This window comes from Chiloscyllium plagiosum, chromosome 10 (assembly GCF_004010195.1).
Source record: "Chiloscyllium plagiosum isolate BGI_BamShark_2017 chromosome 10, ASM401019v2, whole genome shotgun sequence".
In the NCBI taxonomy this organism is placed as follows: domain Eukaryota; kingdom Metazoa; phylum Chordata; class Chondrichthyes; order Orectolobiformes; family Hemiscylliidae; genus Chiloscyllium; species Chiloscyllium plagiosum.
In genome coordinates this window covers 30,653,754-30,724,314 of record NC_057719.1, presented here as the reverse complement: position 1 = coordinate 30,724,314, position 70,561 = coordinate 30,653,754, and the positions used below count along the sequence as shown (strand labels likewise).

The window sequence follows — 70,561 nt, the reverse complement described above, 5'->3', positions numbered from 1 at the left end:
AGATAATATACTGTACTGCCTCAGCTGATGAATCAGTACTCCTCCATGTTGAACACTATTTTGTGGAAGCATTGAGGATGGCAAGGATACAGAATGGAATACTTTGATATCCATCCCTAACAGTGGCTCAGCAGCTTCAATATTGGGTAAAAACAATGACTGCAGATGCTGGAAACCAGATTCTGGATTAGTGGTGCTGGAAGAGCACAGCAGTTCAGGCAGCATCCGAGGAGCAGTAAAATCGACGTTTCGGGCAAATCAGCTTCAATATTGTCCAAGCTGAGTGAATCCTTATGGACATACCTGCTAGATGTTTTGTATGGTAAGAGTGAGAGAACTATCAAGAGGGAAAAGCATACTTGACTCCATCCTTAGCCATTTGCCTGCTGCAGTTATATTCAACCACTCCAGTATTGTAAAGAATGATCACCAGCATTCCCTCTAAGCTACTTGGAGTCCTTTGCACACTGATTGGCGAGCTGATGCAGTGACTTCCACATGTGGCATCACTGCCACGTATAGACCCTGGAGAAAAAAATATTAGGGCGAACACAGGTGAAGTCTCATGTTCAAATTGAGAAAAACCTTCATTATGTGTGAGCCAATATCATCATGCTAAATAGGATAAGTTTCAAACAGATCTAGCAACTCAAATTAAGGCATCCGTAATGTCCTGTGAACCATCAGCCATGACAGCTATGTACTTCATAGTCTGGATTATTCCTCACACCTCCAATTACCATCAAATGAGGGGTTCATTTCTGATTCAACCAAGAGAGCAGGAGGGCATGCCAAGAACAGCTCCAGGCATAACTAAAAATGTATCATCGACCTGGTAAAACTATAATACAGATGTGCTTGCTGCCAAACAGCATAATTAGCAAATGATAGGCAGGGCTACATAATTCCATAACCAACAGATCAGATTCAAGTTCTGCTATCCTGACACATCTAGACATGATGGGGTGGACAATTTAAACAAATTACTAGAGGTGGTGACTCAACAAATCTTCACATCCTCAGTGATGAGGTACCCAGAATATTAGTGCAAAACTTAAAGCTGAAGCATTTTGCAACAATCTTTAGCCAGAAATACCAATTCGGTGATTCTTTTTGCTTTCTCCAGAGGATCTCAACATCACTGATGCAAATGTTCAACTGATTCTATTCATTCCATGTGATAGCCAAACGTAGTACTGAAGACTTATGCTCCAGAACTTGCCATGCCCCTAGCCTAGCTGCTCTGCTACAGCTTCGACATGGCATCTACAAAACAATGTCAAAAATATCCAGTTATGTCCTATATACAAAAAGTAGGACGAATCCAACCTACCCAATTACTACCCTATCAGGCTCGCTTGATCATCAGTAAAGTGATGTATGGTACCGTCATCACGAGAGATGATCGCATTGAAACATATAGGATTCTTACAAGCTTGACAGGGTAAATGCTGAGAGGATGTTTCCCCTCATACATAGACCCTGGGGGTCTGCACAGCAGAAATAATATTAGGGCGAACGTAGGTGAAATGAAGTCTCATTCTCAAATCTAGGGCCAGAGCATAGTCTCAGATTAAAGGGGTGCAAATTTAAGAGTGAGATGAGGAGGAATTTCTTCACTGAGATTGTCAGTCCTTGGAATTCCATGTCACAGAGAGCTGTGGTGGCAGAGTCCATGCATATTTTTGAGGGTAAGATAGATAGATTCTTGATCAGTAGGGGAATTGATGGTTACAGGGAAAAGGCAATAAAGTGGATATGAGAAATGTCAGATTAGTCTTGATCTTATTGAATGGCGGAGAAGGCTCAAGGGGCTGAAGGCCCTACTCCTGTTCTTATAGTCTAATGGATCATCAAGCAGCATTTCTTTAGCAAACTCCTGCTCACTGCTCATCAGCTTGAGTTTTGCAGGGTCACTTAGTTCCTCACTATAATCTAGGCCCAAGCATAGACAAAAGAACAGCATTCCAGAGATGTGGTGAGAGTGACTTGACATCAAGACTGTATTTGACCAAGCTTGGCATCAAGAAGACTAATGAAAACTAGAGTCAATAGGAATTGGGGGAAAACTGGTTGACATCATACCTAGCACTAAAGAGGATGGTTGTTGTAAGTCAGTCACATCAGTTCCAGGACATCTCTGCAGGATTTCCTCAGGGTGGTGTCTTAGGTCCAATGACCTGTAGCTGCTTCATCAATTACTTTCCCTCTGTTGGGTCATAAATTAGAAAATTCACTAATTACTGTACAGCAAGTGTTTGAAGTTCAAGCAGTTTTGGCTAAGAGTTTATATGATGGAGGCTGAACTACAGACACTATCGGGAAAGAGGAACCTGGGTTACCTGGATTCTTTGTACCAGGAGGCAGTCACATTAGTTAAGATAGGGTAATCTGATCTGATCAATGATCAGGAGAGGTGAGAGGTAAGGGATCCCAGAAGGCAGAAATGTAGGAGTGTCAATCTTTGCAATCGCCTTATAGGTGTAAGGTTGTCTCAGCCTCTTTAGATGAGAGTGGAGGCTGCAGTTTGGATTTGTAAACTGGCCATGACGCTGTGACACAGGAAGAAATGAGCATTGATATATCGTGAAAAATATCTGATCAGGGCAGCAATTATCCTGCAGGATGGCTTTATTGTGCCATGTTTCAGCATCAGGTTTGTATGGTGAAGAACTGAGTTAATGCTTATTTACAAGGTTTCCAAAAAGGCTAACCTTACAACAAATGGAACTGTAGGAATCCAAAGAAGTGTACGCACTAATGAAGGTACATTTGCAGTAGAGAATATTAGAGAATGTACTGACCAATTTATCAATTAGGACATCAAGGAAAGGTAACTTATTTGATAGCTCCATTTCAAACATGAGTTTGAGTGCAGGATTGAGCCCATTAACACATTAGGAAATTATTACATGCAGCTGCTGATTTAAATATAGCAAACATATCATCAACATGTCAGAAATATGCAAGGGTAGAAGGATAGGTGCCATTCCATTGAAGACACATTTCCAATGGAATCATATTAGGATATTTGTGAGAGCTTGGTCTCGTGGGGATTCCATGGCAACACCATCTATTTTCAGCATACACAATGTTGTTGAGACTGAATTCAACTGCACAAGCTGCTGAGTTCATAAGTTCAATTAATACAGATTCACAATAGTTGCTGTCTATGTTGCCCATATATAGTGTTGAAGTGCAGGTGTTTATGGTTTCTTTGAGTGGGTACATTGAGTGAATAGGTTACCAATGTTAAATGAACATATGGAGAGAGTATTGCTATTGTTATGTAAGTCCTGTAAGGTCTTTGCAAATGTGAAGGGCTCCTTCACTGTGTAAGTAGGGAACCTGCTCAAAACTGGTTGTGAGAGTTCACCCAACCATTTGGCCAGTTCATGTTATACAGAACCAGTCATAGATATGACAATGTAAAGAAAAAACATTTTTGTATGTCTTGGACAGTCCATGTATAAGGAGCTGCAATGAATTGTGAGAATGAACCCGACCATTCTTAAGTCTGTAAGACATCGAAGCAGAAGTAGGTCATTTGGCCCATTGAGTCTGCTCTGCCATTCAATGAGATAAAAACAGTTCTGATAGCCCTCAACTCCACTTTCCTGCTTTATCCCCATAACGCTTAATTCCCTTAATGATTAGAAATCCATCTCAGCTTTGAATACACTTAATGACCCAGCCATAATAGCCCTCTGCAGTAAAGCATTCCATAGATTTTCTGAAAGAAAAGGTCCTCCTCTTCTCTGTTTAAATTGTCACTCCCTTACTCTAAGATTGTTCCCTCTGGTCCTAGATTCGGGGAAACAGCCTCTCTGCATTGACAACAATAACACCAACCCAACTTCTCCTCATAAGCAAATCCCTCCATACCCAGGATCAACCTCGTGAAACTTTTCTGGATGCTTCAATGCCAAGATACATTTCTAAGATCAAGGGCCAAAACTGCTCACACTACTCAAGCTGTGATTGGACTAGTGCCTTGTACAGTTTTAGCAAGATCTCCATATCCATTGCATATCACTTGGCTATTTATTGCTTTTGGAAAAGTCCAGCAAACAATCTTTTAGTTACTTTCTAGTCAGGCTGTGTGGTCATACTGCGCATTTATATCTGATGGAGAGACACGTGGACTTCTCATTAAAAATGGCACTTTGTTTGTAAAATAATGTTTATCAGGGATGATTATTCAAATCCCTTTACAAGGTTTACTGATATGTATGTCTATCTTGGCTCTGAGGTCTGGCAATGCTGCTCGACATTCACACTGTATGGGGAAATTGAACAAGTCATTCAGAATCTCACAATATGCACGTGCTAGATCAACTAGGCACTCCTCCAAGGATTTACTATCTTGAGCACTGTGGGACTGGCTTATAGGTCGATAACTGTGAGCAGAAGAGTTTAAACTCAGGAAATTTATCTTCTTGTTTGGTGTCAGATGAAAGCACATCAAAATAATGTACAAAGACAAACTAAAAAATAACCAAAAGAACTGCGGATTCTGTAAATCAGAAACAAAACAAAAATTGCTGGAAAAACTCGGCAGGTATGGCACCATCTATGACGAAAAATTAGAGTTAACAAAAGAACACTATTGGCCAATTAGCTTGCTGTCTGTTGTGAGGATGTTTTAAAATTGACACTATAAGCTTATAACTATGAAGTTAGAAAACCCTACAAACATTTTGTCAATGGGAAATCATGGTTAACCAACTTATTGGTCTTCTTGTGACCCTTCCTCAGAACTCCTGTGTACAAGGACAAACTCTTCACTTTTCAGACAGAAATGGTCAGGGAGATTTACCACATATTTATTGGAATCATTACTTGTGTTGCCAAACCACTTTAAATTTATGGTGCAAGCATGTTTTAATCGGGCATTGTTTATAGTGCAGTCATCTATAGAAGCAATATAGTGGCATAAATAGATCAAAATTGAAAGAAATTTGTGCACTTTAGACCAAGTGCAGTGTTGGGCACAGCACAAGTTAATAATTCTATTAGCAATCTGTTCAATATCTTCTTGCATAAACACCCATTCAGTTGTGAGACTTTGTCTCATTTTAATATTATCTGTGGATTTGGGCGTGAAAACTGGCACAATCTTGGGTTTAATACATTCTTGAAAGAATTCAATGGAACTTTAAGTTATTTATATCTTTGTTGTACCTCTGTCTCAGGACGCAAATAGTCATTTAGTAGTACAGACCTTGAGTAGGATTGTTAGTTGGCCTCAGTGTGGCACACTTGCGTGTACTGGTAGTTGCATGTACTAATACACGGGACTGTTCTTCGCAGATAGAAAGAACATGTACAGACACTGTTCCTGTTTCAACTCAACAAAATAGGCATAAGACATTCACTGGTTCATTTCTCAGGGCAATTACCTCCTCAATCAGAGTCAACCCGACTGGTTTAAAATTGAATAAAACCAGGCTGTTAACTGTCAATCAGCATTAACAGTTACATTCTCAATGGTAACACCTCTGGAAATCAGAATCCATTTGCCAACCAGTCAGCATTCTCCTCTCATGCAGTACAGATGGTGTTCCCCTTGAATTTATGTTCTTGCAAAACACTCTGATGAGGACCAAAAAATGGCTTCAACAAAATGTGTCTTTTCTCAACAACCATTCGCAAGTGGTACTAAACAAATTGATGGAGCTGCTGGCTGACAAGATTCTAGGTCCAGATGGATTTCATTGTAAATTTTAAACAACATTTCAAATGAGATTGGAGATGAGTTAGGGTTAATTTTACAAGATTTTGTGAATTCAGGAAAGATCCCATCGGACTGTAAACGAGGCAGGAAAAAGAACACTATTGGGCAATTAGCTTGCTGTCTGTTGTGAGGATGTTTTAAAATTGAACACTATAAGATTATAACTATGAAGTTAGAAAACCCTACAAACATTTTGTCAATGGGAAATCATGGTTAACCAACTTATTGGTCTTCTTGTGAAAGAGTAACATGAGCTGTGGATACAGGGGAGCCCATAGACATACTATATTTGGATTTTCAGAAGGCTTTAGTTTATGGAACACATCAAAGGTTATTGTGGAAAGTAAAAGCTCATAGTGTAGAGGATAATGTATTTGAATGGATGGAAGATAGGCTGACTGGCAAGAACAGAAAATATGCATAAATGGGTCTTTATCTGATTGGCAAGATGTGATGAGCAGAGGTCTGCGAGTATCTGTGTTAGAGCATCAACTTTTTATGATTTACATTAATGACTTATTTGATTGGGGCAAGAGTTTGGTTGGAGATGGATATAGATAGGTTGAGTGAGTGGGCCAAAATTCTGACAGATGAGTGTAAGTTGTGAAAATGTGAAGTTATTTGCTTTGGCAGGAAGAATAAAAATGCAGAAAATTACTTAACTAGAGAATGACTGCAGAATTCTGAGGTGCAGAGGAATTTAAATGTTCTGGTGCATGAGTTACATAAAATTAGTATGTACTTACAAAACAAAATCAAGAAGGTTAATGAGATTCTATCTTCTATTACCTGATAAATTCAGCATAGAACTAACAATTTTATGGTTCAGTTATAGAGGACATCTCAAAACTGTGTGTAATTTTGTTTTCCTTATTTAAGGAACTTTGGAGGTGACTCATAGGAAGTTTACTAGTTTGATTCCTGGAATGAGAGGGTTGCCTAATAAGGAAAAAATAGACAGGCTGGACTTATTCCACTGATGTTTCGAAGAGTGTGAGGTGACTTGATCAATGTGAATAAGATCCCAAATGATCTTGACAAATTGAAGGTGAAAAGAATGGAGATGGTTCCACAGCTAGGGAGGATTGCTTTTAAAAATAGAGTTTGTCATTGTAGAACAGAGATGAGGAGAAATTTCTTCTCTTGAATGGTGTTATTCAATGGCAGAACAGACTTGGAAGACTGACTGGTCAATCTTTGCTCATCTTTCATATGATCAATGTTCAGCAATGGTTGTGACTCCTCAGATAGTGAAGTAATCCATGTTGTGATGATGTTGCTCTTTTAATAAGATTATGTTGTTTTTGTTCTTTTTTGAGAGGTTGTAAATGTAGAGACTCTGGGATGTCTGGCTTTTAATGAATTTTAGGGCAAATTTGATTATAGCTAACTGATACTGCCTCAGGCAAAAGGCTTTTAAGTTTAAAAAACATGTAAAATGAAAGGGGAGTGGCCAGTTCTCCTGATTCAATTTTTCTCTGCTTTGGTTTGGTTTTTGGGTTTTTTAGCAGTTTGGATGTTCAGAGAACACAGTCAGTTCTTTGAGGCTGCTGGTCAAAGAAACAGTGACATAGAAGAAGGTGTTCCATGCTGAATCTCTCTGCCATCTCTCCTGTAAAACCCTGTGTTTGATTTTACCTTTTATTGCCAAAGGGTATTTATGGGGATTGTTGCAGGAACTTGAAACAGCATCATTAAGTTGGGATAATCTGTTAGGGCTTCCAGATGGGTTAAGTTATTCTATATTCAGTTCTCTTTTTGTTTGTGTTTCATTTGGCAATCTTGCAAATAAATTCTGTTTTGCTTAAGACTATGTGGTTGGGCCAGCTGCATCACTCCTGGAATATCCACTTTACCCCTGCTTAAAACAATTAACAAAGTTACGGTCAGGGCTACTTCCTTGAAATGCTTTGAGGGGGTTTGGCCTTGTCCATAACAATGTTCAAATGCAGACAATATCAAGGCTTGGGCTGACAAGTGACAAGGAACACTCACATCATTGAAGTACCAGGCAATGACCATCTCCAACAAGAGAGAATCCAATCATTATCCCTTGCAATTCAATGGCTTTACCATCACTGATGCACCCCCACCTATTAACATCCTGAAGATTACCATTAACCAGAAACTGTCCTGGACTAGACATATAATATGGGAAAAAGTGAGGACTGAAGATGGTGGAGATCAGAGTCGAAAAGCACAGCCGGTCAGGCAGCATCTGAAGAGCAAGAGAATCAATGTTTTGAGCATAAGCTCTTCATCAGGAATATAATATAGTAGCTACAAGAACAGGTCAAAGTCTAGGACTCTTGCAGTCACCTCCTGACTCCCCAGTGTGCAAATTAAGTATCCTATAATGTTTGCTTGCCCAAAATAACCAATGCCACCTCTTCATGCAGCTTAACACATCGTCCTTATAAGAACTGTTGGAGCTGAAAATGTGTTGCTGGAAAAGCGCAGCAGGTCAGGCAGCATCCAAGGAGCAGGAGAATTGATGTTTCGGGCATGAGCCCTCCTTCAGGAATGCTCATGCCTGAAGAAGGGCTCATGCCCGAAACGTCGATACTCCTGCTCCTTGGATGCTGCCTGACCTGCTGCGCTTTTCCAGCAACACATTTTCAGTTCTGATCTCCAGCATCTGCAGTCCTCACTTTCTCCTAATGACTGTTGGAGGCCAACTACCACCAATAGTTAAGTATGTTCAAGTCATTTATCTAAATGTGGATCTGGGTGCAGCAGGAAATTTCCTCCTTAAAATTATAGGTTGTTCCAAACACCACCTATCCATCACTCAGTTGTAACCTCAACCTACCAGCAGGAAATTAGGAAGCTCAAATGAATAGAAGGATCTTGGAATGCTCATTCAGAGATCCCTGAAGGTGACAGGACAGGTTAATAGAGTAGTTAAAAAGGCATATGGGCAACATCTTTATCAGTCTTTACATAAGAGCAGGGAGGTTATGTTGGAGCTGTACAAAACTTTGGTTAAGCTACAGTTGGAGCACTATGCACAGTTCTGGTCACCTCATTGTAGAAAGTATGTGATTGCACTGGAGAACGTGCAGAGAAGGTTCATCAGGCTGTTGCCTGGAATAGAGCATTTTAGCTATGAAGAAAGGCTGCTTAGGCTCAGATTGTTTTCTTTGGAGCAAAAAAGGTTGACGGGAGATACTTATTGAGGTGTATAATACTATGAGGGGCATGGACAGGCTGGATCAGAAGCAGTGTTTCCCCTTAGTTGAAGCATCAACAATGAGTGGGCATAATTTTAACATGAAGGTCAGGAGATTGAGAGTAGATTGGAGAAAATAGTTTTCACCCACAGGGTAGTGGGAATCTGGATGGAAACAGCCTGGGAGGCAAACCTCACAGCCTTTAAAAAGTACATGGATGAGCACTGGAAATGTCGGTGTTGGACTGAGGTATACAAAGTTAAAAATCACACAACACCAGACTATAGTCCAACAGGTTTGCACGCATATACATATAAGTTTGTGGGTTGAATTTGTATTTGCAGAATTACATTTTATTTTGCTCAAAAACTGCATGAATCCATGTAAGATTCTGTAAATCAATTTTTTATATTAGAATAAGTCTGACCATTGTGGTGCAGATAGTCTCATACAGGACAGCTCACACCTTAAATGCATTATCTGGGCCAACATGACACCAATTGTTAAAGTTCACTTGAGAATGTAACTTTTCAATGTTCTGCAATTTACATATGAAAGAACTGAAACCAACATGGCCATTCTAAAAGATGAGAGACTTAACAACAATCCAGGTTTTATTCAATATATAATTTCAGTTATATCACACTGTAAACTTTTGCTATAAATTGTGTCTTACAATTTTATATTCCACAACCACCTGATGAAGGAGCAGCGCTCCGAAAGCTATTGTTTCCAAATAAACCTGTTGGCCGATAATCTGGTGTTGTGTGATTTTAAACTTTGAACACTGGAAATGACATAGCATTCAAGGCTATGGGCAAAGTGCTGGAAAATAGGATTAGATCATAGATAGATTGGTGCAGACTTGATGGGCTGAAGAGCCTTTTCTGTGCACTATGACTGTACAACTTTATAACTCCTTCTAATCAGCACTCTGCAGGCTCAAAACCCTCATTCCAACCACTGCCCAGCAGATCATCACCCTCTTCTGGTTATTCCCCTTATCTGGTCTTCCCTCTTTCATCGTCCCTTTTAGGGATTTAACACAAGCATTATTGCCAATTGTGTAGCAGCCTAATGCTTATGATCGCTTCAACAAGCTGCCCGAGGCCACCTTATAAGTGCCAACAACTTCCAATTCAATAATAATGATGTGGGAAGCCCAACTGAAGGTATGTCTCAGATCCATCCATTCAAGTGAGTTCGTTTACTTGAAACCAGTCAAATTTTCATCCAAAATTGTCATTTGTATACAGATTCACCATAGAAAGATATAATTAATTCCTGGTGGGTAAAATTCAATTTTATGACCTGTGCTTCCTCATACAGGCTGGGAGATTTAAATCTGTTCTGTTTCACTGCCTACGCCAGTAATGTGATCAGCACCAGTCCAAATAGAGTGTGAAAAATCAATTTAAACAGTAGATTACGCTTCAGTTCCAGGAAAGGAACTTATCAAGGAATAACATGAATATCTTTGAATACACAGCTGGATCCTGGCAAGCAGAAATCAAGCCAATTTTAACATCTAAGGTAAACAGGATGATTGAAAACAAAGTATTGAGACAGAGGTCAAGTTATGAAAATAGAGAATTGTGGGACTACAATAGTATTGAAATTTAACACATGCTTAATCCATCATGTTTGTGCTGGATCTTTGTCAGTAAAAAATATCAGGCAGCCATGGCAAACCTTCACCTGACACCCAGTCCCTCTTACTTTCTATAATTATCCTTCAAAAGTGATACAGTGCATTGACATGAATAAAAATTCTATATTTATAATTACAGAATTGTATTATATGAAAAAGGAAATCATGATGATACTGACTGTACATTCGCATTGTTCTACACTTTTCAGAGGATATGTTCTCAAAGAAAGCTCACTATAATGTGTAATGTGGTTTACAAGACATAATATTATGTGTTCCTGTAACAATTACTAGATCACATTATGCACACTTTACATGATCAATACTCATGAGGCAATTGCCTAATGGTGTTAATGCTAAACTATTAATCCAGAATCCCAGATAATGTTCTGAATTTGGATCTGACCATGGCAGATATTACACAGTTTGATAACTGTAACTTCAGAGTTGCTGAAAATAGTCTATAGTCTGGCCAGTCTTGTGGCAGTTGACAACCTTTACAATTCTTTAAAAGAAATTTCATGTTGCGACAAATTCTAACACAATTATAAATCCCAATAAATAGTATATCATTGTGTAAAACCAAAATTCCGATCTCTTCTGTTTGTACATAGTTAAACAGTGCTGCTATTACTCATCATAAAAAAAAGCATAATTTGAGGAAGACTGGTTGCTCAAATGTAACTGTACATTGTCATTGAAAAGATGTTCAAGCTACTAACAAACAAGAAAAACATTCATATGGGTATCCTTTATGCTTGTGATGTTCAGTAATAAAATTAAATATTGTGTTTAACTCGTCTTTAGTTCTGCACTTGACCTACAAATAATGAATAATAGATAATCTGTGGTATATCCAATTTATTTATTCCAAAGGAAGTCAAACAAGGTCAATGCTAACAAGAGAAAGAAAAAGACGTGAATTTATGTAGCATCTTTGCCTAGCAAACTCCCACAACAACATGATAATGGTCAATTTGTAGGGGGAAGTTCATTGAGATATTCATATTGGCAGGAAATAACTTCACTCTTCTTTTTTTGAAATAGTGCCTTTATATCTACCTCAAAGAACAGATGGGACTTCAGCAAATGGTCCCTCTGACAGTGCAACATTCTGTTACTCTCATTGTGTAGCCTCAAATCTTGTTGCAAGTAGTGAAGCAGTTGTTTGTTTTTGCTTGGAATAAGGACAAGGGATCATTTTTATGATTTAAAATAGATTGAATGACATTGGGAGAAATGTCTTATTCACGTTCAACAACTAATCTTCATCTTTATTAAAATTTAAACTAGATTCCAAGATATTGGAGTTGATGATTGCGTGATCCACTTAAATGTTCAAACACTGGGGTCATAGAAATTTGGGATGGAATAACATGAGGGGAGGAGGCAGTAGGGTTCCAGGGAGATTGGGATTCTGGGCTCAGGTGGTGGGAATGGAGTAGAGTAGCATGAGAGGATGAAATTCTCGAATGGGAATGTGGTTTCAGGCAGAGATGGGGCAGGGAATGGCATTCCAGGTGGATAGAGGTCCTGGGGGTGTCAGGGTGGATGGGGCACCCAGGGGTGATGAGGGATGAAATTCCAGGGAGGGAGATGAAAATGGGCTTTCAGGGAGTAGGTGTTGAGGTCCTGTGGAATGAACGTGCAGCTAGATGTACCATGGGTGGAGAGTGAGCAGAGCTCAGGGAATGTGGGTTGGCAGCTTGAATTAAAAATAGAATGATGCTTTAAAAGCTTATAAACACTTAAGACAATTTACTTGTCATGGACAAGAAAGCAGTCCTCATTGGAAATGACTTACTACGAAAGAACCCCACTGACCTCATTGATGGACTTACACTGCAACTCGCAGAAAAAGTTATTGCTGCAGACTATGGAACAAGGTAGGAACATAGTTTTAAATGCAGTTGACAATGTACACCAAAAGACTTTGCATTATTTCAATGCTATTTTAAAATAACTTGTGTTTTTGGTTATTTTGTTTTTAGGACATGCAATGTGGCCCTGAAATTCATTAGCTTGACTGGGAGACACCTGCTGTAACTTTAATAAGAGTTCATTGGAACAGTCACAAGATCAGCTAGGTCTCAGATACATTGGATACTAGCCTGATGCAGGGACTTCCATGTCAAGAGTTCCCATACCCCAACTCTCAGCCAGGCCTCAAGGCAGGGTCAGTGCAATATCTGAACAGAGTGGTGTTACCTGTGTCTGCTGATAATAGGCCAAACTGGTGCTTCAAGCTTGGATCAGAACTTGAGTTCCCAAAGATTACAAATGAATTGCCTACCCCTGCTCCTGATTCTTAAGTGCATTTGTTTGATTCCCTGATACTCCTTTTGGAATGAGGAGGTGAAAGAAAAAACAGGCATCCTTTCTGATTTGAAGCTTTATTTGGTATTTCAAGATTCTTCAATGTGAAGACAAATCAGTCTCCCAAACCATCAGAGGTTCAAACTTTACTACCCTACTCCAGTCTAATGCAGACACTGGTACTTAAACTGGGATGTGGTCCCCCACTTCATGGATCTTCATGGCATTTGTGTTTTGTAACAGTTAAACCACTCCTTTTTCAGTGTTGAAGTTGCAAAGTCCCAACAATAACTCAAGACAATATACCAGATAGCAATATAAATCCATGCATCAATCTCAATTTGGCTACTAAATGAAACATTCTACAGAGAAGTACCTGATTCTGCGGAAAATATTGTTTTAATTCTTTCTGACCTGCAACTGTTACATTCTAGACAACTCAGAGGTGTGTAGCCTGTTTTAACAACTTAGTCAACAAAGCTGAGCAGTGAGTTGATGTATTAACTGAGGAGAAAAGATAAAAACAGCACAAGGATTAAAAATATCTGTTTAATTTTATCAGATTCTGTCTTTGCTTTATTCATTAATTATTTTCAAGAACCAATACAAATTAATTGTATTAATTGCAGAAGTACACAGACAACAAAGAGAATGATCATAGATCCATACACCAACATGCTTTCTTTGAATTATTACTTTAGTGTAATATTACTCCCAACACCCTATATTTTTTAAAACCTAATATAGGAAACCTTGTAAAAGCAGGACAAGCGAGCCCTGAGAAGTCAACATTTATCAAGACCAGTCATAGAAGTTTCTTACTAAATTACAAAGACACGGACATGCAGACCGCAGTCTTTTGTTCAGTGCTCATGTCAGTCTTCAACAATTACACAAGAATATTGCAATGCCATGACTCTGATGTGTTTCTCTGCTGCAGAAATTCGTATACCTATCAGAAATGTAACATCTTCAACAGGACGTACAACACACGCCAAAGCAGATGCACAAGGGTCCTAAAACAAACTGATGTTTGTTGAAAAATTGTAAAACAATTGTAATAAATAAGTGGACATAAATTTTCCAAAGCTGAATCCTCTCGGTAATAAACGTATTGGAGACTTAGTGGAGCTTCTGATAATGTACAGAGCCATCCACTTCTTTCCTTGGATATACTGCATTGGTAATGAGCACTAAGTCCACATAAAATGTTCCCAGGTTGGTACTAATGTAGTCTTCAAACACATTCCCATAGTTCAGATTAATTCAAGCCTATGTTTGATATTTGGTAGTTCAACCCTATATCACAGTGGCATAACAAATCAATCTAAAGGTTTGTGTAGACCATGCATGTGTGAAAATGGCTTTCCCACATTTTTAAAATGATAAGGCACATGTCAATAGTATAAAAAAAATCTTCAAACAAACTTTTTTATATTGTTCGCCATAGTATTTTCATATCTTTTTTTCAAGTAATTTCCTATTCTCTGGATATTTGGCTTCATTGGTTGTTCTGTCATCTTCTGCTTCTGAATGCTGGACGTAACTTGTTATAGCTGGAACATTTGTATTGTTTTCTTTCTCTTTTTCCTGTTCCTTTTTCTCTTCATCCAATGTGTGATTTCCAAATGTTTCATATATTTTTCTAATATTCTCTGGTATCTCTTTCTTTAGTTCTCTACTTTTGAATCTCTTGGGCCCTCTTGCTGAAGATCCAACTTTATTGATGATGTTGTCCTCTGAAGCTCCTTGCATGTGTTTGTCATATTGCTTTGTTTCTTTCTGCTGTAGATTATTAGAATTGCCATTTATACTTTCCTGAGAGGAGGCCTTGAACTGACCTGTCTCCAGACCTGCAAATGCTAATCGTTTCTCAGGGGAGAGCATGTCAAGGGAGTGGGCTCGTTGGTCCAAACCAAGCCGTCTTCGCTCCATGTTTCGGATAGTTGCTGCCCTTTGAAGTTTGTCATGAATTTCAACACTTAATCGCCTTCGTGTTTCCCTAAATTCTGCCGTCACGTTTGCTTTCCATTCAGCAGCGTGAGCCTTAATTTCACCAACCTTCCGGCACAAAGAAATTATTATATATTGTCACATAAAACAAAGAATTATTCAGTAACAAGGCAACAGTAACATGTACAAGAGCAACAGAGTGTTAAATAAAGCTTAGTTTACACATGAAATAGGAAAGAAGGCAGAAATTGCATGCATTCACGGCAGTGGCAGTTTCCATTGCTGTCATCACCTTGTGGGTTCTTTTTGGAATTATAGGCGGGTTTGTTAAATCTTTGCATTTTGAAAGTTTTAAAGACATTGGAACTTCTGTACAAGCAGAAAGCAAGTCATTTGGAGTTTATTTTAGATAATGAATTGCCAAGCTATGTTAATCCAGTTGTACCAGGAGCATTTTGTTTCCCTTTGATAAGGACTATTCGATTTCCTCGTTACACAATGCAAAAGGGGATAAGTTGAATAAACATTACATTTAATGGTTGAGTTTAGAGATTTAACCCATTTCTTGATATACCTATTCACTAATACATCCAATGGAGGTTTTCCTTTTGTGTTTTATCTTGTCTTTAAATTGTACCAAAGGAGCAAAATATTTAAATAGAAAAAGACTGCAATTAAAGACCTTTAGATTTTATAACCTGAAAAACCATCTCTAATTCTGGAAGCAAAAAGTTTCAAGATTTTAAATATACCTTTGGGATTTATCACCAAATAACAGTATTGCAAGACAATTAAGGTATCCTATGGGAAATTCTTTGCAATTGGTTTCAAATCCCCAGGAAATAAATTGAGACATCCTGATTTCATTTCAGTCTAGAGAGCCCATTAGACTGAAAACCTTAATTATGCCTGTGTAAGCAGATCCTACAAATGAAAATGAATGATCTCACCTAAAGTTCTACACACCACATCTGCTCAAAACTAGCATTATGCCAATGTGGGGTGACTATATCATTTTTGATAATTAACTTATGAGTTTTTTTCAGATTATGACCTTATTAATAAGGGTTGCATCTTTGCTTATTGGCATACTCCTCGAGATAAACTTTATGGTTTAGTAGTAAAGCTATACAACATAGTTTTGATTTTGTGAGGTTTTGCTGGAATTAGGGAGGAACACTCATGATGGTAATGTAATAAACTTACATACATGATATTGTGGAGGCTGAATTTATTACGATGATTTATATGAACCAAGGAAGCAGTGCTGATTGTGAGAAGAACTCTGGTTTTAAGTAAGACTATAAATATATAAATAAGACCATAAGGCATAGGAGCCAAAGCAGGCCATTTGAATCTGCTCACCATTCCATGAGATCATGGTTGATCTAATAATCTTCAACTCCATTTTCCTTTTCTCTATAACCTTTGATTCTTAGCCTTTAATACTCTTAATAATTCAGCCTTGACAGCCTTGTGCAGTAAAGATTTTCACAGATTCACTACTTTCTGAAGGAATAAAAAATCCTCCTCATCCCTGTCTTAAATGAGTGACTCCTTACTCCGAGATTATGTGGCATGGTACTAGACTTTCTCACAAGGGGAAACAACATCTCTGCACATTCATTCTGTCAATGTCCCCAAGACTCCTGGATGGTTCAATAATGTTTCATTCTTTTAAACTACATGCCAAACCTTCTCAACCTCTCCTCATAAGACAGTCCCTCCATGCCTGGATCAACTAGTGAACCTACTCTGGACTGCCTGCAATTCTAGTTTACCTTTCCTAAGATAGGATGACCAAATTTGTTTGTAATATTCTAGACGCGGTCTGACTAGTGTGTTGTATGGTTTTAGTAAAACTTCTCTATCTTATATTCCATTCACTTTGAAATAAAGGTCAACATTTCTTTTACCTTCCCTTTACCCACTGAATTCGGATGCTAGTTTTTTGTGATTCATGGATGAGCAAACTAAAATCCCTCTGTGCTGCAGTTATCTCTAGTATTTCTTCATTTTAATACTCAGTTCCTCCATTCTTTCTGCTGAATTGCATAATCTCAAATTTTCCCATTTTAAATTCCATCTGCCCATTTTGTGAAGGGCAGGTCGTGCCTCACAAACCTTATTGAATTCTTTGAAAAGGTGACGAAGGAGGTTGATGAGGGGAAAGCGGTAGATGTGGTATATATGGATTTTAGTAAGGCGTTTGATAAGGTTCTCTCTCTGCACATGTTATGTGTCTATTTCTCTGAGTGTGTGTGTCTGTGTGCCTGTGACTGTCTGTGTGTTTGTGTGTGTGTGTGTGTGTTTGTTGATGATGCTGTGAGCTGCTGCCCTCCCTCTGTCCCTCGTAAACTGAATCTCTGATGATTTTTACCCTCCACTCCAAGCTGTACAGTGCTGGGGGGAGACGAGCAGAGACTGACAGCAAAATAAAGCTCAGCAGGTCTGGCAGCATCTGTGGACAGAAATGAAAGTTAACGTTTTAGGTCGAGTGACCCTTCCTCAGAACTCGTGTCAGGTGGATATTACATCACTGTAAGCACCATAGTGACTGCCAGACTCGTCCCACGCAGACACACACAGATATACACACACACACTGATACAGAGATTTAGAGAAACTCATTAATACGCAGAAACTAATACAGACATGGAATGTCTGTCGGTATTTCTCTTGCTCCAGGGTGACCTTGTCAGCATTTCACTTGCTTTGTCTGGTGGGTGTCAGTATTTAAGTCTGTCCTCAGGGAGTGTGTGAATAGTGCACTTCCTCACAATAGTGAGTGAATCGGTATTTCTGTGTGGTGTGTGACTGTAGGACAATTTCAAAATATGCAGATACTAAACCTGGAAGAATTATAATGTTTGTGATGGACAGTGTGGAACTCCAACAGGACAGTGACACATTGGTGTAGTTTTCAGGTTTATGGCAGATGAGGATTAATGCAGAGCAGTGTGAGGTGATGCACTTCGGTAGGAAGGACATTGAAATACAGTATAAAACAGGCTGTAAGGTTAGCAGTGGTGGACTCTCCCTCTTTATGGGCATTTAAGCGGGCATTGGATAGGTATATGGAGGATAGTGGGTTAGTATAGGTTAGGTGGGCTTGGATCGGCGCAACATCGAGGGCCAAAGGGCCTGTACTGCGCTGTATTCTTCTATGTTCTATTTGTTGTCCACTTACTTAGCCTGAGTACATCCCACTGCAGACTCTTTGTTTTCACCTCACTCGCTTGCCTTTCAACACATGGGCCCCTAATTGGCCACAAGTGGGATGCCCACCCATCACCAAAAAGTGGCCTTGCCTTGGAGAGCTGTTGTGCAACAGAGGGTCAGCAGCACTAGGGTCTTACCAGCACCATTGGAGAGGCAGTCACTGCTGGAACTTGCGTGGGGTCAAGTGGAAGATGTTCAACAATGGATGTAATGTGATGTAACATGAGGCTGAGTAACATTGTGGCCACAGATATCATCGTTGGAAGGACAAGAGAAGATGAATGCAGTGAGATTTGCACTTTGGGTGGGGGCCTCTGATGGCCACAGGTAGTCATCAAGGAGACACCCACATTTGCCGAGTTGTACCAGGCAACTGTAAGCTCTCCTGCAGTAGGTGAAGTCCCAGCAACAGCAGGAGAAGAGACTTTAAAGGGTCTCACCATCTGATGTCTCTCTGACAACTGGCTAAATTGCAGTAGAGGCTGGCAGGTAGGTGCTGAAAATGGGCTGCTGCATATCACCCAACATTCATCCCTCTGGAAGGTGGGGGACGGTATTGTGGTTGTGGTGGTGGTGCATGAGGGAGGAGGGCATGGTATTGTGGTGGTGGAGGTTGGGGGTGAGGGGTACACAAAATTTTGACCCATGACTTTGGTGAAAGACTGTCCCAGTGCACCTTACCCACAGAACTGAAAGTTAAATGGAGTGATCATGCCAGAAGCTAAACAGTGAAGAAAAGTTTCAGTGGGGTGATGAACTGTAAATTTTCTTTGCAATGAGGATTTTACTACAGCTACACTTCTGGCATAAACTTCTGATCTATGCATTTTCATTCTTTTGCTATAAAACTTCCAGTTTCTTGTGATCGTTGCAAGTGTTTCTATTGCGCTGTATGAATTTGATGAGATCAGGTTCATGAAGGGACAAAATCATCACTCAGAGGGTATAGGATCAGTCCAATCAATATTCAAGTACCTGTATTTATACACTAAAACACTTCTCTCTAATTCAGTCAGAAGATAGTTTGCTGTCTCCACTTAACTGCAAAAGCAATGATTGTGCTGGGGTAACGTTAATGGCTGGAATAGCTTCACATTCAGTTGCGAAAGACTCAATGGAATCACATTTTTATGCAATAGGATCCTTCTAAATCACTGTAAGGGACATCTGCCAGACAAACCAGCGCATATCTATATGAAGAAGTGACTGATGCCATGTTTACCAATGGAAACTAGAGTAGGCACAGATTATTTTACTGACAGGCTTTCTGACAGCCCAGATTGCTATAAATGGAATGCATATGGCGATGAATCTTCTAAACATCAACTTTAATGCATACCTGATCTGGAAGGAATACCAGTCCTTAAATATTCAGATGGTTTCTGCAAACTAATTTTCCAATATTCAGGAATGTAACATTTGAGAGTACCCAAATTACTTGTAACCCTTGAAAGAATGGATTGTTGGAAGACCAGATCTACTAATTGCATCTGTCTCAATTCTCAGATAAAAACCCGGCACAGCAAAGTACAAGTACGATTCCATGCCACTATCCATTGTACTGTCGAACACACCTTAGGAATGCTAAAGTAATGATTCCGTTATTTGGGCTACTCAGGCAGGATGTTGCTTTCCACTTCAGCCAGGGTCTCCAAAATCATCACCATCTTGCATTATAATTTGCCATCCAACGAGGAGGGGGCATGTAGCAGCTCGATTAGAAGGCCAATGGGCCTGCAGGACCACAGAAAGAGGATGAGGCAGGGGAGGAGATCAACATGGAAGGAGTTGATGTACAGGTAGGGAGATTGGTGATGCAATCTGTGATCAAGAACTTCTTCCAGTAATGGATACAACTCACTGAACCAATTGCTTTTGATATGAAAATCCACACATTGTCCCAACCAAGAACATGCCATATCAGTCCTTATTCCAAAGTTGAACTGCTGTTTTTAAGACCCCCCACCTCCCTCATTGCGCAAACCCACACAAAGACTATTTATGTTGACTGTACTCACTTGGAAAAGAACTTCAAACTCTTCTGTGCAAGATATAACTGGAGATGAGTCCTACATTTTTTTCAGCAATAAAGTGCTAAAAAAAATGAGCAAATATAATTCCTAAATCTGGCATGCTAGCTCAATGAGTGTTGAACAGCTCAACCTTTGGATTTGTTCCATGGGTGGATAAGAAAAGAGCAGGTGCACAAAACTAAGTTCGCTGATCTTGGCATTTCCCCGATGCAAGTGACTCTCTTATGCATCTATTCCCAGGATCTGTACATTAACTCTGCAGCCTCCACCCAGGATCTGTAATTTAATTGGTAAGAGGTCTTTAGCTCTAAAAAAGGGTTGGCAGGTTTCTAAGAGAAAATACAGCATCTTACCTCTTCCTTTGTTTTCTTGGATATCACACGTAGCCAATCTCCAATCATACTGAGGACAGCTGCAAAGTATGCCAGACCCACTAGAATCCAGAACCAGACTAATGGTTTATACCATTCCCGATAATGAATAGCTATGTTTCCACCTGAATAAACAGATGATGTAGAACTAAGTGGATGCATTTTATAAATTCAAAACTTCTAATTGCCTCTTGGCATTGAACAGTATATTTGGAAATGGAGAGCCTGTTGCTTGATTTTCAAAGATGATCTAATTTCATAGCAACTGCTAACCTCTATTACCCACTGTGATCATTCAGTGACAGTGAAACACTGACATGTTCAGCACTATCAGAAACATTTGTGATGTCCAACAATTTGTAAAGCATTTTCATAATTGTTAAAGTTAGCAAAAATACTCACCAATTTATCAAACACTCATTACATCAGCAGTTCTTATTAGAATTGGTTCAGATACTTGGTTTGATTGAAACTGGTCTAAGTCAATCAAACTCAGAGCTGGAAACAAACAGCTAAAATTACTATTTCCAATTAGAAATCAATAGGAAATAAAGAAGCTTTGTCACAATCAGCATATTTATCCAAATTTATTCCCATTTATGTGACCTCAAATATAGAACCAGTCATTGCTTTATCAGTCTGCTGCCTCGCTGCATTAATTGCGATAAAATAATTCTCTGCCACACTTCATTTGTGCTAATTTTGTTGCACATCCTTGTCTTTCAATTATACATCACTTTATACACAGTAATACATTATACCATGAGTTTAATCTAACACTGGGCACTGCCATTAACAAGATATCTAAAATACATAAAAGAAACTAATAGAAAAACTTAGGACATTTTGATAAATAAAGAAACTGAGTCCACAATTGTAAGTTGCTGCTCATCTCTGGTTTAATTTAGTTGTTATGTAAGATTGGAATTTACCATAAGTATTCATGATTTTGAAGTTAATTTCATTTCAGTTGATCTGATAGCCATAACAGAAAAATGAAAACTGCAGTTTGATTTATTGGATTAATTTAAATTTACACCCTAATTAAAAAGTTAAGAAAAAGATCCCTTCAATACCTGGTGGAATATACAAAACATAATTAGTTTTCAAGTCCTTATCGGTATATTTTTTCCAGGATACAAGTTACCATTTCTATCAAGGATTTATATGCCATATTGGAAACCTATTTTGATGAAAACAAAAATTAATGAATCTATTTATGCTCCTAGAAATGCAGTTTTTCATTCAATTCTCCCCATTTTGTCATTAGCTTAAGCCTGTTTAGTCTAATTAGGCTTCCTAGTTCTTCTACCTGACAGAGAAAGCTGGTGGTTGAACAATGTACACTCAAAAAGGATAATGCAAAAGTAATACAAATGCAAAGCAAGGAGTGCAACATTAATATATGAACAGTAAACAAAATAAATGAATTTGAAATAAACATTTCACTGTATTTTCTCCATTAATTTCTAAATTACTGAATTGCAACAGTCAACATAACAAATATTTGTAACATTGGGGATAGCCATTCAGCCTTCAAGCCTGATTCATGTCTGATCATTTCTCTTGGTACCTTGTTCATGCTTTCTTCTGATACCCTTCGATCCCTCGGAGCTATGTTTAATTCCTTCTTGAATACATTCAATGTTCTGGCCTTGACCTCTTTCTGTGGCAGAGAATTTAACAGAGTCACCACTCTCTGGGTGAAGAAGTTTCTCTTCATCTCAGTCCAAAGTGGTCTACCCCGTATCCTTCATTACATTCCCTCCATCACAGAATATCCTTCTTCGGATAAGGAGACCAAATCTGAACACAGTGCTCCAGGTATGGTCTCATTGACTCTCTATACAATTGTCGCAAGACATCCCTGCTCTTGCACTTGAATCCTGTCAATATGAAGGCTAAGATGAGAGTTATCTTCTTCACCACCTGCTGTACCTGCCTGCTTACCTTCCACAGAGTTCTAGGGTACACTTGATCAGGTTCTGGGACTTATCCAGTTTTACAACATCCAACACCTCCTCCTCTGTCATATGGACATTTTTCAAGATGTCACCATCTATTTCCCCACATTCTATATCTTCCATGTCCTTCTCCACAGTAAACAGTGATGCAATCATTGACAAATGATACTCGTTTAGTATCTCCCCAATCTCCGGCAGTTCCACACATAGACTGCCTTGCTAATCTTTGAGGGGCCCTATTATCTCTCTAGTTACCCTTTTGTCCTTAATGTATTTATAAAACCCCTTTGGATTCTCCTTAATCCTAATTGCCAAAGCTATCTCATATCCCCTTTTCGCCCTCCTGATTTCCTTCTTAAGAATACTCCTACTACCTTTATACCCTTCTAAGGATTCATTCGATCTCTCCTGTTTATACTTGACATATGCTTCCTTCTTTTTCTTGACCAAAACCTCAATTTTTCTACTCGTCCAGCATTCCCTACACTTATCCTTTCACCCTAACAGGAAGATACTGTCTCTGGGCGGCACGGTGGCACAGTGGTTAGCACTGTTGCCTCACAGCGCCAGAGATCCGGGTTCAATTCCCACCTCAGGCGACTGTCTGTGTGGAGTTTGCATGTTCTCCCCGTGTCTGCGTGGGTTTCCTCCGGGTGCTCCAGTTTCCTCCCACAGTCCAAAGATGTGCAGGTCAGGTGAATTGGCCATGCTAAATTGCCCATAGTGTTAGGTAAGGGGTAAATGTAGGGGTATGGGTGGGTTGCGCTTCGGCGGGTCGATGTGGACTTGTTGGGCCGAAGGGCCTGTTTCCACACTGTAATGTAATCTAATCTAATTATCTCATTTTTGAAGGCTTCCCATTTTCCAGGCGGCCCCTTACTTTAGATTAGATTCCCTACATTGTGGAAACAGACCCTTTGGCCCAACAAGTCCACACCGACCCTCCAAAGAGTAACCCACCCAGACCCATTTCCCTCTGACTGATGCACCTTACACGATGGGCAATTTAGCATGGCCAATTTACCTAACCTGCACATCTTTGGACTGTGGGAGGAAACTAGAGCACCCAGAGGAAACCCATGCAAACACGGGGAGAGTATGCAAACTCCACACAGACAGTCACCCGAAGCTGGAATTGAACCTGGGACCCTGGTCCTGTGAGGCAGCGGTGCTAACCACTGAGTCACCGTGCCGCCCCACAGTACCTGCGAGCATCCACCCCCAGTCAGCTTTTGAAAGTTCTTGCCTAATACTGTCATAATTGGCCTTCTTCCAATTTAGAACTTTAACTTTTAGATCTGGTCTATCCTTTTCCATTACTATTTTAAAACTAATAGAATTGTGGTCTCTAGCCCCAAGGTGCTCACCCACTGACACCTCAGTCATCTGCTCTTCCTTATTGCCCAAGAGTAGGTCAAGTTTTGCACTTTCTCTAGTAGGTAAATCCACACTCTGATTCAGAAAATGTTCTTGTGCACACCTAACAAATTCCTCTCCATCTAAACCCTTAACACTATGGCAGTCTCAGTTTGGAAAATTAAAATTCCATACCATAACCACTCTATTATTCTTAAAGATAATAAAGATCTCCCCGCAAATTTGTTTCTCAATTTCCCACTATCTACTGGGGGGTCTGTAGTACAATCCCAACAATGTGGTCATCTCTTTCTTATTTCTCAGTTCCTTACTTACCTGGATGTATTTCCAGGAATATTCTCCCTAAGTATGGCCGTAATATTTTTTCTTACCAAAAACCCACCACTCCCCTCTCTTTTGCCCCCTTTTCAATCCTTCCTGTAGCATTTTCATCCTGGAACATTAAGCTGCCAGTCCTGTCCATCCCTGAGCTACATCTCGGTAATTGCTATGATATCCCAGTCCCATCTTCCTAACCATGCTCTTGAGGTCATCTGCCTTCCCTGTTAGACCTCTTGCATTAAAATAAATACAGTTTAACTTATCAGTCCTGCCTCATTCTCTGCTTTGTTCCTGCCTGCCCTGACTGTTTGACTTGCTCCTTTTCCAAACTCTACCAGTCTCAGACTGATCTCTTTCCTCACTATCTCCCTGGGTCCCAACCACCACCACCCCACCCCCCACCTTAATAGCTTAAATCCTCCTGAGCAGTTTGAGCAAATCTCCCTGCCAGTGTATTAGTCCATTTCTAATTCCAGTACAATTCTTCCTTCTTGTACAGGTCACTTCTACCCCAGAAAATTTTTCAATGATCCAAAAATGTGAACTTTTCTCCCCTGCACCAGCTCTTCAGCCAAACATTCATCTGCTCTATCCTCCTATTCCTATCTTCACCAGATTGTAGCATTGGGAATAATCCAGATATTATTACCTTCGAGGATCTTCTTTTAAAATTCCTGCCTAACTTTCTATTTCCCTTCAGAATCACATCCCTTTCCCTTCCTATGTCATTAGTTCCATTGTGTACAATGACCTCCTGTCGGTCCCTCTCCTGTTTGAGAACATTCTGCACCATCTCTGAGATACCTTTGATCCTGGAACCAGGGAGTCAACACACCATTTTAATTTCTCGCTGCCAGCCGCAGAAACATCTATCTGTGCCTCTGACTAGAGAGTCTCCTGTCACAATCGATCACTTGGAACCTGATCTACTCTTCCTTACATTAGAGCCAGTCTTGGTACCAGACACTTAGCTGTTCATGTTACATTCCCTTGAGAGTCCATCACCCCCTACATTTTTCAAAACAGCATACTTGTCTGAGATGGGGATAGCAACAGGCGACTCCTGCACAACCTGTCTGCCTCTCCTACCTTTCCTGAAGGTAATCCATCTACCTGATTGTAATTGTGGTTTTTCTCCCTTCATATAACTGCCATCCATCACCCCCCCAGCTTCTATAAATTCCTTATTGCTTCTAACTGCCACTCCAATCGATCCATGCGATCTGATAGGATTTGCAACCAGAAACACTTTCATCAGTAACATGGAAACCCTCCCTAACTTCCCACATCTGACAGGAAGAGTACATCACTCTACTAAAGGCCATCTTTGCTCCTTCACAATATATAGACCCAGAAAATAGTACTGTCTTACTGTTTTAAAAGCACTGCTCCAGGCTAACTTTGCACCTATGTTCTTGAGTTTAAAAATTTAATCAAGAGACAGATCTCAATGAAATATATAATCGAAAAAGAACCCACTGTACTCACAACTGTAGATTTACAGCAAGCTTACACTTAAAAACTAGGCACTTAACTGCTCTTGTGCTGTGAGCTATCCCACACAGGCTCCTCCAAGCTCAGCTGTGAATTTCGCTGTTTATTAATTTTTCTTAGATGCATTCTGATGTCCAGAGAATTCAAGCAAGAATATCGATAGTCACAGGTGAGGTGCCGGAAGACTGGAGGTTGACTAACATGGTGCCACTGTTTAAGATAACATCAAAATTGGAGGTGTAGTGGACAGCGAAGAAGGTTACCCCAGAGTACAATGGGATTATGATCAGGTGAGCCAATGGGTCAAGGAGTGGCAGATGGAGTTTAATTTAGATATATGTGAGGTGGTGCATTTTGGAAAGGCAAATCAGGGCAGGACTTATACATTTAATGATAAGGTTCTGGTGAGTGCTGCTGAACAAAGAGATCTTGGAGTGCAGGTTCATAGCTCCTAGTAAATGGAGTCACACGTAGATAGGATAGTGAAGAAGGTGTTTGGTATGCTTTCCTTTATTGGTTCCAGCATTGAGTATTGGTGTTGGGAGGTTATGCTGCAGATGTACAGGACATTAGTTAGGCCAAATTTGGAATATCGTGAGCAAGTTTGATCTCCTTCCTATCAGAAGGATGTTGTGAAACAATGAAGGGCTCAGAAAAGATCTACAAGGATGTTGCCAGGATTGGAGAGTTCAAGTTATAGGGAGAGGCTGAATAGGTTGGGGCTGTTTTCCCTGGAATGTCAGAGGCTGAGGGCTTATAGAGGTTTATAAAATATGAGGGTCATGGACAGGGTAAATAGACAGAGTCTTTTCCCTGGTGTGGGGGAGTCCAGAACTAGAGGGCATAGGTTTAGGGTGAGAGGGGAAAAATTTGAAAAGGACCTAAGGGGCAACATTTTCAAACAGAGGATGGCACATGTATGGAATGAGCTGCCAGAGGAAGGTGTGGAGGCTGGTACAATTACAACATTTAAAAGGCATCTGGATGGGTATATGAATAGGAAGGGTTGGAGGGATATTGGGCTGGGTGCTGGCAGGTGGGACTAGATTGGGTTGGGATATCTGGTCGGTATGGACGAGTTGAACCGAAGGGTCTGTTTCCGTACTGTACATCCCTATGACTCAATGACGCTATGACTACTGTACAAAAGCACTCAGGATTCATTGCACCTCCCCTTTCCCAATCTATCAACCTTCAAACAATAGCCCCTTCTAGTTTCTCTCGACTTAATCAATACTTTCATCTTTCTTTGCTGAAACTGTACTTTTGTTTTTGGCTATTGTGTATCCCCCTTTCCTTGAATACGGTCAGTGAAGGTGGGGTAACATTGTTCAGTGAGGGAGGGGGAGCATTGCCAGTGGGGGAGAGGAAACATGTCAGTGAAGGAGGTGTAGAATTGTTAGTGAGGGAAGGGTAACATTATCAGTGAAGGTGTGGTAACATTGTCAAGGAGGGAAAGGGAACATTGTCAGTGAGGGAGGGGCGACATTGTTGGTGAAAAAAGGGTAACAATGTCAAGGGAGGAGTGCAAACATTGTCAGTAGGAATTAAAGATTTATCAAGGTCTGGAGTGAGGATTGTCAAGAGGGGATGAGGATTGTTTGGCGGGAGTGAGGATTGTCAGGAGCAGATGAAGATTGTCAGGAGGGGATGAGAATTGTCCAGGAGTGAGTGTGAATATTGTCAGTAGGGCATAAGGATTATCAGGGTCTGGAGTAAGGATTGTCTGGAGAGAGGGAGGATTGCCTAGAGGGAGTAAGGATTGTCAGAAAAGAGGATTTTTGGGTTGGGTGAGTATTGTCAGCATTACCCTGTTGCTGAAGGCTTTGACACTCCAGCTGATTTACTGTGAATTGTGCTCCTGGGAAAATCTCTATGTAAATTTGCTTGTACAGCAGGGTTGGTATGGGGCAAACAACCCAAGAATCCATGGATCTGGCTATCTGATCCCAGTGATATAACAAATCATGCAGCAATTCTGGCAAGGTAAAACAAGCAAATGGATGTTAAAATAAGTACTGCACTGAGTGAGAGTTTGCCATAGGCCCACACATATCAGTGACTTATGATGAACTTTGTTTGTCATTTCCCATATAGAAAAATTCATTGGGGGGGGGGCCTCTTGTGGCTCAGTGGTGGTGACCCTGGACTAAGAGGCCTGGATTCAAGTCCCATCTGCTTCAGAGATGTGTAATAACATCTCTAAACAGGTCGATTAGAAAAATTCAAGTCATAATCTTCAGCCTTATGCTGATCATTTTGTGTGGCAAGCATAACAACCTCGACAAAACGAAACAGTGCCTCATGCTTTCTGGCTGCACGTTGTATGTTGAGCCCTAAAGTGCAAACTACAGAGCAATAATTTCTCATAAAAACATGAAGTTCATAATACATCAGTATTAATACAGTTGTTCCAAAAAACTGAGGTTTGTACACATCCCGGAATGCAATGCATATCGGAAACATTTTTAAAAAATTAAGTGTAAGATCTCACTTTGTTTATTTTCATCACAAATAATTAACACCTTTCTAAACTGTGAAATAATTGGTATACAAGTAATATAATTAGACATTGTTATAGCAAAGCTGAAGTTTCTAAAATTTATGTGACAGGCTGTTTAAATTGCCAGGGTCACTCAGACAGTCACTAATGCAATGCTCTGCCTGCCAAGGATCAATTCAGAATGTCATTATTCCATAATCACAGTCTTATATGCTTCCTAACATTGCAATCTCTCAGATAGCTCAGGCTTGGCCTCAAATTCACATTCATCCTTTATTCAACAAATTGCAATCTGATTCTGATCCTGGCATATGATTGGAATGGAGCTAATAATAGACTGAAATAGCTATCTACTCTGATGATGCAATTACGTCTTTCTTTCTTCTGATCCAAGGAATCCTCCCCGCCATGGTTTACAGGGCCATCGATCACGTTTGTTCTATTTCAGACATTTCTGCTGTCACATCTTCATCCCTCTCCCAAAACTATGATGGAGTTCTCCTTATTCTTGTCATGAAAAGCACCATCCTCTAAATTTAACAAATCATTCTCAGCCATTTCCTCCACTTCTAGTATCATATGAACTATGATGTATATCTTCGCTAGCCTCCCTCGCAGCATTCCAGTGGGGACATTCCAAGGTCCTGGTCCAGTTCTTAGTCATCCACAATACCTACCTCTTCCTATGATGTCTCTCCATTCAAGCTCAGGAACACAAACTCCTTCCTTCTCAGCATCCAAGTCCCCAAACACTTGTGTCAGATGAAACAGTTATTTACTTGTTTTTCTTTAAATGTAGTCAATTATATTTGCTGCTCAGGAGGGAGATCAAATGCAAGCTCAGCAGTTGTTTCTTTTAACACAGCTCTGTTCAGTCCACAAGCTTGACCCTGAGTTTCCAAGTCAAAAAGTGTAGCGCTGGTAAAGCACAACAGGTCAGGCAGCATCTGAGGAGCAGAAGAATCGACATTTCGGGCATAAGCCCTTCACCAGGAATGTTTTTCAATCTTGTTAATTTTAATTATCCCCTTTACACCTCCTCTGACCTTTCTGTCCTTGGTGTTATTCAGTGTTTCAATAAAGCACAACACAACCTCAAGAAACAGCACTCTATTCTTCCATGGGTATTTTTCAACCTTCTGAGCTTAACATTGAGTTCAACAATTTTAGATTTTAACCATTATCCACATTTTGTTTCTATTTATTTCTTGGTCTGGTTTTATCAGTTATATCCCTCATTTTTCCTTCACTTTACTTTCAGATGGCAGCAATTGCTTGATCCTGGCATTCACGTCTCCTGGAGACAAATATGTTGTTTCTTTACTTTTCTTGTCACAACTCCATTTTTTTTCTGGCACAATGTAATCTTTTGTCATTTAATCTTTTCTGCCCTCCAATCATATCACAGACTTTCCCTTTTGTTCTTTTTGAGTCTTCCATCTACCTCCTTTTCACTTGCTCACACCTTGTACTTTTCTCAGTTCTAAAGTAAGGTCACGGAGCTGAAATTGGAAAAATCTTCTAGTTCCAGAGGCAATTGGTCTAGAGGCAGGAAAGCAACTTATTTTAGTTGGGGTAGTTCTTTGTTGTCTTCCCACATTCACTGGAACTAAATTTGGGTGAGAATGGCCAAACTCAATTTTCCCACCCTAATGCTAATTGAAACCTTTACTGGTCTATGAATGACCTATTAAAGGCTTATTCTAACCTGAGCTCCAGGCAGGATAAGAAAGAATCATTCCATTTGACTGATAAACCAATGCAACAGACTCAATTGGAGGAATTCCCTCAATCTGCAATAATTTGTGCATGGTTGACTTGCTAAGCATAAAGGTGCTGAGAGTCCCCTCCCAGTGATTACCATGAAAATTCCAATAATATTCCCATATTCTATGGCTGCAGCTTCCATCCTTAGAGTCTATGGGGTGCTGCACTGACAGCCATAGCCTCCTTCATGACATTGCCAAGTGTGAGAACTGCCAGCCTCTGATTGGTTGGCAGCTCTTGGAAGGTAGGATTTCTTCTTTTGGGGTCTTAATACTTGTCAAAAACTGGAAGATCCGATGAGTTTTAGAGCCAAATTGAGTGTCTGCTTCACTCCATTAAGCTCTACTGCTTTCTGTCCATTAACTTTATCTCTCTATTCACAGAGTTAAAAATCACACAACACCAGGTTATAGTCCACCAGGTTTATTTGGAAGCATGAGCTTTCAGAGTGGTGCTCCTTCGTCAGGTGGTTGCATAAAGGAGCAGTGCTCTAAAAGCTAGTGTGCTTCCAAATAAACCTGGTGGACTATAACCTGATGTTGTGTGATTTTTAACTTTGCACACCCCAGTCCAACACCAGCATCTCCAAACCATGTCTATTCACAAAAGCTACCTGATCTGTTGAGTAGATTCAACATTTTCTACTTTTACTTCAGATTTCCAGCATCAGAAACATTTTGTGTTCAAATAATTATTGGGTTGATTATCAAACAAGTGAAGTAAATACATAAACTAAAAAAATTTACTAAAGTCATAAATTTGTACCTGAAATGATCTTAGGCCAATACATTGTTTACCTGCTACATAGTCACCAAATCCTACAGTTGTTAAGGAGATAACAACAAAATAGATGGAGTCCAGAGTTGTCCAACCTTCAATGTGCTTGAAAATAATTGCTGGGATAGTCACAAAAACAAGGCATCCTGCTAGAATGAAAAGGATTGTGGAAATCACCCGGATTTTTGTTTGGCTCACTTGCTTTTTCTGAAAAGAAGAAATAAGCGATGAATATTTTGTTTGATAAAAATTAATGTAACTGAGTAGTTATTATTGCAGTCATAAATGATATTGGGAAATGAGACATTTTTCCTTCTCAAGTGCGTGAAGCCTCTGAGTATTGATTTCAGGAGAAAGCACAGATAGGGATCAAATGCTACAATGCAAGAAAGCTTGTCAGATAGTCATCAGAGAGAGGCAAACAATGTCTGAACTGGATTTAAAATCATGTAATAAGAATTTCTACATAATTTTCCTGCACGCCTGGTAAACCTCCAGCAAGTCGTCAGTGGGAGCCCTGGAGAAACTGTATTTAATGTTTCCAGCAATTTGTGCCATTTCTCCAGGGGTTCTGCTCATCACCCTGCAGATAGAACTTGTGGGAATTCCAAGCATATATTTCCAAGGTCTAAAAACTACTGCACACAATTGGAGGAAATAAAAAATTTAAAACAGAATGTTAAATTCATCCTTTGGCTTTTGGATTCATGGAGTCAAAACCTGAATTAGGTTTTGAAATAATAAAATCACTTTTGATGTGGTTTCTGATAACACTCACAGTGCCTATTGCTATATTTACCTAAAATTGTAAAAGAACCATCTGAAGTTGACATTGATCTGCAATTCTGCATTGAAAAACAGCATGTTGATGCACGTCAAAGTATAATGCCATAAAATGATAGGTTTTGGATTTTTCTTTCCAATTGACCATATGGTGAATTTCTATCCTTAGTCGTGCTATCCCAGAGGCTATCAGCATGAGGTGTAGAGGAAAAGCAAGACATTTCCACACAGGCTGGAAGAGAGCCAAATTGGAAAGGAAACAAGGGCATTCTTGCAGACCTCCCAGTACTGTACTTAAGTCCAATACTGTTTGGTTAACTGTCATCTCTGTCAGATGTTGCATAAGGAATGAACAATCAAATTAAAAACAAAACATAGAAGCAATCAGGTCAAATCTGAATTAATTAACCCAATTCAGATCACATTGCTAGCTCGGACTATTTGAAGAAGTGGAAGGCAGTGGCTCAGTAGTGTTTTCAAAACTGGTAGCAATAACTTGTAAGACCACATCTGGAGAATTCAGTCCCAATCAGCCTGCCAGAAGAATGAATACATCTTATCAAATTGTACAACAAGGCTGTTCTCAGATTAAAAGAAAGCAGCACTGAAAAATACACGAGTTCAACAAATTCATAGCTCAATGGAACCATGTAATTAATTCCCTCCAAGATTTCTTATTTTACATTGGACAAGGTTTGGCACCTTTCCTATAGCCTCAGCTGAATGTAACCCAATTTTCAACTGGCATGAGTTCCAATGAAACCATTTAATGGCCAAAATCTCAGAGCAACTCAGGGATCCCTTTTGATCTTTCTTTGCAGATGGGAGGTTTGGGGGTACGAACCATACCAAAGATTTACCATGAGTCCCACCCTTTGGAAACTGGTGAAGCCAAAAATCAGGCAACCTACCCCACATCTGTCTGGTCCATGATTGGATTTTTGAGCACAGGTCTGTCTACATTTTCTTTAGATCTGTTGCCTCCTAATATAATTCCTAAAAAGACATGATAGTCTTTATCATAAACTTCTCCATAATAACTACAGTTTTACAAATGAGTGACACAGCACAGGAGGCTTAATTTTGATTTAACTGGTATGTACTGTTGCAGTGCTATATGACGTTCCATCTAGCTTATTGATAATGGCATTGCTATTGACGTGATAAATGTAATCCAGTTGGTCAGGCGATCTCTTTATCTGAAAAGGGGTGTGTCACACTTGTCAATGTTTCCTCCAAAGCTAGAATGTTGTTTAATGATTTGACAGAATTAAATAATTATATGTTAAAGAAAAAGCATTCTGCACTTTTAGCTAAATAATGTAGAGGACCGTGGTGCCAATGTCCCTCATTTAGCCACATTCTGCCTGAAAGTCTAATTCTTTAAATAGGCTAGATCGCCACATACTCATAACAAAAGATCACTTTTATTAATTTTCTTCCCTTTTTAGGTGTTAATGTGTACCATGTTGCCATGGGAATAAATTGCAGGGAGATTTTGTTTGTTTTGGGTTCTACCTCATTTATCATGGTAAGTGGAGGTTAACTTGTGAGCAGCTGTTTTTGAGACAGGTAAAGAGAGAATTTGCCAGGGGCTGTAAAGCAGCTGGAAGCAGATCTATCAGAAGTCAACTGTATTTTCTGGTTTGGAATATGTTTTCTTTTAGGCTAAAAGATTTCATTAGTTCTGGGTGTGGTATTTGTGATAGTGCATTGTTTTAAATCTACATTAAATATATGCCCCACAATTAACTTTTTTTATTTCATATGTCAAATGAAGCAGTGTAGGAAGTAGTTAGTGTAGATGCAATATTGGTGATTCCAGTGCCTGAAGAATAACAACATAACTTTTTGCTTAAGTCTTTTCAAATTAGAAAATTGTTCATAAAGTCTTTAAGTACCTTTATATTTCTCAATCCATGGGAATTTCCTACAAAATCTGGAACACCATCATTATTTGGTATAGCTGAATAACATTAAGTATGGAACTGTGAGAACAGGACAATGGACACTTGGGAACTTGAATTCAGTTTTTTTTAAATGGCCAGAACCAGTAACAATGAAGACGTTGAATTGTTGTAAACTTCCAAGCAGTTTACTAATGCCTTTTATAGAATTGGTAAGTCATTACCTCCTCTGGTTTAGACATTATTCCAGTCTACCATCAATAAGGTTGTCTCTTCAATAAGGCTCTCTAAAGTGCCCCAGCAAGTCTTCCAGTTTTATCAAAATCTTTATGCAGTAGTTCAAGAGAGGGGCCTCCTCGGGTCAGTAAAAGGCTTAGTGACATCCACTTCTCAAAAATAATATAAATATATAAAATATTGAAGTGTAGCTCCCAGTAGTTTGATATTGTATTCTTGATTCTTTAGTTATAGTTAGTTTTTCCACTGCTTTGATTTCTATAGTTATTTTTGCTGTCTGTGCAAATGTGGACAAAGTCAGAAGTCACGTGACACCAGGTTACAGGTCAACAGATTTATTTGAAGTCAGAAGCTTTTGGAGTGCAAACCCTTCATCATCTGATGAAGGAGCTATGCTCTGAAAGCTTGTGATTTCAAATAACCTGTTGACTATAACTTAGTATCGTGTGACTTCAAACTTTGTCCACCCCAGTCCAACACCGGCAACTCAACATCATGTTCACATGTGAATCATTCTTTCATCATGCACCAACAGATGTGTGACCTATTCATTTTTTCTGATAAAGGGAGGTCTAGGTTTCAATAATAGAGTAAAATGTGTGAACATTTTAATCAGAAATGATGTAAACTTCGTTAAATATATAATCAACTTTGACTTTGTTGATGTGTTTAGCATATTAATGACTTCCAGGGATGAATAGTTTACACACCATAGAGTTCATGGAGCATAAAATAATATAACAAAATATTGAACATCTGTCAACTTACTCTGAATACTTTCTCCACTCTTGCAATGCTTTTACCAAAGATTGTGCCCAATTGATCCCCAATCCCTGCTAACAGAAATCCGAAGAGAGGAATTCCAAATAAAGCATATAAGATGCAGAATATTTTCCCTCCTTCAGTACTGGGTGCAATATTCCCATAACCTATCAAAATAAATAAGAACATATTTTTGGGATATAACAATAAAGACATAAAGATCTCTTGCTACTTAATGAACTAGGAACTAAATCGATAAATCATCAATCAGTTTGGAGACAGACAAAAATGAAGTATTGAAGTGGCAACGGGAGTTCAATCAGTGAGCTATTAAACTAATCTATCTTTTATTTCCAGGTATCTTAGTCCTTATTTGGGAGACAAAGAAAACATTTTTTCAGTAATTATATAGTTAGTTCAGTCCTAAATATAGATTAGTTCAGTGCCTTGCAGCAGCACAAGAAATGCAAATAATATATTATTTAAGTATTCACAATTCTAGAGATCTGTTTAGAAATCATAGCAATCCAAAATTGATGTTCGATTTCTCTGCTTAGGTTCTGAAGCGTTGATACCTTATTTTGAAATCTGAATGTCCTGTATACCTCACAGAAATGTTCAACGGTTAAAATCAGTGATGTCCCAGAGAAACAGAGATGACGGATTGAAATTATGGTGTCAATAAACCTATTTTTGTTCAGCAGTTTTTACTTTACCTGAATATTAGGGGAAAAAATGAGGAGGAGAAATGAATGACTCTAGTATTAACTCTATTTGTTATTATTTGTGCATACTCTGTTTATAGTACTTGAAGCCTGCATGTGTTATGCCATTATAGACAACAAATTGATATAGTATGCTAATAGGACCTAATCTACATGCACAAAGTAACTGTGTTCCAATAATTATCAAGACGAGGCAATTGAACTTTGAATGAAGATATTACCTCATAATGAAACAATACAGCACAGGCATATCAACAAGATATCCTAACCTAGTCCCATTTGTTAGCACTTGGCCTAAATCCCTCTAAACCCTTCCTATTCATAAACCCATCCAGATGCCTTTTAAATGCTGTAATTGTACCAGTCTCCACCACTTCCTCTGGCAGCTCATTTCATACACACACCACCCTCTGTGTGAAAAGGTTGCCCCTTAGCTCTCTTTTATATCTTTCCCCTCTCACCCTAAACCTATGCCCTCTAGTTCTGGACCCTCCCACCCCAGGGAAAAGACCTGCCAACTTTTATAATCAATACCCTGTTTGATGGATGCATACCATATGCCTTCTTTACCATCTTATCTACTAGTGTTGTAACTTTCAGGGAGCTTTGGAATTGGACTCCAAGATCCCTCTGCATATCAATGCTACTAAAGGATTCTGCCATTGATTGTACACTCTCCTCCTACATTTGACCTCCCAAAATGCATCACCTCACACTTGTCCAGGTTAAATTCCATTTGTCATTTCTCTGCCCAACTTCCTAACTGATCTTTAACCCTGCTGCATCCTTTAATATCCTTTCTCACTATCTATCATTCCACCAACCTTTGTGTCATCTGCAAACTTACTAATCAGCTCACCAACATTTCCACCCAAATCATTTATATATAAAGAACAGAGCTTCCATCACTAATCCTTGCAGACACCACTAGTTACAGTTCTCCCGTCAGAAAAATAATCCTCCACAACCACCCTCTGTCTAATGTGACCAAGTCAATTTTGTATTCAACTTGCCAACTCACCATGGATTCCACGCGATTTGACCTTCTGCACCATGAGGGACTTTATCACAAATAATGTTATGATATTGTTTATGAAAAATCACTAGAGTTGATTTGAAAATTAAAATTTGCTTTATTATAAAATCAATTTTCTTTTGTAGCATCACTAGGTTTGAATGGTCTATCCTGTTCTTCGTTCCTTAAAACTTCGTTCAGTTTAGCGCAGGTGAGACGAGAGGGCTGCTGGACAACTGGATTGGCTGCTGGGCAACTGGATTGGCTGATTGCCAACTGGATTGGCTGATTGCTCACTAGGACAAAACCCCCTCCTCCCCAGATGGGGAAAGAGAACGCCTGCCTCCAGCCAATGAATGTGCTGTATGGCTGCTGTATGGTGACTGGACAGAAGACCCTGATGACCCAAAAATCCTGTCCTTTAAGTGTAAACTCTTTATTAGCACTGGTACTGATGAAGGAGCTTCAGCCAAGCGATTAACCTCTTTTTCTCAGATTCTGATGGATTTTTGGTACAAATGCAACTTCCCACTTGCAATGTAGTTATTTTTTGATTAGAATTTTGAGAACATTTAGAAAATTAAGCACCCTCCACTTATTTCTGTACAAGGGATGGGATTTCAGAACTCCTTAACGAAGATACAATGTTACAAAATACGGCTACATTACACACTGCTGAAAAAAATTAACATTCCAGTCATCTACAGTGAGATCATTCTGAGTCTTGCTGGGAGAACACCACATTTCTCATTTTCTGGATATTAAACATGCTACAAATTTCCATATGTGCCAAATTCCATCTCTCTATACATGGTCACTAAATATTCTTTATAATTTTTGTCAAATGTATTTTACCTCTAAAATAATCTTAAACAATGATTCTAGAATTCAACAATAATTAATTTAGCTATTGACGAAGAAAATAAAATCAAAGAGCATGCTTGTTCATTTCTTATTCCTTACTATTCTCATTTGATAATAGCTACAGCAAAGCATGGAAGCTTTAGTTGATGCTCATTGAATAAAAGATGAATTTGTATATAATGCCACAAAAGCATATTCAAAAACATGTGCATGCTTTATATTTCGTATTGGACCTTTAAAAGAATGAAAGATAGATTCACATCATGATTGCACGTTCTTTACAATATTAACTCACATACGCTGTTTACAACCCAAAACCTTCATCTGACTGGTAATATGGGTCTGAATTTTATACAGAGGTGTTGGGTCCATTACTCTAGTTTTAAAAATGGATTGTGCCTGCCTCCGTGTGGCCAGGTTGCCGTAAGCTGGTGTAACAGATGTCAGATCTTACTTGTCAAGGCAAGATTTCTGCTCAACCGCAGAGGAGATCCTGCTCATAAAAATAACCGGACAATTAGATGGCCAACAGCTTTGAAGTCCCTGAAACACCACCAGGAGTGCTGGTCATTGGTGGAATTGCAAACTGTATCCAACAACAGTCATCGATGGAGCTGGATGAAAATGTAAGTTGGGGCTGTCAGTCAGGGCCAGTCTGTTAGACCGTGGTAAGGGGTGTGGAGGATTGGTAAGGGATGATTAAACATTTGAGTTGCCTGCATATTGTGGGTGTGTGTGAGACTCTCCTTTGGGCTAAAGGTGCATGAACAGTCTGGACACCAGCCTACAAAAAAAATAGTATAGAGACTTCCTGCTTCTCCTGGTAAAATACCAGGGACAGTGACAATGGAAAGAGACCTTAAAGTGGACAGTGTCTCATGTGCCACTGGTAAAACATGAGCAAAGGTGGATAGGTAATTGACAGGGTGCTGTCACTATGGTACCTGATTTTGCAGCCTCTCTTCCTACCAGCTCCTTTAGGGATATTCATAAAATTCCACCATCATATCTCCTTGGAATCAGCAGTCCAGAATAGTGCAGTATTCTCCAAATATATTAGATTCCCTACAGTGTGGAAACAGGCTTTTTAGCCCAACTAGTCCACACTGACCCTCCGAAGAGTAACCCACCCAGACCTATTCCCCCTAACTAATGCACCTAACTCTACGGGCAATTTAGCATGACCAATTCACCTAACCTGCACATCTTTGGACTGTGGGAGGAAACTGGAGCACCCAGAGGAAACCCATGCAGACAGGGGGAGAATGTGCAAACTCCACACAGTCAGTCACTCAAGGCTGGAATTGAACCCAGGTCCCTGGTGCTGTGAGGTAGCAGTGCTAACCACTGAGCCACCATGCTGCCCCATATGCAACTTTTATTTTTATAGTGCCTCTAAAACAATAAACATCTCAAAAGTCTTTATGGAAAAGAAACAGTCAACAAACAATGAAAAACCATTGAAGACATAATTGGTGATGGGTTTCCCAAAGCTTTCTCAAGTAAGAAAAGTTAGAAAGATTGAGTGAAAATGTTCTAGACTGAAGGAAACATTGTTAATTTAGCAAATCAATTTATGCAATGAATACTTATTCTCAAAAGGATTCATTTTAGACTCTGTTGTCATTTAATTAAAAGATATTGCAATGAAGCACAAGTGTCGCCCAACTGCTTGTTCTGTGGTGTTGTGGAGTCCATGGACCATGTATATATATGGGGTGTGGGTGCTTGCACTCCCTTTTTGATTTTCTGAAAAACGTCCTCCTCTGTTTTTGGTTGTACTTCAGTCCCACGCTCCTGATCTTTGGACACCTGATACGGAAGGGAGAGGGCAGGTCTGATGACCTCCTCGTGGGTCTGCTCCTGGGCCTGGCCAAACTGGCCATCAACAGGTCCAGGCAGCGGGCCGTGGAGGGGGTCGTTAGGGCTGACTGCCTGCCCCTCTTCCGCGGTTACATTAGGGCCCGGGTGTCTCTGGAGAAGGAACATGCGGTATCCACCAACACTCTTGAGCTGTTCAGAGAGAGATGGGTGCCGCAGGGAGTGGAGTGCATTATTTCTCCCCAACTCTATTTTGATTTAATCCCTGCCCTCCCCTTCACTGTTTGATCACACAGCATTGCCCTTTGACGTGAAGGGCACTGTTTGTCACTGGCCACTCGGGTAGTTCCTTTCTTCCTGGTGGTGGAAATTGAATAAAGATTCATGCTTTGTGTCTTTCACTGTGTCTCACACCTGCACACACACAACATGGGTGCTGGGGAAAAAAATAAGCACTACCGCAGTTAGGCAGTAGTGTGGGGGTAATAAAAAAAAAGACCAGGAGCGTTAGATATCAAGAAAGAAGAAAAAAAAAGAGCAGGAGTGTCACACCTCCTGCTCACTATGAGTGCTGGCTCTGAAGCACGAGTGTCTAGACAACTCCTACAATTTGCACCAGGGTATAACAAACTTTAAACCTGTTTAAGTACGGTTCTGCAAATGCAGCAAAGTCTAGTTATCCTCAACTGGTTCACATATATGGGTGTCTTGAGCACCTCAGTTTCTTTCACTCAACTAGAAAGGTCTGTTTGTAAGCCAGTAAGGAGAGTGAGTGTGCTCGTATGCAGAAATGAATTGTACAGATAGTGTTGCAAGTTTCCTCCCAGGATTACAAAGAGCAACGAAACAGGGACAAATATCTCCAGGAGACTGAATCACATCATGAACGAATTAGGAACTTTCTGGTCCAAGTTAATGAAGCAGCCAGGTTTCAATTGAAACAATTTTTAAAATTAGGAAGAATAACTAATGCCCAGTCATACTGAAACAACTCACAGACAACTAGTGAATGTGATTGTGAATTTGAACCAACCAGGACTGTACAGAGTGCAAAGGACAAGTAAGGAGGAGAGGAGGGGATGAGGTTGGCAATATCTGCCTGATGAAATCTCATACACAGCTCACCGTTTGCTAGTACAGGCTACTTGTTTATTTCTTTTTGTTTGCATTGTATGAGGCCAAAGGAAATCAATTTGCATAAACTGAGAAAATTCAATAGGTAATGGCTTTAGTGAGAGGGAGAAAGACAGAAAGAGGATGATTTCTATGCTGTATATCATCCTCCATCATCACTGTTACAACTGTTGAATAACCTTAATAATTTTACATGATTCACATCACAATTGTGCTAGCAGGGACCAACAGTAACCAACATTATGCTTGGTGATACCTCATGCCAATAAGGGTGACTTCTTGCTTTTTGACAATATGAAGGCGGGGGTTGTTCCTGGGTGTAAGGCTTATGTATACTTTTTATAAGATGGTGTAAAAGTATAAAAGTACTTTATGCGTTTTTTTTTGCATAGCCCATTAGGAGCACATGAAGTAGTATTAGTTATAAAAGTACTGTCAGGAATTCCATTTGACCAGATTGACGTTACAGTCCTGTTGGTGTGATTTTACTGTGTTCAAATTAGCTGTTGGCTTTCCTATATTGCAATACTAACTAGGTTTGAAGATGTTGTGTTGGCTGTAAAGCACTTTGGAAGTTCCTTAGGAAGGAAAAATGTGCAACATAAATGTAAATCTTTCTTGACACTCCCTTCATATTCACTCAACACGTTTTAGCCTTTATGACAAGATCTCCGGATTCATCAATCACGAGTGTCATTCAGCAATGATTTGCATATGTCTATCAGATCAAGGCATAGGAGGTCTTGTGGCCTAATGCCTCCTCACCCTACCAAGGTTTGGTATCATGGGTCAGACCTGCCTTTGCTCAGAGAACTGAAGAAGGAAATCAGATAATTTTGCCAACAGAAGAGCTCAATAGAGAGGGAAGAGCCATTCTAAGCTCGCTCCTCCTCTAGTTAGGCTGTGAGACCCTGAAATGGGAACAAAGAAAATGAAAAATAGGTGATGGAAAGATGTATCTCACTTTTTCAGCAAATTGGTAGCAAATTCAAAAATGGACTTTTATAAAGAAATAATAGAGGAAAGAAGAAGCAATAGTATTAATGGTAAGTTTTTTGCATGCATGTGGAAACAGTTTATGGCACAGTACTTCAATGCTGTCAAGTTTAGCATTATTTGTGATTCATAATTAAAAGCTCCAAATTGAATGGAGAATTATAATCTTAACTAGATTATCATTTTTGAAAGTTTTTTTGAAATATTGATGCATACCTACTCCAGCCATGCACTTATTAGATACTAATCAAAATAGGGACAAAGTGATCAGCCACTAGAAGAGGGATCAGCATAACTTTGGCCATTGTATGTCCACCATAAGATAGGGCTCATCCAAATTACCGTTCTTTGTTATGCCGCTGATAATGCATGTATCTTGTTTAAGTATGAAGAGAAGGATGTTGTAAAAGTGAATAGTGCAGAGCATCACACAGATATTCTAAAATTATATTGAAACTATTTTTACATATGCTGTTAATTTTGGTAATAAAGTTTAATTTTTAAAAGATTACCTATGGTGGTTATCACAGTCCCAGCAAAGAAAAAGGCACTACCAAGTTCCCAGTGGCTTGTATTATTAGCTGAATTATCTACAGGATTCACTCCAGCACCAAGAGCCTCAATTGCATGCTGGAAAGAAACAGTTGTACATTAATAAATTATACTTTCAGAAAAATTCACAATAAATCAATTGAAACATTTGTTAGTGAATACCCAGACTTATAACTTTAAAGAGGAATTTAAAATACTATACGTAACTCACATACAGCACACAAGCCATAGCTTCCTGGTCTACAAAGCCATATGAAAACATTGCATTACATTTTCACACATATGCAGCTGACACACAAATCTAGCTCACCATCACTTCTCTTGATCCCTCCACTGTTTCCAAGTTATTAGACTGCTTATCAGATATCCAGTATTAGATGATCAAAGATTTTTTTAAATTAAATACTGGAAAGACAGAAGACACTTTTTCCCTGTCCCCACTTCAACTCCATTCCCTAACTACTGATGCCAATCCACTCCCTGTGGCTCAGTGTGCTCGCAACCCATGGTTTCAGACTTCATCCCAAATGAGTTTCCAACTCAATATTTGTGTAATCACTAATACCACCTATTTACACTTCTGTATTCATGTTTTCATTAACTCTAGGCTGGACTACTTCATTATAATCCTACATCACTCTTAACATTTCCTCACTTCCACTAGACACAGAGTTGTCCTATGCAATTGCAGAAGGTGTAACACTTGCCTATTCATCTCCCTCCTCTCCTTACTGTCCAAGGCCTGAATACACTTTCCAGATGAAGCAGCATTTTGCTTTCAATCTAGTCTACTGTATTTGATGCTCAAAACACTGCCCCCTCTACAGTGGTGAGACCAATAACAGACTGGGTTATCACTTTGCACAACATTACCCTAACCTCCCAATTTGCTTGTAATTCCAATTAACCACCTTGCTCTCAAGCTTACATTTCTGTCCTAGGACTGCTGCAATGATCCAAGCGCAGCACAAGCTCAAGGAACTGTAGTGATTGTAATAAGGTCAGCCAGATGGACCTCATAAAATATGAGTTCTCTGACTGTAGCAGTTAATCTAGTCCAGTCAGGGAGCACTGGTTGACAGATAACAGCAGGAGTATCCAACTGCTTGTTCTGTGGCGCTGTGGAGTCCGAGGACCATGTATATATTGGGTGTGGGCGTTTGCACTCCCTTTTTGATTTTCTAAAAAACTTCCTCCTCTGCTTTTGGTTGCACTTCAGTCCCTGCTCCTGATCTTTGGGCACCCGGTACGAAGGAGGGAGGGCAGGTCTGAAGACCTCCTCGTGGGTCTGCTCCTGGGCCTGGCCAAACTGGCCATCAACAGGTCCAGGCAGCGGGGCGTGGAGAGGGTCGTTAGGGCTGACTGCCTGCCCCTCTTCCGCGGTTACGTTAGGGCCAGGTGTCCTTGGAGAAGGAGCACGCGGTGTCCACCAACACCCTGGAGTTGTTCAGGGAGAGGTGGGTGCCGCAGGGAGTGGAGTGCATTATTTCTCCCTCCAACTCTATTTTGATTTAGTCCCTACCCTCCCCTTCACTGTATTGATCACACAGCACTGCCCTTTGATGTGAAGGGCAGTGTTTGTCACTGGCCACCCGGGTGTTTTCCTATCCTCCTGGTGGTGGAAATTGAATAAAGATTCGTGCACCTTGTGTCTCTCACTGTGTCTCACACCTACACACACACCCCATGGGTGCTGGGGAAAAGTAAGCACTACCGCAGTTAGGCAGTAGTGTGGGGGTTAAAAAAAAGAAAAAAAAATAGAAAAAAAAAGGAAAATATAATCAGAAGATGTCACTGGCCACTCGGGTGTTTGCCTATCTTGAGAGTTGGATAAAAAAAAGAGAGAAAATAAAACAGCAGGAGTATCCAACTGCTTGTTCTGTGGCGCTGTGGAGTCCGTGGACTATGCATATATTGGGTGTGGGCATTTGCACTCCCTTTTTGATTTTCTAAAAAACCTCCTCCTCTGCTTTTGGTTGTACTTCAGTCCCACGCTCCTGATCTTCGGGCACCCCGTACGGAGGAGGGAGGGCAGGTCTGAAGACCTCCTCGTGGGTCTGCTCATGGGCCTGGCCAAACTGGTCATAAATAGGTCCAGGCAGCGGGCCGTGGAGGGGGTCATTAGGGCTGACTGCCTGCCCCTCTTCTGCGGTTACATTAGAGCCCGGGTGTCTCTGGAAAAGGAGCACGCAGTCTCCACCAACACCCTGGAATTGTTCAGGGAGAGTTGGGTGCCGCAGGGAGTGGAGTGCATTATTTCCCCCTCCAACTCTATTTTGATTTAATCCCTGCCCTCCCCTTCACTGTCTGCTCACACAGCATTGCCCTTTGATGTGAAGGGCACTGCTTATCACTGGCCACTTGGGTGTATCTTTTCTTCCTGGTGGTAGAAATTTGAATAAAGATTTGTGCACCTTGTATCTTTCACTGTGTCTCACACCTGCACACACACAACATGGGTGTTGGGGAAAAAAATAAGCACTGCCGCAGTTAGGCAGTAGTGTGGGAGAAAAAATAACATTAAAAAAAACTGACATTCACTACCGCAGAAAAAAGAAAAAAAAACAGCAGGAGTGTCAGACATCTTGGCACTCTGAGAGCTGGCTCTTGAGGGAGCTAGATCAGCATCAAGGACTTTCCACATGTAAATAAAGGTGACTTGGTGATGGGACATCAGCCTCTGTGAAGTTATTTCAGGAAAAAAAAGCCTCACTTTCTGCTTAGGCATGTTACAGTCTCAATGTCACAATACTGAACTCAATAACTTCAGAAACTGACAGTGTTATGTCTGCTCTCCATTTTCTTATATTCTACCAATTCCACCATTCCCTACACCAACCCCCACAGTCTTGTCTTCTTTATTTTGTTCTTAGTAGAGAGAACACATTGTTTCTCTTTCACATGCTAATTTATGCCCATTTTACATTTTTTTTCTCTTTCTCCACCATTAACAACCATTCTGACTTATTTCTTCTCCTCTGCCTCTGTCAAATGTATAAAAATATATTTCCACTACCTTCCAGTTCTGAAGAAGCATTGTACCAGATGCAAAATCTTAACTCTACTTCTTTCTCCACAGATACTGGCAGACCTGCTGAATTTCTCCAGCATTCTCTCTGATTGTTCTAAACATTTGCGTATTGTGAATACCTGACTCCATAATTTATGCAATTTAGAGGTATAGTTTTACAAAACTGAAGTTTTGGTTGGGGACAAAAGTGTTAAATGTAAGTTAAATAGATTCTCTTGGTTGGAGAACTTGTAAATTGACCTTGATTAATTATACTTAGAGTGTTTATTTAATCAGGTCAGAATTAGAGTAGTTAGCTTAACATCGGTCAATCAGGCAGTCAATATGGTATGCAGAAAGTAAATTACATTTGACTGATTTATTAAACTTTTTGAGGATCCATGTAACATGAAAAAAGGGGAACTTGTATGTGTGGTGCACTTGGATTTCCAGAATGCATCTGACAATGTGCCCATGGAATCCATAAAATCTCTACTGTATGGAACTAGGCCATTCAGCTCAACAGGTCCCCACCAACACCCCAAAAAGCTTCCCACCCAGACCCATTCCCCTACCCTTTCCCTGTAACCCTGCATTTCTCATGGCTAATGTACCTAGCCTACACATCCCTGAACACGAGCATGGCAATTTAGCATGGCCAATCCACCTAACTTGCACATTTGTGTTCTGTGAGAGGAAACCGGAGCACCTTATAGAGTCCCATGCAGACACAGGAAGAATGTACAAGCTCCATACAGACAGTTGTCTGAGGGTGGAATTGAACCTGGGTCCCTTGCGCTGTGAGTGCTAACCACTGAGTCCAATGCCACATCAATGATCACTATACAGGGAACTCATGGGATAGAGGGTAACATATTAGCATAGATAAAGAATTGGATAGCTAACATGAAATAGCAAGTGAGTATAAATGGATCATTTTCAGATTGACAAGCTGTAGCTAGTGTCAAAATGTGTGGCGCTGGAAAAGCACAGCAGGTCAGACAGCATCCAAGGAACAGGAGAGTTGATATTTCGGGCATAAGCCCTTCATTCCTGACAAAGGGTTTATGCCTGAAACGTCGACTTTCGTGCTACTCAGATTCTGCCTGACCTGCTGTGCTTGTCCAGCGCCACACCTTTTGATTCTGATCTCCAGCGCCTGCAGCCCTCACTTTCTCAAAGCTGTAGCTATTGGAGTGCCAGAGGGATCAGTGACATAACCTCAGCTATTTACAATTTATATCAATGACTTTGACGAAGCAACTTTATGAATGGTTGCTTAATTTGCTGATAGAATAGCAAAATGATAGGTGAGTAAATTATGAAGAGGACATAAAGAGATATAGATAAGTTAAATGTTTGGGCAAAAATTTGGCAGATGGCATAGAATGTGAGAAAATGTGAATTTGTCCATTTTGGCAGGAAGAACAGAAAGGCAGATGATTACTTAGGTAAAGAGTGATTGCAGAACTCTGTGTATTGCAAAACTCTGTTGTACAGAGAGCTGCAGATGTTTTGGTACGTGATTCATAAAATGCAATGTTGTCATAATTATAAGGAGCAAGGAATGCAAGAGTAAGGAAGTTTTGTTACAATTGTACATGGTGATGGTAAAATCACATCTGGAGTATTGTCTCCTTACTAAAGGAAGGATATAATTACATAAGTAGTGCAGAAAAAAAGTTCATTCAGCTGATTTTCAGATAAAGGGGTTGTCTGATAATGAAAGTTTGGACACATTGGGTCTGTATCTATTGGGGTTTAGAACAATTGTAAAATGGTTTTGTTCAAACATATAAAATCCCAAGAGGTCTTGACAGGGTAGTTGCTGAAAGAATACTTTCCCTTATAGATGAGACTAAAACTAAAAGGAGACATTTAAAAAATCTCCCATTTAACCTGGAGGTGAAGAGAATTTGTTTCTCTCGTATTATATAATTCTCTTCCCCAGAGAATAGTGGAGGCAGAGTCATTGAATATTGTTAATCCTAAATTAGACAGATTTTTGATCCACAATGGTTCAAAGGGTATTGGAAGTAAATAAGAAAGTAAAGGCCACAGTCAAGTCAGCCATGATTCTTATCAAATCACGGACTCATCTTGAGGGCATAAATGGCCTAACTCGCTTTCAAATTCATGCGTTTACATGCAATTAAAATGAAAATAAACTTAAACAATAGATGACCCATTTCTAAATCTGTGATGAGGCCTATATATACCTCAATAAATGATTTAAATTACTTATGTCATTCTCTGATGAAATTAAGGTAAAAGCACCATTGTAAATAGGGAAATTTAACACGAAGCTTACCCTGGTTTCACTCAAAATTTGAATTATTCCTGTGGGTTTAAGAATCAAAGTTGGTTTAATTAATGCAAATTTTTGTTTGTAAGATCCCATGTATGCCACATTGTCATGGATATGAAATGGATATGGAACTGTACTATTTTGTGGTGTTTATCTCTACATTCTCATTCACAGAAACAGGCATTCAGCAATTTAATTTGGGGACAGATAGAGGAAGCTGCAGCTCACTGAGCCAAGGGGAACCTTCAGGTTCTGAAGAAGAGGAATATCAGACTCAAAATATTAACCTTGTCTCCAAACCTACTGAGTTTCTCCAGCATTTTCTGAGTTTGTTTCAAATTTCCAGCATCTGAGGTATTTAGCTCTTATAGGAGCAGAGGAACCTGAATGTATTTGTTCTCGACTATTAATCAAGAAACTCAGGTAATGTTCTGGGGACCCAGATTCAAATCCCACCACAGCAGATGGTGGAATTGATAACCATGAAACTATTGTTAAGTGTCAGTAAAACCTATCTGGTTCTCTAATGTTCTTAAGGAAGGAAATCTGCCACCATCACCTGGTCTGGCCTACATGTGATTCCAAAGCCACAGCAATGTGTTGATCCTCAACTGCCCTCTGAAATGGCCTACCAAGCCACTCAGTTGCATCAATCTCTATGACGTCTCAACAAAAAAGTGAAACTGGACAGACCACCAGGCATCAACCTAGATGCCAGGAAAAGACAACAGAAGAAACAACCTCATTGACCCTGCTACGTGCTCCTTACTATCATCTGGAGGCTGAATGGGGCTTGACACAATTATACTCACAGAATCATACCTGACAGACAATGTCCCACTGCCACAGTCACCAACCCTGGGTTGGTGATTTTATTCACCTTCAGGACAGACCCAGCAGAGGTGGCGGAACTGTAGCATGTAGTTGGGGAGGAGCTGCCCTGGCAATCCTCAACATTGGACCACATGGCTTCAGGTCAAACATGAGAAAGGAAACCTCTTGCTGGTTATGACATACCTCCCTCAGCTGATGAATCAGCTCGTCTAGTCAAGGTCTTTCAGTACAGTTACATCTGCCCAGAAATGGGAATCAATGAGTATTAGGAGGCAAACCCTCCATTGGCTGGAGTCACACCTGACACATAGGAAGATGGTTGTAGTTGCTGGAAGTGAGTTATCTCAGCTACACACATCTGCAGGAGTTCTTCAGGTAGTGTCTTAGTTTCAACTATCTTCAACTGCATTATCACTGATCTTCCTTCCATCATAAGTGGGGGTGGTCACCAATGATTGCACAATGTTCAGCACCATTTGATATTGAAGCAGTCCATATTCAAATGCAACAACATCTGGACAATATCTAAGCTTGGGTTGACAAGTGGCAGGTAACATTCATGCCACACAAATGCCAGACAAGGACCATGTTGAATAAATGATAATCTAACCACTGGCCCTTGACATTAACTCGTGTTACCATCACTGAATCCCCCCTATCAACATCTTTAGGGTTCCCATTGACCAGAAACTCAACAGGATAGCCACATAAACACAAAGGCTACAAAAGTAGGTCAGAGGTTAGGAACACTGTGGCGAGTAACTCACCTCCTGATTCCTCAAAGCCTGTCCACCATCTACAAGACACAAGGCAGGAGTGTGATGGAATATTACTCCCCACTTGCCTGGATGGGTGCAACTCCAACAACACTCAAGAAGCTTGATGCCATCCAGGCCAAAGTAGCCTGCTTGATTGGCATGACTGCCAAAAGCATCCATTCCCTCTACCACTAATGCTCAGTAGCAGCAGTGTGTACTATCTGCAAAATGCACTGCAGAAATTCATTAAAGATCCTTAGACAGTACCTTCCAAACCCACAGCTATTTTCATCTAGAAGGACAGGACCAGCTAATACAAAGGAAAACCACCACCTGCAAGATCCCTTCCAAGCCACTCACCATCCTGACTTGGAAATATATCACCAGTTCTTCACTGTCACTGGGTCAAAATTCTAGAATTCCCTCCCTAAGGGTATTGTGGCTCAACCTTCCCCCAGGAACTGCAGCTCACCACCACCTTTTCAACAGCAACCAAGGACAGGCAATAAATGCTGGCCAACCAGCAACATGCATGTCCTACATATGAATTATTTAAACAACAAGGGCATAGAATTAGATTAATTAGTAAAAATAGAAAAAGTGATATGAGGAAACCTTTCTTCACATAGTGAGTGGTAAGGAGCTGGAATGCCCTGCCTCAGAATGTGGTGCAGACTGGTTTTACTTTGGTTTCAAAAAGGAGATTTAGACAATTATTTGACAAGGAAGAACTCATACAGTTATGGTATAAAGGCAAGGGAATGGCACTAGGTGGTTTGCTTAGTTGAACAGCCATTGGAGACACAATGAACTAAATAGCTACTTTCTGTGCCATGGAAACTTTGTGACTATCTGGTATGATCTGATTCTATAATTTCTTTTAAATGTTCAAATTTCACTTTAACTGTCAACAGTCTTTACAGGGATTATAAAATTGATCTCTCACATTCTAACCTCCAAAAGTTATCCAAAACACTGTTGTCTGTGATTTTCCTCATTCACTATCACTCCCATGCTTGCTGACCTACACTGGTTCTTTGTCAAGAAAGGTTATGATTTTAAAATTATCTTCATTGTTCTCAAGTCCCTCCAGGGTATCACTTTCTATTTTTCTAAAATTTTTCCAAATTTTCTGTGCTTATTTAGTTCTGGATTCTTGAACATCCTCAATTTTAATTGCTTCACTAATGCTGACTCTGTATGAAGTTGCTGAGATCTCAATTTCTGGATCACTCTCCCTTCCCTGCCTACCTTATTTTCCTGGTTTCACTTATTAATTCAACTCAACTCCTTGATCAAGCATTTAGTCACCTGGCATAATATTTAAGTGATTGAAATCTTTTGCATTTAGGGATGGGGAACAAATATCAGCCTTGCTGGCAATACCCTTATCCTATCAAAGAATTATTAAAAATATGGTTCAGTGTTATACTTTGTTTTTAATGCTCCTGCAATGGGCCTTGAGACTTTTTATTTTGTCAAAGGTTCAAATGAATATGTAATGTTGTTGTTTTAACTATCCTCAAGCTGGTCATTTCAGAAACCAGCAGCAAGTGGAAGTTATAGTATTAAATTTAACATTTTTTGTAATAAAGCTTGAAAGGAAGTATTTCTATTGTCTGAGTTAAACTTTTCTTTAATACGTGTTTTATACTGGAACTGTTATGATAAGCCCAATTCTATTTCATGGCCCACTTTAAAAATAAGTTTGGACATTTCTAGTTTGAATATTTAAGATAATGCTCAAACATTTATATATTAGAGCAAAATAATTTGGAATATCTCAGATCAGGCTGTGTCAATGAGGAGAAAGTGAGGACTGCAGATGCTGGAGATCAGAGCTGAAAATGTGTTGCTGGAAAAGCGCAGCAGGTCAGGCAGCATCCAAGGAGCAGGAGAATCGACGTTTCGGGCATGAGCCCTTCTTCAGGAGGAGGAGAAGGTAAAGCTAGCATTTCAGGTTGGTGACCTTTCATCAGATAAACAGGTCTTGATACTTGTTCAACTAGCAATATCAAGTGTAACAAAGTTATAGAAAACAGCCCACGAAAATTGTTTCAAATCTTACAATAACATCCTTTCTATCAGTATTCTGTATCTATCAGTGGCCTTTTTTGGAACCAATTCTAGTAAAACTTCCTACTTTATTTCATATGATTCAGGAATTGTGATTCTGTGCATTCTCAATATGTGTCAATTTTGATTTAAAAAAAACTAATCCAGTGACACTATATGAAAAACGACTAGAGTTCCGCCAAAATTCATTCCTGATCAGCAATGATCCCTCAGTCCAGCATTACAAAATAAAGCAGATTATCTGGCCATTATCTAATACTTATATGTGAGGCCTTGCCACGTGCAAATTGGCTGCTGTGTTTATCGCAGTGGTTACTCTTTAACAGTCTCTAATAGGTTGTAGAACATTTTAGAATATTTTGAAGTGGTGTGGAAGAGTGTTTAATTGCAAATCTTTCACTATATACAGTAAAACAGTGAAACTGGTTTAGTCCAACAGGTTTATTTGGAAGCACGAGGTTTTGTAGGTTTGCTCACCTGCGGAAGGAGCAGTGCTCCGAAAGCTAGTGTATCCAAATAAACCTGTTGGCCTATAACCTGCTGATGTGTGATTTTTAACTTTGTACACCCCAGTCCAACAGGGCATCTCCAAATCATGACTACCATCGACTACAGTGAAACAGAAATATATTTACCTAAGTTTAAATGTAACATACTGCGTTTATTGATGGGTTTTTTTATTTAAAAAGGCTTGATTTAACCCAGGTTCCATTGTTCTTATTCCTGTATTCTTAATAGCAGCATCTGACTGGTTGTCTCTGGTGAAATGGAAGACCCTATGTCAGCGCCAAAAGGGCTGCACACTTAATTGTTGAATGCCACTGTCTGTGAACTGTTGGAAGACAGGAATTATCGCCACATGCTAATAATGATGCATTAAACTAAGTCAAAATCAAAAGTGAGATATATGTACTTGTGTTTGGAGTAACACGGCCTCCCAGAAATGGACAGGAGTTCATAATCACATACCGTGTAGATTGTTCGAGTATTACCTTTCGAACGTGCGAATAACCGGAATTTGATTTGGTTTTGCCATAAACATGATGCAGCCTTTACGTTTAACATGAGATAGTTAAGCTATTTACTTGAAAAGTGTTCATTGAAAGAGGGATAACTTCATCCTTTCTTGGACTTTAAGCACCTGGTGACGGTTACTTGTGAAACAAGATCTTTGTAAAAACAAGCATGTGGAAATGGCGTGTCAGTGCGATCTGAGCATTAAGTCTGACCAATAACATCCACCCCTTCTCAAAACAAAAAAAACAACTACTTCCCTTTACCAAAACAAGTTCTATCCTTTCAAAATAATGTTTTCTTTGGTGGGGCAAGTTTGGCGAGCCGACGCATTTATCCAGCCACTTCCAACTGTGAGATGTGTTTGGAGTTAAATCTGAGGCCAGCCCATGTGTGCATTCATTTTCTTACCTCAATGAGTGCATCAAGTTCTCCGGGGTTCACACAGGGGTGATTTCGAAGGAAACTGGATTTCTCTGTCGTGATCTTATGCTTCTGTTTGCTTTCGAAAGGTTTTTCCAGAGCTCGGAACACGGTGCCTCCGATCACCAGGTAAAGGACAACGACCACGAAGATAGCCAGCACCGTTTTCCACTTCATGACTGTGGGCGATGTGTGAGGGCCACTGTCCATGCTGGCTACCACCGTGGTCCTGGAGGATATGGACAGCCTGGGCACCGGGTAGTGCCCGTTGGTCTTTGGATCACAGGCTTGCACTGTGGATTGGACAGCGACTGAAACAAAAACAACTGAAGAGTAACTCTGATCCCAGTGTGGAGAGGGGTCAAACCTATAGCTCTGTGCACTAAAGAAGGACATTTGGGGCCTGAACTGTCAGTCTGATATCATTTCAAGATGCATACTAACTTCATAGTTTTGTTTCGAGTCTGACCTTGTAATTAGATGCTTCCTGGAGGTGTACGGTTCAGCGAAACGCCCTGTTTAAATTGTGTGCAAATCAGCCCTTTCAGGTTGGCTCTGTACAATGTGTCATGCAAAAGTGTTGCTGTAGCCGGAGTAGTATTTTCTTTGGATGAAATAGGGGCGTGCCGTCAGCGCTCCCTCGTGTCGGTCGTGTTATTCCCTGCCGTTTCTCATCGACTGATTTGCTTGTAGTGTGAGGGTGCAGCATGTGCGTGTACAGCTGGGCACTGCGCCCAATGTGTGGGGTAAATGGACCCTGGAAAATACATGCAGATGTGTGCCTCTCCTCTACAAAATTCAAAATGCCTTTCTTCCTGGACCTACACTTCGATCTTCCCAGGCAAAATAATGTCCATTGACTTGCACTAACAGCAACTGACAATACTAAATGTGCTCGAACTGATTACAAAAGATCTATTTAGGTTAGATACAAATTTATTTGAATACATAATGTTATATCTATCTGGTATTGTTTTAGTGGCCATTAATGCGATGGGTGACCGGAGACAGCAGCAGTGCCTTAGAATCGTTCTAAACGTAAACAGAAACTGGCATCTTGTGTAGGGTTACCGGAAACGGTCTGCGTGCAACGAAACGGCAGCTCCTAGGCAACATTCCACTGGGGGTCGTGGCAAACTAATGCACCCTGTAACAACGACCCACCCCGGCAGCTGGCTGCAAAGAGTCGGTTTGGATATTTGCATTCAAGCCACATGAAAATGAGTAGACTTGATGAAGAGCTTGAGTCTGTTTCGGAGAAATCAAAAGCTGTTTGGATTGATGTAATTGACTGCTGGAGCAGTTGAGATGGTTATTATCGTACATCCATCCAGCAGTTTTTTTTATCGGGGAAGTCTTGCCGCTGAACGTTTTGAAATTGTTCCCAGTGTGTGTGTGTGTGTGTGCTGCAGTGAAAGAACCATTTTAACAAAACACCTCAACGGGAATATTGCAAAGCAGCAAATAGGGGAGAGCGAATGCGGAGACGGTTAGAGCTGAAGAGGTATAAACATATCAGTTCCTGGTTTAATTTTGTCAATAGCATACACTCGTCTCAACAAATTAGCTCTCGAGCAATAGTGAGGCTTTTTTGTTCATTCCTTCCCGCCGCAGCAGACTGCGGGTTTTTGCTGTGTGCTTGCCTGTCCATGCAATAATGCAAAAAAAACACGAAGCAGCTACACACATACACCCCAGCTGTACTCGTAATCGGAACCAATAATCAAATCACAATGGTGATGAAATGAAAAAAGAAAGCGGGCGAAATAACTGGGTATTGCCGAGATGCAGTTTGGAATGAATAAAAGATTGGCATATTCAAAGTGAGCTTACTGTTCAAATCTCAGTCATACACCCAGACACCCTGGTGTAACTGCTCAGTTAACAGTGTAGCATCGTATCATAATGGCATTTGTCAGACCCCGGACTGGGAACCCGATAAGCGAATTCTCGTTCGTAAATAAAAGAGAAACGAGAAAAAAAAATTTGGCCGCCAAAGGGCAATAGTTCCCACCACTGTCTACCTCTTTGTGTATGTACATATACCTGAACGATATACCGAACAGTATTTACCCTATGGGCAAATACTGTTCAATTCATGGAATAAAATACCACACGTACATACACTCAAATTCAGTACAGCTACGAACCTGGAGGGTCACAGCTAGTGTGTTTTCTTGATGATTCTATTGGAAATTTCATCTTAGATCGCCAAAACCTTTTCTTTCCTTGCATTCGCAAATTGCAGTCAGTTACTCGGAATCCGCGTACTTAAGATAAAAGGACATCCTCTGGAGTTAACATTTCACACAAGCGCATTTTATTCCAAGCCAGTCGATCAAAGGAAAATTAGATTTCTAAAACATATATTCAAGCGAAATTCCTAAACCGGGCTGAGGCTCAGCAACATCAGAAAGGATTCGTGCATGAATGATCTCACACTGCAGAGTGCAGGACGAATTGCATGCGTCCGCCTCGCATATGGCAATTAAAACAGAAGTATATTGTCTGTGGAGACCATCGATGCTCTTGCTTCCGAAGAGTGGCTGAACTGAGTTGTTTTTTTGGCTGGAGATGAATGCTGTGTATGGCTGTGTCGTGTTGTTAGGTGGAGTTGTGAGTCGGAAGACACCCTTGGATTGTAGGCACATGGCGGTGTCCTGCGGCAGGCGGCAGCCAACTCATCATACATTCCCCCCACACAGAAGGATGGAATAAACAGTCAATATTCGGCCAACGGGAAGGGACTCCTCCCAGAAGGCGATTGTTTACGCTACACAGTTGCTTCTGTAATGGTTGAGATGTGGGTGTAGGTGCTCATATCTCTTTGGAAAATCAATGCAGAAACATTACTTTGGCTTTTTGTGGGATTGTTGTGTTGTATCATTCCACCATGCAGATGTTGACAACACGCACACAACAGTTTGTTTCATTAGACCACGTCTTACTTAATGCGTATCGTGCTACTGAACCTCTGACATGCCTGTACTGGAAAAGTTTTTATTATATAAACACCAAATGAATTTTATAATTTTTAAAATGTAATTTGGACCCGGAGTATGAATACACGTTAAAACAGTTGGTGCATATCATGTACAGGTCATGCTGACAAACGTCCCACACGTTTACGTCCAGGCGTGGCTGGGCTACAAGTAAATACAAGGAATAAGGGAACACGATGGTTTGTCACAACTACGCGCAACTGTTGATTGCATTTTACATTACTTCATCGCACTGCACCGCAACGATATTCTGAAATCTGTGCGGAAGAACCGTGCCTTCAACCGCAACCACTGCTCACACCGACTGAACCATCGGCTCTTCCGGGGATACAGCCGGAACAAAAGAGAGGGCGGTGCTTTCAGACACTTAGACAACAAAAAGTTTTTTTAAAAATTGGGCGGGTCTGGCAACGTGGTTCGTTTGACCCATTCTAAAAGGTGTCAATAAATGCAACCTTTTATAAATTGTCAACGTAAGGCGTGCGCAAGAAAGTAAAATATAATCTGGGTACAGTCAAAACAAGATCAACAATATTTAATCTGGATGTGCTGCTAACATAATGTTTAGACTAGAGTGTGCTGGAAAAGCACAGCAGGTCAGGCAGCATCCGAGGAGCAGGAAAATCGACGTTTCGGGCAAAAGCCCTTCAAATTCCTGATGTAGGGCTTTTGCCCGAAACTGGATTCTGGATCAGTGGTGCTGGAAGAGCACAGCAATTTAGGCACCATCTGAGGCCTGTCCTCGGATGCTCCTAAATTGCTGTGCTCTTCCAGCACCACTGATCCAGAATCTGGTTTCCAGCATCTGCAGTAATTGTTTTTGCCCGAATGTCGATTTTCCAGCTCCTCGGATGCTGCCTGACCTGCTGTGCTTTTCCAGCACCACTCTGATCTAAACTCTGGTTTCCAGCATCTGCAGTCCTCACTTTTGCCTTGCTAATATAATGTGGCAGTAGCCACTGGGTTGCATGAAGATTCCTGCAAAGTTTTTTTTCAAAGTACAGCATACCTTTCTTAGGATTTATGTCAATCTTATGTCAATGAACCAATAGCTTCATGCACCAAACCTCAACATAATTCCTTAAATGTGCTGCTTCCTGTATCAATTTTAGTTTCTGTATTGTTCTAGCAATACAACTTGAAAACAACATTTGCTGTTCCAACAATCTTGTCTTACAGATGTACAAAACTTTATTTCAGCCACCATAACCACCAGGGCAAGGGATAGCATAGAGATATTGTTTCTGGCCTAATAATCCAGAACAATACTTTGAGAACTCAGTTTGTATCCCACTGCAAATGATTAACTTGAGTTTTAGGAAAAACAATTATTGTAAAAAAAACCTCTTACCTTTCATGAATGATCTTTATGGAAGGAAATCTACCTTCACTTTTCATTGAAGCAAAGGTGATCTCCTGGCTTGTTGGTTATGGTAGAGTGGTAGATATGCCAACCCTATCAGGTTTCAGATCATGTTTGAAAGCAATTCTACTGGTTTTGATGGCCCACAATTGAGGTGTCAATCAACTGAAGCTATAACAGGACCCCGTACAACACAGGAATACCAAACAGCACAAGTAGCAACTACACATGAATTGTGATGGATGATGAAACAACTTACTAGAGAAGGCTTCACAAATATTCCAATCCCCAATGATTGGGGAGCCCAGTGCAACAGTACAAATACTAAGGCTGAATCATTTGTGACAATCTTCAGCCAGAAGTGCCAAGTGGATGATCCATCTCCATGGACCTGGTTTGGTCTACATGTGACTCCACATACACAGTAAAGTGGTTGACTCTTAGTCACCCTCTGAAATGGCCTAATAAACTACTCAATCATATCATAACAGAAATGAACCTGGGCAGATGGCATCAACCTAATCACCAGAAATGGTAATATTGACCCTGCAAAGTTCATCTGAGGAGTCAGTACGAAAATATGGAGAGCTGCCTCACAAACTAGTCAAGCAACAACCTTACACACACACTCACAGAGAATGTCCCAGGCAATACTATTGGTGTGCAGGACTGATGCAGCAGCCATGCCAGTTCAGTGATGCAAGAAGGAATAACCTGGGAGCCCTCAACATTGATCCTAGACCATGTGAAGTCTCATGGCATCAGGTCAAAGATAGACAAGGAAACCTCATTCAATCCCCTCCAGTCTTCACATTGAAAATACCCTCTATCATTTTGTGTGGAACAACAGCTATGCTAACTGGAATAAACTTCAAATAAATTTAGCAACTCAAGTTTGGACATCCATTCAGTGTTGTGGACCATCAAAACCTGTGGAATTGCATTCAAACATGATCTGAAACCTGATAGGGTTGGCATATCCACCACTCTACCACAACCAACAAGCCAGGCGATCACCTTTGCTTCGATGAAAAGTGAAGGAAGACATGCCCGGATCAGCAACAGGCATATCTAAAAATGAGGTGACAATCAACTGAAGCTATAACAGGACCCCGTACAACACAGGAACACTTGAATACCAAACAGCACAAGTAGCAACTACACATGAATTGTGATGGATGATGAAACAACTTACTAATGAAGGCTTCACAAATATTCCAATCCCCAATGATTGGGGAGCCCAGGGCTTATGCCCGAAACGTCAATTCTCCTGTTCCTTGGATGCTGCACTTTTCCAGCAACACATTTTCAACAGTACAAATACTAAGGCTGAATCATTTGTGACATTCTTCAGCCAGAAGTGCGAAATGGATGATCCATCTCTATCTCCTCCAGATGTTCCCAGCATAACAGACACCAGTATCCAGAAATTACAATTTATTGTATGTGAAATCAAGAAACAGCCAAAGGCACTAGATGCTGGAAAGGCTATGGGTACTAACAATCTTTGAGCAATAGAACTGAAGGCTTGTGCTCTAGAAGTTGCCATGGCTCTAGCACAGCTATGACACTGGAATCTATCTGACAATGTAGAAAATTGCTTAAATATATCCTGTAGAGAAAAAGAAGCATCAATGCAACCAGGCCAATTAATACCGAATCAGTCTACTCTCAATTACAAAAGGGATCATCATTAAAAATGTACTGTCAACCAGCACTTGCTTAAAAGGTTAAGGGGTGGATATGATCAAAGTCTTCAAGATATTAACAGGAAAAGACAGGGTAGTTAAAGATAAAGTATTCCCACCAATAGGGGATTCTGGAACTAAAGGTTATAGTCTGAGAATTAGTGTCAGCCCACACAGGAGAAATGTTCGGAAGTACTTCTACACATGAAGGATGGTGGATGTTTGGAACATTCATCCACAAATGGAACCAAATATTGGATCTATTGTTAATTTTAAATCTGAGTTAGATTTTTTTTATCAAATGAGATATGACGGGATATGGGGCAAAAGCAGGTAAATGGAGTTATGCCACAGATCAGCTATTATCTAACTGAATGGTGTAACAGGCTCAAGGGTCTGAATGGTTTACTCCTGTTCCCATGTTCGTATTTGGATGATAATAAATTTGAGGGGAAGTTACAGGTGGTGGTGTTTCAGACACAGGCTGCCCTTTTCCTTCTGGATGATAGAAGCAATTGATTTGGAAAATGTCTTTAAAGAAGCATTGGTGCATTGCTTTATCTTGCTAGATAGCATGCATTGCAGTCCCTGGGTGATGGTGGTGGAGTGAATCAATGACAAGGTAGTACAAATTAAGCAGGTTTCTTTGACCTGGATAGTGTTGAGATTCTTGCATGTGGTTTGAGCTTCACTGATCCAGGCAGTTTGAGTATTAATCCATAACACTCCTGATTTGTGCTTTCTTAGAAAAGGTTAAAAGAGTCACTGGATGAGGTATCACAGAATAACTAGCTTCAAAGTAGCCACATTATTTATATGGTTAAACCTGTTAAATTACTGATCATTGGTGAAACTCAAGAACCTAGAAGTGGGAGAATCAGTGTTGATAATGCAATTGAATATGGAGGAGAAGTGGGATTGGATAGTCTCTTGTTGAAGGTAATCATCACTAGGCACATCTTGGTGCAAATATTATATGAGACATTTCACTCCAAACTCAATAAGGCCAAACTTTTCATATGTTCATTGACTGTTTCATTATATGAGTTGCAAATGGAACTAAATATAGTGCAATCATCAGTGATTTGTCACTTTATGTTGAAAGAAGCAGCTTAACACTGAGGCACTACACCGAGGAACTCTTAGAAAGTTGCCCTGGGGCTGAGATTGTGATCTGCAATACCTAGAAACATTTTCCTTTATGCTAGGTAAAGTTCTCCCCCACATTCCTATTAGCTTCAATTTTAATAGGACTCCTTTAACATTTGCCAAATACCACCTTGAATTCAAGAGCAGTGACTCAGTATTTGGATCAGGGTTTTAATGAGTTGATTGGTCTGGATGAAAATCATCTCAGCATTGGTCAGTAAGTCATTCATGAGTTAGTGCCACGTGATAGCATTGGCAAAGACCCATTCACAAGTTTTCAATACTATAGCTGGTTATTGCCAGTGTCATAGTCATTGCTGTATCCAGAATGCTAAGCAGAAATAGCTGTAACCTCCTCATGAGTTCCTCACCAGCAAAGATGCCAATCTTTATTCAATTCAATTTACACCACTTGTAATCCAGAAACATAATTGGATAAAGACTAGCATCTGTGCTGGTGGGGAACACATGAGGAGATTAAGATGGATTGTCAGCTCAATAACATATAACAAAGAACAGTGGCTGCTGGACATCTGAAACAACTGCAGAATTTGCTGGTGGAACTCAGAAGATCTAGCAGCATCTTTGAGGTGAAATCAGAGTTAATATTTCATGTCTGGTGACTCTTCATCAGAACACCAGAGTCAGATTTGCAAAGTTTCGTCAGACTTAGTACCTTTGTCAACTTGGTACCTTTGATTGAAAATGGGTATAAATGCTTTGGCCTTGTCATTTGGACTTACATGCTGGGCCTCCACATGTTAGTTGTTTAACTGTTCATCAAATTTAACAATTAAAGGTTTAGGATTACAAAGTTTTGATCTGGTCCATTACTTTTGGGATCACTTAGCTCTATTAATAGCATGCCACTTTCACCATTAGCCCTACGTTTTGCTTCACCAGACTGGCACTTCATTCTTTGGTATCCCCGGTGTTCTCCTGGTTTGCTCTCATATATTCATCAATGAATAAGGGTTAGTTTCTGACTTAATGGTAATGTTAGACTAAGCAAGATAAGATTTATTGGGATGTTCCCTGAACTGGAGAGTTTTAGTAATGAAGACAGATTGGATAGACTAAGGTTGCTTTCCTTAGAGCAGAGGATCATGATTGAGATGTATAAATTATGATGGGCATAGACAGGGTAGACAGAAAGAAGTAGGGTCACTGTACTCAAAACATTAGCTACCTTTGTTTTCCACTGATGCTGGGAGTGTGTTGCTGGAACACACCATTCCTGATGAAGGGCTCTGGCCCAAAACGTCAATTTTCCTGCTCCTCGGATGCTGCCTGACCTGCTGTGCTTTTCCAGCAACACACTCTCAACACTGATCTCCAGCATCTGCAGACCTCACTGTTTCCACTGATGCTGCTCAACCTGCTGAATTTCTCCTGCAATTTCTAATAGTTAAGTAGCTATTTTTGACTGGCACAGAATCAATGAGCCAAAGGGCATTTTTCTATGCTGTAGATGTCTAAGATTTTGTCCATGTACATGTCCCAATAAATTTTCTCAGCACCCTCTCCAGTGAAATCACATCCCTCCTATAATGTGGATCCCAGAACTGCACACAATACTCTAAATGTGGTCTAACCAACATTTTACACAGTTTGAGCATAATCACCCTCCTTCCTAAAACTCAATGCCTCTGCTAGACCCCACCCCTCCAACCGTAACAAGGACAGAATGCCCCTGGTGCTCACCTTCCACCCTACACATAAACCAAATCATCCGCCGACATTTCTGCCACCTCCAAACGGACCCCACCACCAGGGATATATTTCCCTCCCCAGCCCTTTCCACCTTCCACAAAGACCGTTCCCTCTGTGACTACCTGGTCAGGTCCACGCCTCCCCTGCAACCCACCTCCCGTCCTGGCACCTTTCCCTGCCTCCGCAGGAATTGCAAAATCTGCGCCCACACCTCCTTCCTCACCTCCATCCAAGGCCCTAAAGGAGCCTTTCACATCCACCAAAGTTTTACCTGCACATCCATCAATATCATTTATTGTATCCGTTGCTCCCGATGCGGTCTCCTCTACATTGGGGAGACTGGACACCTCCTAGCAGAGCACTTTAGGTGCTTGAATGGAATAACTATGGGCTAAAGTATTCACATGAATGTGTACATGTATTATACACACTAAATTCTTCATTTAATTTCAATGAAATTTTTTTTAGAAATCATACCCTTTGCTATATTGAAGCTTGCGTATTAATATATTATCAAACTTATTTTTGATCTAGTACTTGAATTAATTGAAATAATTGCATTTCACTATATATCTATAATGGCGATAAATTAAACTAGTGGACTGAGGTTTGCTGCTCATCAGCCTGCCATTTTGCTGAGGTGAACAGATACAGGATTATCGACTCATGCGGAAATGTGGAAAACCACACCCATATCTGACAATTCAAGGGTTATGGATGGATATGATTTTTAAACAAAGCAGTGTAAGATCCTTCTCTTGAATATTTCATTCCAATCTAACCCTAGATTTGGCTCTGCTTTCCATTGTTGGCATCCTTCCATTGACATTAGATGATGACTGCATTATAATTAGGTTTAAACCATAAAGTATTTGGTTCTGGCATTACAGTTGGCATGCAAATACAACCTCTATCTCATTCCTAATAACAAATTACACAAATTACAACACTGAAAATGGCCATTTGACACTTCATGCCTGTGCCAATGCTACCTCTTGAGTGACTTATTCACTTTAATCCCTTTTCCAGCTTTCCCCACTATCCTTCATAATATTTATTTTCAAACACTCATTTAATTTTTGTGCAAAACATATTATTGTTGTTGTGGGTGAAACCTCATCCCATGTTAAACATATATTTTAAATTGTTTCTATGGTGGATGATACTTCAAAAATCCCATCAATATTAAAGAAATCAGGGGAAGAATTAAGTACATCAACATCACTGGAGAAGTAATATTAGACAAACTAATTGGACTAAAGGTAAATAAGTCCACTGACTCTGATGGCTTGTATCCTAGGATCCTAAAAGAAGCAGCTATAAAAATAGTACATACAGTGGTTGTAATTTTCCAAAACTCTTTGAATTCTGGAGGAGAACTGGAGAGCTGGAATACTACCAATGTGACACCCCCATTCAAAAAGGGAGGGAGGCAAAATGTGGGTAACTATATGCCAATTATATGCCAATAGAAACATCCATTGTTGGAAAAGTATTGGAATCAATTATTAAGGAAGTAATAGCACTACATTTGGAAAATCATAACCTAAACAAGCAGTGTCAGCTTGACTTCATGAAAGCTGACATTTATTAGCGGTTTTTTTGAGGAAGCCTCAGACAGATGGATAGTAGTTATGTTGTATTTGGACTTCCACAAGGCACTCAACAACATACCTCACAGAAGGTTAAGTCATATGATAAGAAACCATGATATTAGAGGTAGTATATTGGCAGATAGAAAAATGGCTAATGGGCAGAAAACCATGAATGGGGATCAGGAACTCTTTTTCAGGTTGGCAACCTGTAACCATTGGGGTTCCACAAGGGACAGTGCTGGGACCACAACCGTTTACAATATATATTAATGATTTGGAGGAAGAAGGCATATGAACTGTAACTAAATTTGCAGACAACACAAAACAAAGTAGAAAGACAAGTTGTGACAGGAATGCAAATAATTTGTAGAGAGATATTGCTAGATTCCATAAGTGGACAAAAGTTAGCAAATGCAATACAACATGTGAAACTGTTTATTTTGGAAGGAAGGACAAAAGAACAGGGTAACATATAAATGGAAATAAGCTGCAATGCACTGCAACGCAAAGGAACTTGGGAGTACTTGTGCACAAAGGACAGAAAGCTGACACACAGGTACAATACGTAATCAGGAAAGCTAAAGGAATGTTGGCTCTTTAAAGGGGGTTGGAGTATTAGAGTGGGAGGTCTTCCTTCAACAGTATGAGATTCTGGTAAGACCACATCTGCAGCACTGTGAGTAGTTTTGGACCCCTTATTTTCAGAAATATATATTTCATTGGAGGCAGTTCAGAGAAGGTTCAATGGGATGATTCCTAGTATGGAGAGATTGTCTTGTGATCAAAGGCTGAACAGGTTGGGACTCTACTTGCTGGAGTTTAGAAAAATGAGAAGTGACCCCATTGAAACTTATAGGATTCTAAAGGCGCTTGACAGGATGAGGTAGATCATTTCTTCATCAGTAAGGGAATCAAGGGTTACAGGGACATGAAGAATGTTGGTTCATCCATGATCTTACTAAATGGAGCAGTAGGATTGAAGGTCCAAGTAGCGTATTTCTATTCCTATTTCTTATGGTCCTATTTTGTTGCGTGTCAGAACCATCAACATTTTGTGACAAAAAAATTGGGGAGAAGCATTTTCTGCTATTTTTGTGCCATAATATTGCTCTTCCTAAATGCACTTGTACTTCTTTGTCTTTCCTACAATCCAATTCAACTGTAGCTGAACTGGTATCATTCTCACCTCTGAATCCCAAGGTACAGGTTGAAAGTCACACTCTAGGGCTTGGGTGCATAACACTCCAATGCAATACTGAGGGTGCCCTACACTGACAGAATGCTGACTTTTGGATGAGACATTCAACTGAAGCTTCTTCCTGATTTCAAATAGCAGAGGATGTATCTGTGTTGTCCTGGGCAATATTTACTCTCCATCAACATCACACACACAACAGATTTGCATCAGCTGAGTATGTGTAGAGTAACTTTATGAACACTTTTCTGAGCAAGTTCAGCAGTTATGTAACATATTTAACAAAGTTTTTTTTTACTGTATATATGCAGCTGCACTTGCTTCTTGCTGTTTCTGGCAGGATTAAGTGATCAGCATATTTTCATCCTTACCCTGAACTCCTAACACTGTGTGAATTCTCAGGATGAGACTTAGCATTGCATAAGGCATGTCCTTGTATTTAATACATAATCTAGTCTGTTACAAGCTCACGGATCAGAGTATGGCTTCTACATTGTCTTTATTCAACTAACAGTAAATTGGATGCAATCAGTGCGTCATAGTAGAGGTTATATGACCATGGCAAACCAGGAAGCAAATTGGTATACTATTGAATCTAAACATCTCTCCACTCATACAGAAAGAATAAAAAACATTTACATTGTGAGTGACCTAACTTACATATTACGCACATAACTGTTTGCATGCATTACTATTTTGTTATTCCCATTGGCCTCTGCATGTGCAATGCACATATCATCTTTAAATCTCTGATTGTCACATGTGCGTTGTCATTGGCTGTTTATTTGAATGTTATTCCCCTTCCAGAATATGTTTTTCCTGTGTCACTTGTTGATGTGGTAGTATCTGTTGTTCCAATTCCATTGTAGAGGAGCTGTGAATCTTTGGGACCAATGGCTGATCTGTGGTCTGTCCAAATGGTGAGTTCACACTGTTAAAATCTACTAGGATAGCCCATCGTAAATTGAGATCCACTATTCCTGAAGTTGCACCAAATGTTAATTTCTTTTTAAAAAGTGCAAACAGTACTCCAATTTACTTGACTTTTAGACCAATGTAGAAAGCATGGATCAATTATTATTTATTAAAAGTAATTGTTCCTGTCCTGAACAATAATTAGTATTTATTATAAGTAATTAAAGTATAGCTACAGGTAAACAATTATATACCATTCACACATGAGACTACAGACTAAAATTCTAATCCCCTGCTAAACTCTTTCTGTCTCTCTCTCTCTCACACACATACACACACACTCGTAAGTAGATTACCGACAGAAGTTAAAAAAATCCTGAAAGATCAGTTCTGTGGTTTTTACTTTCCGGTTCACATGTTGAAATGGTACTTTTTTTTAGCTGTCCAAACTCCTTATTGTTCACTTTTTCTTCATGCTTCCATAAGTTTTTAGGAATTACAGAGTAATTCATTCACTTCACAAACATCTGATTTATCATTTCAACTGTCATAGTTTACAACAACTGTTACAGGCAAAGTAGGAGCAAATAATTGCAAATGCTTGAATAGAACATAGAACAGTACAGCACAGAACGGGCCCTTCAGCCCACGATGTTGTGCCGACCATTGATCCTTGTGTAAGGTAAACCTAATGTACGAACCCTCAAATTTCTGTGACCATATGCATGTCCAGCAGTCTCTTAAATATCCCCAATGACCTCGCTTCCACAACTGCTGCTGGCAATTGGTGGGCGGCACGGTGGCACAGTGGTTAGCACTGCTGCCTCATAGCACCAGAGACCCGGGTTCAATTCCCGACTCAGGTGACTGACTGTGTGGAGTTTGCACATTCTCCCCGTGTCTGCGTGGGTTTCCTCCGGGTGCTCCGGTTTCCTCCCACAGTCCAAAGATGTGCAAGTCAGGTGAATTGGCCATGCTAAATTGCCCGTAGTGTTAGGTAAAAGGGTAAATATAGGGGTATGGGTGGGTTGCGCTTCGGCGGGTCGGTGTGGACGGGTTGGGCCGAAGGGCCTGTTTCCACACTGTAAGTAATCTAATCTAATCAATGCATTCCATGTTCTCACAACTCTCTGCATAAAGAACCCACCTCAAATCTGAACTGAAAACAAAAAGAATGCTAGAGATCACAGCGGGTCAGGCAGCATCCATGAAAAGAAGGCAAATTAATATTTCGAGTCTAGATGAAGTAATGAAGATCATTTAGACTCTAAACGTTACTCAGCATGGATGCTGCCTGACCTGCTGTGATCTTCAGCACTTTTGGTCGCAGGAAAGGTAATTGTTTTTTTCTCAGGTTTGAACTGAGTTCTGACTGCAGAGAACAGGCAGTTAGTTCTGGGCTGGAAAAAGATCGGCACACTTCTTTGTCTCTGTTTCTGTCTCTGTAACTTGATTTCTGCTCCAAGCTGCTCAGATGCCTGAGGTCCAATCGTCCAATCAAACAGTTGCTGGCAAGCAAAGGTCTCTGTCAGTCTTTACTGCCACTAGTCCACAGACCAATCAATTTCTTACTGCAAATAAGAACTGCATCAGTACTCATACTTGGCTCCATATCGTGTACAATTCAAACTTCAATTAATACTTATTCAAACAGCTGTTGACATGCCTGCCATGAATATCAGATCACTTGCTTTCAAAACTCCAGCAACTTTTTCAAACACTGGTTTTAAAACAGTTACTTCTTAAAACAGTTAATTCCTCACTTTTTAAAGACACACAAATAAAAACACTCAATCGTAGAGTCATAGAGTTGTGCAATAGGAAGACAGACCTTTCGGTGCAAATCAGCCATGTTGACCAGATACCCTAAACCGATCTAGTCACATTTCCCAGCATTTGAACCCTTCCCATTCATGAACCCATCCAGGTGCCTTTTAAATGTCATAATTGTTCCCACCTCCGCCACTTCCTCTGCAGCTCAACGCACACCCCCTCTCTGTGAAAAAGCTACCCCTCAGGTCCCTTTTAAGTCTTTCCTCTCTCACCTTAAACCTATATCCTCTAGCTTTGGACTCCCCTACACTGGGAAAAAAAAACTTGGATACTCACCTATGCATGCCCCTCATTATTTTATAAACCTCTTTAACATCACTGCTGCACCTCTGATATTCCAGGGAAAAGAACCCCAACATATTCAGCCTGTCCTTCTAGACAAATCCTGGCAACATCATTGTAAATCTTTCCTGAACCATTTCAAGTTCAACAATGTCTTTCCAATAGCAGGGAGACCAGAATTGAACACAGTATTCCAAAACTGGCCTCACCAATGTCCTATACATGATATCCTGTACTCAATGCAAGTGTGCCAGATACCTTCGTTACCACCCTGTCTACCCACAACTCCACTTCCAAGGATCTATGCACCCACCCCCTAGGTCTCTTTGTTCAACAATATTCCCCAGGGCCCCCCCATTAATTGTATAAGTTCTGCCTTAACCTTGCTTTGCAAAATGCAACACCTCACATTTATCGAAATTATACTCCATCTGTCACTCCTCGGTCCATTGGCCCATCCGATCAAGGTTCTGTTGTAACCAAGATAACCTTCTTTACTGTCCACTACATAAGTAATTTTGGTGTCATCTGAAAACTCACTAATCATATCTCCTATATTCACATTAAATCAGTTTTAAAAATAATTAATTTTTCATTTAACCAATCCTTGTGGCACATCACTGGTCACAGGCATCCAGTCTGAAAAACACCCCTCCACTTCCACTCTCTGTCTCCAACCTTCAAGCTAATTTTGTATTCAGTTGGCTAGCTCCCCCTGGATTCCATGCGATCTATGAGGAGAAAGTGAGGTCTGCAGATGCTGGAGATCAGAGCTGGAAATGTGTTGCTGGAAAAGCGCAGCAGGTCAGGCAGCATCCAGGGAACAGGAGAATCGACGTTTCGGCTGTTCCCTGGATGCTGCCTGACCTGCTGCGCTTTTCCAGCAACACATTTCCAGTTCCATGCGATCTAACCTTGCTAACTGGTCTACCTTGCAGAACCTCGCTGAACAGCTTTCTGAAGTCCAAATAGACAACATCTAGTGCTCTTCCTTGATCAATCTTCTTTGTCACTTCCTCAAAAAATTGTACAAGTTAGTGAGACATGATTTCCAACACATAAAGCAAAGCATCTTCCTGATTGGCCACATGTGCTGAAAAACAGCTTTGATATTTCTGTGTACTAACCTGTAATTATGACAGGTAGCCAATTGAGGTGACAACTGCTCTATGAATGTCCAAAGCTGCCGACTGGGCTAATTTTTATTGATAGTACATATATCCTGACTGGCTCTCCAGTGATCTACTGCGCTCATTCCTGATGAAGGGCTTCAGCCCAAAATGTCGATTTTCCTGCTCCTTGAATGCTGCCTGACCTGCTGTGTTTTCCAGCAACACACTCTCAACTCTGGTTCTCCAGTGCTCAACTCTGATAATAATTTCAAGATTAGAGTGGTGCTGGGAAAGCACAGCAGGTTAGGCAGCGCCCGAGGAGCAGGAAAATCGACGTTTCGGGCAGGACCCTTATTCAGGAACAGTAATTTGGCAGACTTGTTAAAATATTTGTCTGTCTGCCATTATACCTTGATTTTGTCACTCATGCTTATTACTAATTCAGCCATTGGTTTCACTACCTTTGTTATTGGAAGAGCCATTTGGGTGCAAAATGACATTAGTGTTTTTTGTCCGCAACATAAACTGTAACTTACATTTTTTTAAATATCATTTATTTTAAGTTTGGTTTAGAGGTTTATGTGGTTTATAAATATCTGAAACAAATAATTAATTTGTAAGTATTTCTGTATTCATAGTCATTTATTTCAAAACAGTGTTCTGTTTACCTGTTTTATAACATAGTGAGGTAGACCACTATGCATTAAGCTATTAGAAATTTGAGTAACATACTGTCTACATGACTTACCTCATAGATTCCCTACAGTGTGGAAGCAAGGCATTCAGCCCACTGAGTCTACACTGACCCTCCAAAGAACATCCCACCCAGACTCATACACTATTCCTATAACCCTGCATTCCCCATGGCTAATCTACCTAGCCTGCACATCCAAGGACACTATAGGCAATTTAGCGTGGCCAATCCATCCAACCTGCACATCTTTGGACTGTGGGAGGAAATCAGAGCACCCAGAGGGAACCCATGCTGACACAGGGAAAATGTGCAAACTCCACAGACGGTTGCCCAAGGGTGGAATAGAACTTGGGTCCCGGGTACTGTGAGGCAGCAGTACTAACAACTGAGCACCATACAATATATAAATATCTGATAGATTCTTGTTAGAGTGCTACCTCAAAACTAATTTCTCAGGTAATCTCTCCCAAATGTTTTCTCATTAAGCAATGACCTGTACTTTGAGGTTCCTGGGATTATTTTGTTAAATAAATCTACTGCAATGGTACAAGTAATATACTAGAAGTAGCTATAAATCAGGAATTGAAAGTAAGGGAGGAACTTAGGAAAATAACAATCACAGGAGAAGAGGTACTGAGTAAATTGTCTAAGCCCTGGGTTGTGATGTGTTTTGATCTTGATTGACTACATCCCTAGTCAATCAAGAGATAGTTGATGCACCATTGTAATTTTTAAATTGATTTTAATTTTCCAAAACTCTCTTGATTTGGAGAAAGTGCCATCAGGTTGGAAGATGGCGAATAAATGTCTTATAAATCAAACTGGCAGGAGACAGAACATCTGTCGTAGGGAAAAATTTAGAAGCTAATGTTAAAGGATTTATAGGAAGGCATTTAGATTTAAGGCAATTAGGAAGAATGAATATAGCTTTGTGAAAGAAAAGTCATGTTTAACCCATCAATTGAAGTTCCTTGAGGGAGAAATATGCTCTCTGAATTAAGAGGAGCTGGTTGATTGACTTTATTTTCATTTTCAGAGGAATTTGATAAAGTGTCAAATCAAGCAACCTTTGATTGCAGAAAATAAAACTTACAGTGAAAGGGTTAGTGTCCTGGTATGAATGGGTGATTGACTGGCTAGCAGGAAATAGAAGGTAAACATAAACATTGGCAAGATGTAATGTATGATGTGCCACATGGATCAGTGCTGGGACCTCAACTGTTTTGTAAGTTTCTATAAATGATTGATGAAAGGACAGAACCTAAAGTTGTCAAATCTGGTGATAACACAGAAATAGGTAAGGAAGTAAGTTGTGAAGAGGATATATATATATATATATAGGTTACAGAAAGATATTGATAGGTTATGTGAATTGGTAAAGATCTGGTAAATGGTGTATAATGTGTGGGAAAATGCGAAATTGGCAGAAAGAATAAAAAAGAAGCATTTATCTAAATGGTGAGAGATCGCAGGGCCTGGGATGCAGAGGGATCTGGTGTCCTAGAGCATAAATCATGAAAGGTTTGCATGAAAATACAGCAAATGTTTAGGAAAGCTATTGCAATGTTATCATTTATTGCAAGGGGAATTGCATTCAGAGGTAATGGGATTATGCTTCAGTTTTACAGGTCACTAGTGAGACCACATCTGGAGGGCATGTATAGTATTGGGTACCTTTTAGAAGGAAGGATTTAAATGTGTTGGACACAGTTCAGAGAGGGTTTACCAGACTAATACATGGAATGAGCAGGTTGTCTTATGAAGCAAAGTTAGACGGGCTAGGCTTGTATTCACTGGAGGTTTAAAAATCAGACTTCATACATTTAAATCAGAGATGAGGCAATTTTATTTCCCTCAAAGTAAAGTGACCCCATGAAACACTTTCTGAACAGCTGATGGAAACAAACTCTTTGAATATTTTAAGGCAGAGGTAAACAGATTCTTGTAAAGCAAATGAGTGAAAGACCACAGGGGTAGGTGGGACATGAATTTGTGATACAATAAGATGAGCCATGATACTCATAGAATCCCTACAGTGTGGAAACAGGCCATTTGGTCCAACCAGTCCACACCAACTCTCCGAAGAGCATCCCACTCAGACTCATACCATACCCTATGCTGTAACCATGCATTTCCCACAGC

At 40.1% G+C, this 70,561-nt stretch overlaps 1 protein-coding gene across 2 annotated transcripts; it reads right to left on the bottom strand.

Moving 5' to 3' along the window:
- Positions 1 to 13,397: 13,397 nt before the first annotated feature.
- LOC122553483 (potassium channel subfamily K member 10-like) lies at positions 13,398 to 54,308 on the bottom strand. 2 transcript variants are annotated; one of them, XM_043697295.1, is made up of 8 exons: positions 54,029 to 54,308; positions 51,867 to 52,189; positions 41,416 to 41,533; positions 34,355 to 34,515; positions 30,680 to 30,866; positions 22,030 to 22,122; positions 20,439 to 20,581; positions 13,398 to 14,938 (listed from the first exon to the last, which is right to left on the bottom strand). In XM_043697295.1, the coding sequence occupies exons 1-8, from the start codon at positions 54,111 to 54,113 to the stop codon at positions 14,333 to 14,335; spliced, it is 1,716 nt and encodes a 571-aa protein (XP_043553230.1). In that variant the 5' UTR covers positions 54,114 to 54,308; the 3' UTR covers positions 13,398 to 14,332. The 2 variants fall into 2 exon arrangements, with proteins under 2 accessions (XP_043553230.1, XP_043553231.1); XM_043697296.1 differs by lacking the exon at positions 22,030 to 22,122 and having other exon boundaries at positions 13,400 to 14,938.
- Positions 54,309 to 70,561: the final 16,253 nt, after the last annotated feature.

Excerpts from the sequence above, each read along its gene's own strand:
- LOC122553483 (XM_043697295.1), bottom strand. The coding sequence starts at position 54,113 with ATGCAAGGAAAGAAAAGGTTTTGGCGATCTAAGATGAAATTTCCAATA. Across the intron at positions 22,123-30,679 it reads ATTTGGTGACTATGTAGCAG|AAAGAGGTCAAGGCCAGAAC; the intron begins GTAAACAATGTA and ends TCTCTGCCACAG. Across the intron at positions 20,582-22,029 it reads CAGAAGAAAGCATGAACAAG|GTGGAAACATAGCTATTCAT; the intron begins GTACCAAGAGAA and ends CTGTTTATTCAG.